Source organism: Colossoma macropomum, unplaced genomic scaffold, assembly GCF_904425465.1.
Source record: "Colossoma macropomum unplaced genomic scaffold, Colossoma_macropomum, whole genome shotgun sequence".
Lineage (NCBI taxonomy): Eukaryota > Metazoa > Chordata > Actinopteri > Characiformes > Serrasalmidae > Colossoma > Colossoma macropomum.
Genome location: NW_023494804.1, coordinates 20690201 through 20748861, shown reverse-complemented (window position 1 = coordinate 20748861; position 58661 = coordinate 20690201). Strand labels below are relative to the sequence as shown.

The following is a 58661-nucleotide window of genomic DNA, read 5'->3' as shown; positions in this document are numbered from 1 at the left end:
TCTGACATAGAACTGATTAAACATGAGATGCTGACCTAGGAGAAGGCATGTGGGTATATACTGTCTCACATATTGAAGGCATATATGAAGGCATTCTATTTATGTAGGCTGGCCTTTACATATGACCCATCTACATGCATTATTTAACTCCATATCAGTAATTACATCATTTAGGTGGTCACTGTCCTATCTAAGAAATGCAGAGAAAGGGGAAAACTGGAACTCCAAAGTCAATTTATTGATGGTATGCTATATAAAAAAGTTTAATCTTTTCTGCTTTTTTGACAATGTAACATTCATAAATCTTGACAAATTAGCTCAACCTCATATTGTTAACTTATTTGTTGAAGACTTTACTACTTTTTTACATTCACTGAATTAAAAAAATTATATAATAATAACACAGATTTTCTGGTAAGTATTATAGGCTTGTAAAACTCGTTTTTATTATTTTATTATTATTTTTAGTGTTACAAATTTTATCATAAGACATATGTAATAAAATGTTTAACAACATATACAGTGAATCATATTTAATGTGATAATATCATAATGAATAGTGAACCCAAGAGTAGAGTCTGATTCCTTTTGAGCTTCTGTGTGTCTCACAGACATTAGGCTGCCTTTCAAAGTGCCTTAGGAATGGGTTAGTAGTATATTAAGCAATTTCCAAAATTATACACAAAAATAATCAATGCATTTAGAAATTTCATTGATTGTTTCATTGATTGATTGTTAGAAGCAAAACAATACAATTTTGCACTGATAATCTTCATCATTAACATTTTTTCTGAAGGAGAATTAGAACAATTAGACTGGAATGATGATGAAACAACATAAAGAGTATTTGAGTATATTTTGCAGGGGCAAGTGACATCTAAATCTTTGTCATGTAGGTAATTCTTTACTCATCAATCTTTATATTTTGTGAATATTATTAGCTTCATTCTTATTTGTCCTACATAATTCTGAGAAATGATTCTTTCTAAGATCATGCACTTAGGTCAATAAAGCAATAAGGTCTCCTACCCATAAATCTCTAGTGATGCTCGTGTGTGGAGCCCATTTCACCCTAATTGCACTGTTGTGAAGTTCTGCAATTTTAATAATATATTCTGTTTTCCCTGAAACTTCTATTACCAGCACAACTGATTTAACATTGTCTACACAGAACAAACTTAAATATGGCATTTTTCAGCCAACTTTAGTGCACAATTTCTTTTTATCTATCTATTTATTTGCTTAGTTTAATGTAGTGGAAAGAACAAAACATCAAATATAAAACGTGCCATCAACTTCTGCAAATATCATCTGAAAATTCTTCATTTTTTACAGTTTCCTACAAATTAGCTGAAACCTATGAAGATGTATAAATATAGAGACTCGTATGTGTATACATACTACGCCGTGGAGGCACCGTGACGTCATCAGCAGCCGGTGACGTCAGTGTTTGTGACGTCACACAAGGTCGATGACGTCATAGGTGAGCCTATATAAGGGGGTGCAGACCTACAATACGCTCATTATTGCAATCATGCAGCACGCGAGCAACCAGTGCGAAGAGAAAGAGGCACAAAGTGCCTACACGGTCTCACGGCTGCAGAGCCTGAAGACGGACTTCCAGAGGGAAAAAGAGGAGCTTCTGGATGCCTGTGACTCTGTGGAGGAGATCAGTGACTCCCTGCGGGAAGAGAACAGGGTGCTGAAGCAGAAGGTGAGACACCTGCAGGTGATCACGGAGGATCACGAGCAGCTGCTGAAAGAAACACCCGAGCTCGCACGAGGCTCTCCGGCAAGAGAAAGTCTCAGAGCTGGAGCTCAGGGCACAGAAGGAAGAAGTGGAGAAGGAGAACGAGCGCCTGGAGAATGAACGCGCCTCCCTCACTGACAGCCTGACTCAGTCCAAAGAAGACAGAGAGAGACATTTAGAAGAAATACATGATATAAACCGAAAGAGATCCGGGCTTCAGTGCCGCCTGGCGGAGAAAAGAGCGGCCATAAAAGAGGCAGAAGAGGAACTTTTGAAGAAGAACTCGCGCATTGACAAACTGAAGTCAATAGCAGAGAATTACGCCGCTCACATCCAGGCGGACCAGGAGAAAATAAAGGCTTTGGAGGAGCGCATTGCTGCCTCGGCTTCTGAGAGAACAGCGCCCTCTATCGCTGAGGAGATGGCACCACATGAGGTGGAGAAGATGAAGGAGAAGAAGCTGGAGGAGAAGACGAGGAAGAGACGTGGTTTGGCATGGAGAAACGTGTTGATCTGCGTGATGAGCTTTGCTCTGACGCTCCTGTTTCTCCTGTGCTCCGTCGTCTCCACCGTGCCAGCGTGCAGTGAGGCATCAGGCGTTCAGTGCAGCGAGCTCCTGCAGGATGCTGTGAGGTCTGTCATCGAGCCTTACTGCACTCTTACATTCACTGAACCTCCACCGATCTAAAGTTCAACACCAAATGACTCAATAAAAACATGCTTAAAGCTGATGAACTGTTTGAGTCTCATTTTTACACAAACAATAGATAATCCACACACACACACACACACACACACACACACACACACACACACACACACCCACACACACACATTTCTAAGAACCAAACAGTTACTGAAACCCATTTGCTAACAGCCTACAGCAGCAATGACTTAATGAATTTCTTCAGTAATAAAATTGGACAAAAAAAAACAACAGGTAAAAAATTCAGAACGCACAGTTAACCTCTACCCTACAAAGCTTACCCAGATCTCGAGTATAGGGTAACTACTGCAGAGAGGCTGGAATCATTTGCCTTACCATAACAGACTGAGCTAGTTAAAATGATTCCTTCCACTAAATCTTCTACTTGCATATTAGATCAAATTCCTACAAGTTTAGACAAAGAAATTTTGCCAGAAATAGCCAAGCCTATCCTGTCAATAATAAACTCCTCTCTTAACCTTGGCTATATTCTGAAAACTCTTAAACTAGCAGTAATTAGACCTCTGATTAAGAAAGCTAATCTTGATCCCTGCGAACTATCAAATTATAGACCTGTCTTGAGATACTGTTTGCGTAGGAATCATGTACATGAAAAATTTCAGTCTGGCTGTAGGCCACCTCACAATACAGAGACAGCACCAGTGAAAATTGTAAATGATTTTCTGACAAAGGAAATGTATCTTTGCTAGTCCTCCTTGATCTTAGTGTGGCATTTGATATGATAAACCATATCTTACTAGATAGACTAGAGAACCTTGTAGAAGTAACAGGAATAGTTCTTTCCTGGTTCAGATCTTACCTGACTGATCGCTAGCAGTTTTTAAATGTAAATCACTTGTGAATCATCTGTTCTTGCAAAAGTAAAATATGGCTCTGTTTCAGGACCTATATTATTCACATTATGCTACCACTGGGCACCATTATCAGTAAACACAACATCAATTTGCTCTGCTAGACTGACACACACTTATATATATCAACGAAACCTGGTAATAAACTCCAACTTAACAAGATTGAGGACTGGACAAAAAGACATAAAAGACTGGATGTTGAGTAACTTTCTCCTATTCAACTCAAAACAGAGGTTCTTCATCTTGGTCCAACAGCTGCTAGAAATGAACTATCTAATTTAATACTTAAACTTGATAGTTTTTTAGTTGCATCAGGTACATCTGTAAAAAACCTTGGTGTCACAATAAATCCTGATCTGTCCTTTGATGCACGTATAATCAATATTGCTAGAATAGCTTTCCTGCATCTCCGCAATATTGCTAAATTAAGAAATGCATTGTCTCTACAGGATGCAGAAAAGCTAGTTCATGCATTTATTACCTCAAGGCTAGATTACTGTAAAGCCCTGCTGTTCGGATGTTCCAGCAAAAGCCTTAACAAGCTTCAGTTAGTCCAGAACGCTGCAGCCAGAATCCTCACAAGAACCAGAAAGTCTGATCATATCAGAGCAATTTATCAAACCTACACTGGTTGCCAGTGCAATTTCACATCGATTACAAAATTCTATTACTGACCTATAAAGCTCTAAAATGCTCCTCAGCACCTGAGTGAACTTCTCTCATACTATGAACCATCACGCCTACTTAGATCACAAGGCGCTGGCTTACTGTTATTAACTAGAAGTAATAACGTTACTGCAGGGGTAGAGCATTCTCATACAAAGCCCCCCAGCTTTGGAATAATCTTCCAGTCAGTGTTCGGGACTCAGACACAGCCTCAGTCTTTAAGTCTAGGCTAAAAACCTACTTATTTAGTCAAGCCTTTGGTAATTATTTTTTCCTGTTAGATAAAAGGTGCAGATCTGAGGGTTCATGGTCATAGAGTATTATGGTAAACTGGGAGTGTTGGTGCCGTAATCCCCCTGCTCTCGAATGTTCACCAAGGTTTGCTGACGGTGGAGCGGAGGGGCGCCGACATCTCAGGGAGCCCTCATGTCTCTGTTACAATCTGGCTCTCCCTTTTAGTTAGGCTGTAATAACTACACCTGCCGGAGTCTCTGCTGCACTCTGTTGATACTGTAATCTGTGATCAGTCACTCTTTACAGAACTAACTCTGTGTGTGTGTGTGTTTTCTTTTTCTTTGTCAGTTGAACGACTACCCATCCTGTGCGGTCTGACGCTGTTGCTTGTTCTGCCTTGATTGGGTGCCCACTGCTTGCCAGCCTTCTGGACTGGTTTGACCACCATGGAGCTTCTCGCTGTACAACGCTGTGCAAACCTCACCTGCATAAACGGACCTTTCTGATAATACTGCTGCTGCACACACTCAAACTTTAATTATAACCATTGCTTCACCTGTTTTTCCCTGTTTTTGTATTCTGATATTTTATACTAATGCTGTTTGCCATCCGGTGTCGACCAGAGGAGGATGGGTTCCCCTTTTTAGTCTTTGTTCGTCTCAAGGTTACTTCCTATTGCTCTTGGGAGTTTTTCCTTGCCACTGTCGCATTTGGTGACGCTCATGGGGGCTTGGACCCGGATTTTTCTGTAAAGCTGCTTTGTGACAATGCCTGTTGTACAAAGCGCTATATATATATAAATTTTGACTTGACTTTGACTATTTGAGTCTGAACTTTTCAATTAAATAAGTGCATTAAATCCATTTATTTCATTCTGAATCACAGTTAAAAACTGAACTGTGCAGAAGGAAAATCGCAACAAGCAGAACACTGTCTATTACACACAATCAAAGTTGAACTGGACAAACTAAACTAACTACACTGTAAAAAATGGCTCATCAACCTCAAAAATGACTTCATGTAGTAACAAGCAATTAAACTGATTTTATTCAACTCAGAAACATTACATTTACATTGATTGAAAGAATCATTCATTCAAAGTATTAATTTAGGTTGAATAAAGCTAGTTAATGTACTCTCTACCACATTTAGTTTTTTTTTTAGGTTGAACTGATGAGACATTTATTACAGTGTAAGTACATCCAAAAATAAAAAAAGGTACTAAAATACTATGACAATGATTTAGCAAAAACACTTGAGAATTATAACTATCGATAATTGATTTTTAGAAGTCCACTGCTTCTCAGTCTGTTAGATCTTGCAGTAATGCTTGTCAATTAAAATATTATAAAAAATCCAGCTTACATTTGTTGACCCAAGCAGCATGCAGTTGACCCTTGTGACTTGAACAAAGAATTTGAGAAATAATACTTTAAAATGTTAATTTTATTCAATCGAACAAAATCTTAGTACTAGAGACACATAATTTTGAAGTTGTTGAAATATAAAGTTGAGCTGACTTTTCATTTTTTACAGCGCAGTGCAGACATCCTGACAGACTGGCGATGCGATGTGACACCACATTTGGATGCTCACTTGCTGTTACGACACAGAATGAATATATATTATAACAATGTTCCAACATAAAACCTTCCCAGAAGAGTGGAGGCTGCTACTGCAGCAAAGTGGGGACAAATTACCTATTAAGTCATTCAAAGGACGGTCGAATGCAAACATGTCATTTACAAGTTTTTATTGTCCTGACTGCAGTTTGGGAAGGACTGGAGCAGAATCAGATTTTGCCATAACATTGACAGATGTTTACTGGACATATTCTAAAGCAAGCTCTTGTTTGTTTGTATATCCCACAAATAAAACACCAGCATATTCCAAACATGGTCTACAACTAATTTGGAGTAAAATGTGAGCAGGTCTTTCTGAGGAACCTTGTTTCTGGTCATTACAGTAAGAAAATGTAGCTGTTTTTTCAATGACTGGTTAATATGAAGGTCATTGCTTCAAGCAGCATTATGGGAGAATTGTTATTCAGATTATATTCAGAGCAATTTTAACTATAAATTAACTGTAAATATAACTATGCAAAACAATAAGTAACACACACACACACACACACATATGTCAAAGTTATTAAAATACTATGACAACGATCTAGCTAAAATACTTGTCACCTCTAAATATTCATAATTGATATTAACACAGATAGCAGTGACATTTGGGCCTAATCTGGCACTTACGGCACATGGCACATAAGTCGGGCTGGACTTGGGTTACAGCAGGTGTTGTGTGGTCCTGTTGATAAAGCACTTCTTAGCTTAGCACTAACTCTAAACTCTACACTCTGGTACGGCCTCTTAGATCCTCTTGCCTCACACTGCTTACTGTCCCCAGATCCATGATGAAAATAAAAGTTGATCTTAGGTTTGCTGTCAGGGTACCGGTCTCACGCAGAGGAAATTGCATCGTCCTCTCCATTAGTTTGTCCAACTTTTAAATCCCACTTCAAAAATAATTTTTCTTCTGAGATTTTACGTGGTTTGAGGCAGGATGAGGGTTAGGGGGTGGTGTACTGCTGATCCAGATCTGCTAAATTGCTTTAGTGTTTATGTAACGTATTTAAAGTGGACCTGTGATAAATTGTCCTGGTCCGTATAAGATCAACATGGGATCCGTTATCTGGGTTCTGAGCTGGCACCCAGCATGAACAAACTCACAAATTCCTTTGGCACTCTTTTGGTACATACCTGACCTGCAATATCCCACCTGGCACCTGGCTGACATTCAGTGCCGAAATATGGTTGACATAATGTCAGTTGTTCCAATGTTGAAAAAATGTTGAAACAATGTTGAGTGTTAAATGGTTCTGAAAAGATTAACAAAATACCTATTAATCAATGCTGAAATTTTAACTTCAACATTCCACCTTATAAATATGATCATAATTATTATTTTAATTAGCATTTCATTATATGTTGATCATGAGAGCACTTCAGAAATCTAAATCTGTATGTTAAAAATGGAAAACAACAACAACAACAATACCCAGATAGCCGAGAGTTATGGCCAATTCTAGCTCACATGTGGGAGTGTTGGTTGACTTCTGGATAGATATTAGGCATGGGAGCCAGAATTGGGCCAGATGTTGGACAGCTGTGTATCGTTTTAACTCATATCTATGTTTAAGGGCCAATTCTGACTTACATCTGCAAGTGTTGGTTGACTTCTGGATAGATATTAGGCATGGGAGCCAGAATTGGGCCAGATGCTGGACAGCTGTCTTTCGTTTTAACTCTATATCTAAGGGCCAATTCTGGCATGAAAGTTGTGGCCCAACAATGTGGATGAAGTAGCGAGCCACACCTTTATGTTGTGGCAGATAAATCCTTGGTTGATTTATGCCTTGTTACTCTTGGCCCAAGTCTGGCATAAGTTGTCCATTACTGAAGTTACAGAAAACAGCTGCGCTCGCCATTTAAGGGTTACAAACCTCATTTGATGGATTTTCTTGCCCAAGTTCATTATTTTAAATGGGGAAGCCAGCAGGCAGATTTGAAGAGATGACAAGTAGAAAAGGGCATTAAGAAGGTAAGTAATTAAAAAAGCACATTGTTTAGTTCAATGAGACACTATTTAAAATTCAAAGGTTCCAGTATGGAAAATGAAGTTATAACTATAGCTTACAATACTATTATGTCATAACACTTCAAAAGCACATGCTAGCTAGGTTAATAAACTGGCTTAGTAACTTATTCCTTTTAAATGTTCAGAGTAATTAGCTAAGTTAGCTCACGGTTGCTTGGAGCTAACGCGCTAACCTGAGCTAATGCTCTAGCTCCATGCTAAAATGTTAACTGCGAGCTAATGTTATCTAATTACTCTGAGGATTTTAAAGTAAAAGCCTGTACTTTTCAAGTGTTGTCATAACGACATTGTGCGTAAGTTCGCGGTCAGCACGCTAGTTCGCGGTTAGCACGTTAGCATGGAGCTAGTGGGTTAGCTCTAAGCTAGCGTGTTGTGTTGTGAGGCGTTATTTAGTTCATATGAGCGTCGACTGTCAGGAGTGCTTTAGCTACATTAGTTTGACCTGTAAGTAGCTTAATTTTGATTCTGGGTTTCTTAATGTTGGCTAAAACAAAAACTTCCTCAATGTTTACAGAGCTTGCAGTTGTGGAGTTCTTGCCTCAGTATTCAGTTTCTAAAGTAAAACCATCTATTCCGGACAAGCTGTTATTGGAGTTCTGTGACTGCTTACAGTGGAACAACTTCCAAAGTGAGCAACACAATCAGGGGTTTGTTGTACAGTTTGACACAAAAACTGTGTTATCTGTGAAATCCGATAAAGAAGAAATGATAGCTGAATTCCTCAGGCGTCAGGAAGTGGACAGGTTTTGATTGATGTAAAAAAAATTTAGGAATGTTCATTTGTGCCAAGTTTTTACTTTACAATAAGTATTTTCAAAGCATTATTAATATTATTATTATTATTACTATTATTATTATTTTAAGGCCACCGACTAACTGTTACTATCCAATATTTTAATTAGATCTTTGAAAAACAAATTACTTCAAACCTGTTATTTATTATATATTACTATAGCTAATGTAGTTTTAAAAAAGCATACTATTATATGTAAGAATTTTAATTGCTTTTAGTTTTCTTTTGTTTTTTTTTTTGGATGTCCCCCCTATTTTCTCCCCAATTTAGTCGTCTCCAATTCTACCTCTTACTTAGGACTCCCCCAATCACACGATACCAACAGCTCTAGGAGGGCAAAGGGTAGCACAGGCCTCCTCTGAGTCCTGTGTAGCGCCACCACATCTTTTTGATCTGCTCGGAGGAAATGCCAACCGCCAGTTGCCTCTAGCTTTTACTAACAAATATTGCTTGTTTTAACTTGTGTATTCATTAATCATTGTATGAGTTTCATCTACAACAGACCAAAATATTTCTGTTTTGTGTATTTGCTTTGTTCATTAATTATTTTTGTACTTTGAAAATGTTTATAATTGTGATGAACAATAAACACTGTAAATTGTAAATGTTTTTGCTTTTTATTATTTAGGCTTTCTGCACTGGTGAAAATGAATGTATGCAAAACAAAGCATTACAATCATAATATACCCACATAAGCTGGTGATGGAAGCGGTTAAAAGTTCCTATCAGTTCCGAAACCCATAGATGGGTTTAGAGACCCACATCTTGCTGAATGTTTAACATATTGTAGGATAAAATTGTGTTTTTAAAATCATTAGTAACAGTAGCAGTTTATCCAGTTTTGTATTTGTTTACTGTGGCAAAAATCCTCCAGTACTCATACTAATTATTACATACAGAATCAGAAAATGTGGCTGTTTATCAGGTTACATTGAGAACCAGTCCCTCTCATGCACAGTTGGCTTGATCTCATACATGTACGTATGTTATAAAGGCACACTGAATGGTTTGACACCTATACTTTAGGGACATACATGACTGTTTTTATTTCATAGACCTTAAGTATAATTATACTTAAGTATCATTTTCAGACTTTTTTGTTATCTCTGATTCAAAATAAAATCTCTAAAAAGTGCTTCAAGGAAGATGTTAGAGGCCTCTGCTCTCCATTCAAAATTTTTTTGTCAGCCATGGTTTAAAATTTGTGCAGAAATATTGTAAAAAATGTAGGAATGTGGAAAACATAGTACTCTTTGACTCAAGGCAGACGGTGTGCAGGAAAGACAGCTGTGTATGTCCTTGAAGATCTACACACTGCAGACAATGACCTACAACAGAGATGAAGCCTTTTTTCCTTCATTCATTGACTGTTTTTATTTAATCCATTAATCCATTATTATTGCATTTATTCCATTATTCAAAATGGAGCTTTCATTCTGAAATGTATTGATTATTAAGAAGAAACATTACTAATATTTGCATGTTCTGCAGTAAATGAGTGTGGCATCCTGCAGGGCCACATCTGGGCTGGAGACTAAGGTGGGTACTCAGCCATAACTGTGTGCCATATATGAGCCAGATCTGGACCACACCTTTTAAATATGCTCACTTTACAGTGTGTGGGCCAGATCTGGACCACAGCCATTAAATTTACACACTTTACAGTAGTGCTGCAACAAATGACTATTTTGATAGTCAAATAATTTACCGATTATTGAAATGGAAAATCGATTATTTGGATTGTGAATAATTTGATTACTGAATAAACCTTTTGTAGCTATCAGCCTGTAGCGTGAGGTTGTTTTATGCATTTGCTAACTAACAATGGAGACCATAAAGGTGAACACCTTATTTTAAAAAATTCACTGTTGAATGAACTTTCCTCCTAATTCAAAAGATAAATAAAACAACAGCTTTTTCCTGTCAAAATTTAAAATCAAGAATGTGCAAAGTAGCAACAATAAAATATAACAAAACTAAATCATTTCCCTTAGTCACACTAACAGGTTCTCTATGCTTCACCAACCACACAGCCATATCTACACACAAACATGAGTCTGGATCACGGCGTTCTCTCCATTATACGATCTTATTCCACTTTCTGAGTTCAATATTCTTGGAATAATATAATTTGAGCAGTACTTTTCATGAACTGCCGCTCTGTAATGATACTGAAGGCACTCTAGCAGTGAAGGTGACCACCCCAAAATGGCGACGCTCTTGACGTGCCTGGCTGAACCAAACATGGCATCTATGTATGTATATCTATGAGCAACACTCATAGAGCAACACCTGCCTGTGGCGAATGTTTGTTGCAAACTTTTCATTTCAACGGTAACCCTTGACCCAACTCCCCTGTATGTATGTCTGTATGTTCACAGAGAACTACCTCATAAAACTGAGAGTGATGGCAAACATTCACAGAGAACTCAAGGTGAACAGAAAGCTGTTTGGAAATGTTCTCCTGTGCTTGCCAAATTTGAACGCACTGCTGGCCTTGATGTTAAGACAACGATGCAATGTTTAAAACTGTAATCGTTGTTTGGAAAGTGAACAGGGTCTTTCTGAATAATAGTTTCTTGCTTCTCCGTTCCAACTTCATTAACGATTCCAGAGAACATGCATTTCTAAATAGATGATTTTACAGCCCAAAACATGAAATAAGACAGCTTTTAACATTAGCTAACTAGCTAGCTAGCACAACTATCTTACAGAGATGTATATTCTTTATCCAGTGAGACAACATGTTTTTTCTTCAGATTCTCCAACATGAAGGATGTGCTCCCATTCCAGCTAAGGTCAGTTAAGTGTGAAATGCTCCCACATGTTTTGTTCTTGAGGCTGCCATCCTGCTTTTGTTAACTTTCCTGTAAGCTGTAATGTCAAAACGTTCCTAGTTAGCACGAGAAACACGCATGATGACGTCACCAACTAGTATTAAATTAGGTGCCAACTAATTTGGTTGTCGATTTTAGTTGACTAAGTCAAATAATCATTGGACCCCTAGTTTATAATATATGGGCCAGAGCTGGGCCAGATCCCTTACTTCTACTCACTTTAGAGTATACGAGCCAGATCTGGGCCACATCTGTTAGTTCTACTCATGTTACAGTATATCGGCCAAAGCTGGACCACATTTGTTACCTGTATTCATTTCACATTGCTTCTGAAAAACTTTGAGAGGCTTTAAAACGCATTTGCTGAGTAATCCTTGGTTTGTTTAATGTACCAACAGTTTTCAGTCGGATGTTTACTCGAATTCAGTCCTGTAGCTAGTTTGTTAATATTGGACTCTACAGCCTAAATCAGGTTATCAGGGGGTCATCAGTAATATTAGGCTGAGTCTGTACTGAATTAACCTGAGTGCAGGTACGTTTGCAGAGCTTTTCAAATCAAGCTATGTACAGAATGGAAAGATGTGTTGTGTTTCACTGAGTATCAGATGAAGAACAGTAAACTCCAGAGGAACCTGTTTCTTTTGTTTTGGCTTCTTTTCATCTGCCCTCATTCTGTACATGGAAATGTGCTACTATACTGGCAAAGTGTGCTGGTTTGCATGGTTTTAAAGGAGGCTGCCAGTTTAATGACATCAATTCAGTGCACAGTAGCATTAGCTTACATGTAGCAATATTCACATTTCGACTCTTTAACGATCTCGTAATATTCATATGACAAAACGTATCAGCTTTGGAACATTTCTGATTATCACAGGATGCAACAGAGGCAGCTTTCAAATACTACATTCATTCTTCTCATAGAGAAATTCCTTTAGACCCGGAGTTCCTTACATGGGCATAAGCAGCATGACACCGACTAATGAGCATTATGAGAGAATTGTTATTTTTTTCTCTTGGGCTCCCCCTACAGTTTTGGAGTGTATTTCACTTTTACACCACTGTCGTGAATACGAATCGTGCTTTGAGCCCCCCTCATGGACAGCTGTACATGTGCATTTGTTGACGAGCTGAAGGATAAAGAATCTGACTCCTCTTCGTGTGCATGCGGACCACCCTCATGACTTCGGCTGTTTCTATTTGAGCACGGCTGGATGTAGCAGTGACACCGATGAGCCAGTGCCAACGAGGGCAGTGAGCTGCTTCCTGTCCCGTCATTTCACAGTGTTCCTAGTCTTAAATTGCTCCTGTACCAATTTTTTTAGAAACCTGTGGTTTCAGTTTCAGAATGTTTATAAACAATAATGAAGCTAATAAGATAAAACATCACACATCTTGTATTTTTACTGTAATTTTCAAATATAGATTAAAGTGCATTAATAATTCACTGCTTTCCGCTATTATTTGCATTTTACCTACTGTACTAACTTTTTTGGAATAAGGCTTGTAGTATGTAAGTCAAACTAAATCAGTGCTTAATAAAATCTACAGAGAGACAGATGTACTGTGTCCTTAGAGCCCCTTGGCTTAGCCTCCTATCCACAAATCTCTAGTGATGCTCCTGTGTGGAGCCCATTTCACACATTTCAGCCTAACTGCACTGTTGTGTGAAGTTCTGTCATTTTAATAATATATTCTGTTTTCCCTGAGACTTTAACTTCTATTACCAGCACAAGTGATTTCAGTTAAAACATCATCTACATAGAAGAAACTTAAATATGGCATTTTTCAGCCAATTTTAGTGCACAATGTCTATTTACCTGCTGAGTTTAATATAGTGGAAAGAACAAAACATCAAATATAAAACGTGCCATCGACTTCTGCAAATATCATTTTTTACAGCTTCCTACAAATTAGCTGAAACATATGAAGATGTATAAATACATAGAGACACATGTGTATACATGGTCATTTGTTTATATGTATGATTTTCTGATATTTCATATATGTAAACAGTCAATTGTGTGTGCGTGACGTCATAGATCACGTGTATATATATATATATATATATATATATATATATATATATACGCGCATTTATGTGTGGGGGACACTGTGAGTGACGTCATTAGCACTTGTGACGTCAGTGTTTGTGACGTCACGTACCGTCGATGACGTCATAGGTGAGCCTATATAAGGGGGTGCAGACCTACAATACGCTCATTATTGCAATCATGCAACACGCGAACAACCAGTGCGAAGAGAAAGAGGCACAAAGTGCCTACACGGTCTCACGGCTGCAGAGCCTGAAGACGGAGTTCCAGAGGGAAAAAGAGGAGCTTCTGGATGCCTGTGACTCTGTGGAGGAGATCAGTGACTCCCTGCGGGAAGAGAACAGGGTGCTGAAGCAGAAGGTGAGACACCTGCAGGTGATCACGGAGGATCACGAGCAGCTGCTGAAAGAAACCCCGAGCTCGCACGAGGCTCTCCGGCAAGAGAAAGTCTCAGAGCTGGAGCTCAGGGCACAGAAGGAAGAAGTGGAGAAGGAGAACGAGCGCCTGGAGAATGAACGCGCCTCCCTCACTGACAGCCTGACTCAGTCCAAAGAAGACAGAGAGAGACATTTAGAAGAAATACATGATATAAACCGAAAGAGATCCGGGCTTCAGCGCCGCCTGGCGGAGAAAAGAGCGGCCATAAAAGAGGCAGAAGAGGAACTTTTGAAGAAGAACTCGCGCATTGACAAACTGAAGTCAATAGCAGAGAATTACGCCGCTCACATCCAGGCGGACCAGGAGAAAATAAAGGCTTTGGAGGAGCGCATTGCTGCCTCGGCTTCTGAGAGAACAGCGCCCTCTATCGCTGAGGAGATGGCACCACATGAGGTGGAGAAGATGAAGGAGAAGAAGCTGGAGGAGAAGACGAGGAAGAGACGTGGTTTGGCATGGAGAAACGTGTTGATCTGCGTGATGAGCTTTGCTCTGACGCTCCTGTTTCTCCTGTGCTCCGTCGTCTCCACCGTGCCAGCGTGCAGTGAGGCATCAGGCGTTCAGTGCAGCGAGCTCCTGCAGGATGCTGTGAGGTCTGTCATCGAGCCTTACTGCACTCTTACATTCACTGAACCTCCACCGATCTAAAGTTCAACACCAAATGACTCAATAAAAACATGCTTAAAGCTGATGAACTGTTTGAGTCTCATTTTTACACAAACAATATATATATATAATTCAGCTTGCATACAAATACAATTCAATTTATTCATATATAATACATATTACATATATTAAGTTATAGTATAGTATAGTATATGTTTGTATAGTGTGCACTTTGTGTACATATATATATATATATATATATATATATATATATATATATATATATATGATATATATATGTGTGTGTGTGTGTGTGTGTGTTTTTGTGCACATATAAAAATTATTATATAATACAAATTAACTGTGTTCGCGTGAAATGAACTGTTTTTGATTCTAATTTTTAAATCAAAACAATAGATAATCTAATTTAAACTGAATAATAGTATTAATGAATAATTAGATAAATAGGAGTTAATGGACTCTTTGTGCTTGGATATGTATTTTCAGGTAAATGAGTGCTTTTTGCTCAGTAATTAAATGCAATTCAATACAAATTTTACAAGTGCATTTAATTGCATTTACTCACTGCATGTGAATTTATTTATGACACGTAATGTGTATTTACTTAAGTGTTATAAGTTTGCATGTGTTATTAAATGCATATTTAGAATGAATGAACTGTTATTTTTTACTAAACCAGTCTAAATCCAAATTAGCCACAGAATTAAACTATGAACAAACAAGCAAACAAATAAATGAATAAATTCAATCATTAATTCAAGCTATATCTATAGACATATACTCATTTACAGAGGAAATGAAACAAACCCAACTATTTGATTCTGGACTTTTCAGTTAAATAAGTGCATTAAATCCATTTATTTCATTCTGCGTCACAGTTAAGATCTAAATTAAGCAGGACATCATAAGAAGCAGAACACTGTCCATTACATACAATCAAAGTTGAAGTGTAAATACACAAACATAAAATATAAAATATATATTTATAGCAATGCTATTGGAGATTACCTAACAAGATGAGTATGTGGAGATTTATGCCTGCAGTTTGCACAATGTTAATCAGTACAAAACTTCTACTACTTGTTATTTGCCTTCAAATAACTTAAGTACAAAACCAGTGAACAACATCAAGACACTCAACATTTCCTGGTCTGTTCAACTACATAGCTACATACAGCGATCATGCATAACATTATGACCACCTCCTTGTTTCTATGCTCATTGTCAATTTTATCAGCTCCACTTACTATATAGGTGCACTTCGTAGTTCTGCATACTTTGTTAGCCCCCTTTTACCCTGTTCTTCAGTGGTCAGGACCCTCATGGACCCTCATGGACCCTCACAGAGCAGGTATTTGGGTGGTGGATCATTCTCAGCACTGCAGTTACACTGACGTGGTAGTGGTGTGTTAGTGTGTTGTTGCGCTGGTCTGAGTGGATCAGACACAGCAGTGCTGCTGGAGTTTTTAAACACTGTCCAATCACTGTCCACTCTTTTAGATACTTCTACCTTATCAATCCACCTTGTAAATCTGAAGTCAGAGATGCTCATCTTCTGCTGCTCAGTTTGTGTTGGTCATCCTCTAGTCCTTCATCAGTGGTCATAGGACGCTGCCCACAGGACGCTGTTGGCTGGATATTTTTGGTTGGTGGACAATTCTTAGTCCAGCAGTGACACTGAGGTGTTTAAAAACTCCAGCAGCACAGCTGTGTCTGATCCACTTCCTTTTAACAACACGTAATAACCGTTTGGGTACTGCAGATACAAATTGATGTAGTTTTGAAAGCAGTAGGAAAATGTCTTCAGCCGTGCAACCATACAAGGCTTTTGTCATGTTTTGAGCTTAACAAGGCATGTTTTCTTTCTAATAGTTCTGGACTGCAGGCAGGCCAGTCTAGCCTTTGTGAATGCATTGACGGATGGTGTTTATTGACCATGGTTTTTCAAAGTATTCCTGAGCCAATGTCGTGATATCCATCACAGAAGCATGCTGGTTTTAATGCCACACCGTCTGAGGGGTTGAACATCACAGACATTTATTTGTGGTTTTTGGCCTCATCCTTTATGTACAGAAATTTCTCCAGATTCCCTGAATCTTTTGATGATATTATGCACTGTAAAGGGTGACACTTCTAAAAATCCTTGCAATGCCTGGCTGAGGAATATTACCTTTAAACTGTTGGAGTTTTTGCTGATGCATTTTTGGCAAAGTGGCGAGTCTTGACCCATTCTCACTCATGAAGGTCTTTTAGAATAAGTGAATATTTACTAAGAAATGATTAAGTTCAAAAGAATAAACATATGTTGTCTCTGTACTGTTGTTATTCAAATACAGGTCGAAGTGAATTCATAAAATACTGCTGTTTTTTTCCGCATTTTACCTACTGTACCACTTTTTATGTCTGAGGTCCTTTTATTATATTTGTATTGGTTTGTGTACCAAAAACTGTCAGATTTACAAGAGTGTATAATAATACAAAATAATTTCACCCATGATTCCTACTCTTACATCTACATCCTCCCCCAAATCAGTCTATCAACATCTGTTAATGTCTTCAAACATCTAGACATCTATAACATCTAGAAACATCTAGAAACATCAATTAACATTCATTAACAGTGATTTATTTTGATTTTAGAACATAGTTTCAATAAATAAAGAACATTAATTCATGTTTAACCCAAGTTGTTGCGAATAGATATGTAAATGTGTCAGATTTTGTGACATCACAAAAACAGTTAATTCACAATAGGCTGTTTTTAGCTTGTATATGGACCACATTGAACAGTATTATTGACTTTTATTAAGTGATTACCGCACAAGCTTGGTTATTTGAGCTATAAGAGTGTAGAAGTGAGTATAAAGCTAAAGATGGCAGCTGTTCCTGTCACTTTAAATGTGTCGGTTTGAGAAGAGTGTATAAGGCTTATGTATGGATTAACTGCATTATATGTTCCTTCAATAAAATTCACAAGACTGAGAAGGTACTTAAACATGTGAACTTAGTTTCACTCAAAAGTTTCACCAACTCAGTTAGGCTAAAACATTGATGTCAAAACCATACAGTGATGTTTCTGTAGAAATGAAAAGCTAAAAGTGACAGATTGAGCCAAAAAGATAAAGAAATCTGTGAGATTACATGACTGATTACATTTTTAGACATGTAACTTGTAGTCAGTGCCAGATTACATTCAAGTAATCTACCTAGTACTGCAAATGTGTATAAGAGCTGGAAGTGGAGGTGTTAGAAGAGGACTGGAAGGGTGACTGGGAGTCAAATCTATTAAAAGCACATTCAGCTTATTAGCCCTGTCCAGTTTCCCATCCACCAGCTGTTTGAAGCCAGTAATGGAGGTCATACTCCTCCACACATCCTTCACTTTATTTTGCTGCAGTGTTTGCTCCAGCTCGTTCCTCTGTCTGTCTTAATTGCTTCTTTTTTGCTTTATGACCTCTTAAAGGGGATTTTTACTTTTTTTATATATATATCTGCATTGTTAAATCATTAAAACGTAAACAGAGTTATTCAGAGTGGTTTGGTGTGAAATGCTCCAATCTGGAGTCAGAATTGTTCACAGTGGTGGTGACCAGACGTTAGGAGCGTCATGTCCATTCAAGGCAAATTTATCTTTTATTTTATTTTAGTTTCTTAGTATTATATTTCATAACATGCAGTTATGGTTATTTTTATGAGTCAAACACATGTTTTAATTATGTCTTACCTCAAAAAGTCACACACACCCCCTTTTCCTGTAGCATTGGTTTCCTCCAAAAGTTGAGGACTTCTTTAAGAAAAGCAGCAGCAGTGTAAGCCACACACTTAAAAATGATGGTTCTTCTAGAGTCTTTTAGTAAAGAAAATGGTTCTATATAGAACCATGAACACTCAAAGAACCATTTGCATGATTAAAGGGTTCTTTGCATCATGAAATGGTTCTTGATGAAGAATGTATTGTAGATGGTTCTATATAGAACCTTTTTGAAAAGGGTTCTGTATAGCACCAAAAAGGGATCTTCTATTAATACCAGCTTTACATTGTAACAGTAGAAGAACCATTTTTGGTGCTCTATAGAAAGCTTTCACAATGCAAATAACTCTGTAATAATGCAAAAGGGTTGAGTGTTCATGATATTAGAACCATTTTCTGCACTAAAGAGCCATTGGAGAACCATCATTTAAGATTGTAGTATAGAAGTGAGTAAATAATTGTCATTTTCAACTATAACAGTACACACACACACACACACACACACACACACACACACACACACACACGCACACACACACAAACACACACACACACACACACGCACACACACACACACACACACACACACGCACACACAAATATATATATGTACAGTAAGTGGAGATAACTGAGGTACAAAAAGTGGTTTAGTGAAGTTTTAAAACAATCCCCCCTAAAGTCTTTGAGTATATATGTCAAATTGCAGAAACTGCATCATTATTTTCTTTTTTTTTTCTGGGGAAGGACCCCCATGCCCCCTGCTCGAATTGTGCCTCCCCAGAATTTTGGCTTGCATGACGCCAGATGTCCACCTCTGAAAGCTCCCCCACAGAAATGTATTACATAAAACAATTACGACTACACTGCCTGAGGCCTGAGACATGGTCACAGTGGAGAGATTTACCACTTATTTACCATGATTAAATATAAAAAAACAAGAAGACGTGTAGGTTCACTGGTGGTTTTGGATAGTAAACATTTGTGTTGTAAACACCATGACCCCTGGTTCCTATCACCATCACTGAGAAGAAATCGGAGTTAGTAAATTTGTCCTCAACGAACCATTTCACACCAAACCTCTCCAAATGTCCGGAGTAGCTGCAAAGTTGTGCAGAGACTGCACCATGTGGAAGTGGCCACCAGGGGGTTCCCTCAGTCTGTACCCTGAAAAAATGATTCATGTCTCAAGTGATTGCACATAAATATAGCAAGTTACATTAATACAGCTGCTGTGCGAAAGCTTGTTTCTCTTGGCAAGAATTGTGTTAATGTAACACATTTTTATTGATGTATCCTCGACTGACACATTTGAATCGTGTAAATTCAAAGCACCATGTTTTTCTTCAGTGTAAACCTGTCAGACTGTGGACACCAGGATAGATCAATGTAGTGATATTGTTTGCTAATTTTCTTTGTCTTGTTTCTATGTTCATGTATAAGAACCTGTTTGACAATGTATGGTGTTGATTTACTACACTCAGCATAACAAAGACTAAAACACCTCATATTTGGCAAATCAAAAGTTAAGTTAAAAATATGATCTGAAAGAGTGTATGTAAATACATTTCTGGGTGTGATAATTGATCATAAATTATTTTGAAAACAACGCATGAATAATGTAAAAAACAAAAATGTCTAAAACTATTGCAATACTATATAAAACTAAAGGTATCTTGTATCAGAAGTCGCTATATATACTGCATTGTTTGCTCATAGCACCATGTATTACCTACTGTGTGGAGATAAGCGGAAACACATACAAAACCAACACCAATCCAATCTTCATGCTTGAGAAGAAAGCTGAAAGAATTGTAAATAGATTTTGGATTATTATTAACCAGCCAACACACTATTTATTAATTTACATGCTTTGAAATTTTGTGACCTAGTTCACTTTAATACTGTACAGAAAATGTACAAAGCACAAAACAATTTACTTCCTAACTGTATTCAGAAGACGTTTAAAATTTGAGAGAGCCAATATAAGCTTTGGGTAATAGGTATGTTTATAAAAAAAACACAAGGGTAGAGACAATTATAAAAAATAGATATATATCTGTCAGAGGAGTAAACTAGTGCAACAGTTGTGGCAAGGAATTAAAAATGTGTTCGGCAAAAATGTTTAAAAGTAAGATTGTGAATAAACATATAACTGAGCTATGATCATTATTGTATATGAAATGTTTGGAATCTGTTGTTTTTGCTTCTGTTTTTGTTTTCTCTTTTTATTTTCCAAACCTAGTAGTGAAAGGACTGTCTATCAGTGTATGTTAGGTAAAAAGAGTTGGCAAAATAAGCTTAAGCTTCAGCCTACACCTTTTCAGTCAATATACTTCTTTGTTTTGTTTTGTTGTTCCTATTAAAACCTTGTTTTTTATTTCTGTGTGTGTATATGTTTGGAAAATTAAAAACAAGGACCAAAATAACAACACAACCACAACCACAAACAACAACAACAAAAATGCATGTGTTGACCAGTAGTGGGCAATGTTCTTAAACAGTAGCATAAACTATTTTTTTCTTATCTGTATTTTATTGTACTGTTATGTATTGTAAGAAAATACAAAAGCCCCAAAAATATTATGCCATAAAGGTGGTTATTTAAGGTAATTTGTAACCTTTTTCTAAATGAAAAATTTCTTCTCTTAAAGAGCTCAGCCTACCTGAATTTTACCAAGTCTAGCACAAAATTTTCAGGCCAAAGTGTCATTACAATGTTTGAAGCTGGGCACTAAAAGACAATTACAGTTCTTTGACCCATCAGTGAATAGCATTAAACTGGTCTCCTGTGTACACTGTGTATTTACTCCACTTGAATTACAGATGCTTATTCAATACAGATGACTATATTAGCATTCATGTCACAGAATTGATGGATTTCTTCTCTCTTTGAACTCAGTTTGAAGGGCTTTCTTATCTGGTTATGCCTGCTGACTCCAGTTTCATTGATGTAGACCTGAGAGTGATCCCCTCTCTCCTGATTCTTCATAATCCAGTCACCTAAACCCCCCAAGGGTGGTGGATCACAAAAGAGGCTGAGAATGGAGGGATCTCCACGGAAGTATTAGAGTAGAAATGCACAAACTGTCACCTACAAGAACGATTTTCATTAAAAATCTAGATAACACTACTGAAGGGCAGCATTCATAACGCTACATAAGACCCACATAAGCCTTTAATGGCAACTAACATAAACCCCAAATCCCTAAACAATGCAGCTTTGTGAAAGTCTTTAACTTATTAAATCTGCCCTAGCTGTTGTGATGTAAAGGGCTTTGCATTGGCCATTTCTGAACTAACTAAGCATACATTTGTACATTCATACTAGAGTTCAAATCTTTAACAGCTTCTTTTTTATGTTGGACATATGTGTCCAATCAAAGGACAATTTGGCTGAAGGCCAAAGCATATCCTCATTAATTTGTTTGCTCAGCCTCATCAGTATTTTGGGGGTTTTTGTCCATCACTGTTTTTTCAATACAATAACCAGTGTGCATTATGCAAATACATCATTCAACTCTTGGTAATCACCTGACAATGATAAAGAAATCCACCAATGTACCACTTATGCAGAAGCTAATAAATAAAGATGTGATATTCAGCTTCTTAGCAGTGATATTAGCTATCTAACAGTTTAGTTTTTCACAAGTTTCTCCTCCTTCAAGAGGCAGCATCTGATGGGTTTTAAGCCAGAAAATCTCAGTCTAGATACCACTGCGACACTACTGTGCTGTAAGAGGTGAGATCAGCTATAATGACAGAATTTGGAGATACTTAATAAGAAGAGTAAATTAAAGATCAGATTTAACCCTTTCCCTCTGAATAAAGGAGTTAAAAATATTTTAATAACAGGCTGGAGGTAATTTACTGGAGGGCCGTAACTGACCCCAGAGCCCTATGTTGTACACCCTCTCCTACAGAAGAGCTATAGCTTCCACTGGTGCTTAGGTGTCCTATAGGAGAGCTAAAGCCATCCATTTTCAAACCCCACACTTACTTTTGACATGCTTTGTGAGTCACACGTTTATGGTTTTGACTCACCCATCATTCTCTGTCCACACTGGGATTAAGCTTGAGAAAAAAACACATTTACCCGCAGCAAAAAGAGGTTCAGCTAAAGGGGTGAAAATCTCAAGATCTTAAAATTATTTGATTTAATGTAAACGCATCAAATGAAATATCAAATTTGACCACTATTTGATTAAATTAAATTTATATAATTTTGAGTTATTTTTAAAATGCACTAAATACACAAATTTGACTGAAAGAACAAATCACATTATATTATTAAGTGTCATCAAATCTCCTGGTGACCAAATGAACATTGTTCTTCCAGAATACCCTGTCCTCTGTTTGGGTCCTTACATTTCCGAATGACTGGTTTGTGATTTCTCGAAATATCTCTATCCATCTCATTGCTGGCTTTTTCTTTGACAACTCTGTTTCCAAAAAGGTTGGGATGCGGAGCAAAACGTAAATAAAAACAGAATGCAATGATGTACAAATCATTTAAATCATATATTTATTTACAACAAATAGTACAAAGGCAACATATCAAATGTTACAACTGAGAAATGTTATTGTTTTTTGTAAATATACATGCCCAATTTACAACATATGCTGCTCCAAAAACTGTATATATTGTTTAGTGCCTTCACAGATGTTCAAGTTAGCCATGCCATGTGCACTAAGGCACCACCATACCATCACAGATGCTGGCTTTTGAACTGTGTCCTGATAACAAGCCTCTCCCTCTCCTCTTTTGCTTGGAGGAAACGACGGCAATGATCTCCAAAAAGAATTACCAGTTTTGACTCGGCAGACAACAGGACACTGTTCCACTTCACCTCAGTCCATCTTAAATGAGCCTGAGACCAGAGAAGATGGGCTCATTGGACAATTTTACCAGTCTTTTGTTGCCCTGTCGCAACTGTTTTTTGCTATACCCATTTTCTTGAGGTTGTTCCATAATTTAGTGGAATATAGACATTAAAACAGTATATCAACATTTGTTATGTAATTTAATTTTAATATTTTTGCATTTTTGCTTTGATAATAGTCCAGTGATTTTTTGACCAAAGAATGAGTGCATACCTTATTTAGAATTACTGTAATCCTTTACAGTTGATTCCAAAATTGATGCCGAAGAATCACCAACTTGATGCATCAATGCGTTTCCTCACATTTACTCTGTAGTAAAATCCACATACCAGGCCAAGCCATGGTTTGACTATGTCACCGTAACAAGTCTGTGCTGATCCTGGCAGTGGGCAAACTGAACTTTTGCAAAACGTCAGCCAGCAGTACAGAAAGAGTAAAGAGTCGTTACAACCGTTGTAGTGTTTAAAGGCTTAAGAGCTTCAGAAGAGCAATATTTATCTGTATGTTTTAGTGTAGTCTAGACGGCTGGAATGTTTGGACTGAAAGGTGTTGGCTGTGTGTACTCAGATTCTGTTTGTTTGGTCTAGAATCTGCATCTCTTCACCTCTATAGTCTGTCAATCAGCTTCAATTCATACTGAAGGAACTACAAGTTAATTAATCAGTAAGAGAGATAGAGTCCCATCTCACTGATTTAAGGTTCTCATCAGTGCTCATGCTGTTTTTCATCCTGCTTAAAAGGGTTTTTCACAGATTTCTCAAAATTTGTACATAATTAAATGGTTGAGATGTAAACAAAGTCATTCAGAGCGGTTTGATGTGAAATGCTTCAAGTCAGAATTAAGAGGTGGTGATAGGAACCAGACGTTCGCAAAGTGTAATGCCTCTAAAAGCTCCTTCGCATAAAAGTTATTACAGGAAATGTTTATGAATACAGTGCCTGATGTCTTAGACATTGTTTTATGATTGTTTTGAGAATGTTTTGGCATAAAATGTACTATTTCACAGATATTCATTGTCACACAGGGCACTGTAGGCAAAAGAGTCCCAAAAGAAAACTTGTTTTTTCACCTGTAATACTATCTACATTGCATTACATATAAAAATCTCACTGGTCGCTTTGCATAGTAAATAAAATGGTTATATTTGTGTTATAGACATTGTGACCCCTGGTTCATATCAACACCACTGTGAAGACATCTAAATCTGTAGGTTTATCTACAATTAATCATTTCACACCAAACCACTCTGAATGACTCTGTTTACATCTGTTTACAATGACTACAATAAGTAGAAATTTAATAAAACAGGTGGAATCCACATTTAACCTCACACCAGAACTGGTCTAGTGTATGCAAGAAAACTGTGGCCTTTATTCAAGCTGGTTGATGCCTTTTCTTGATCGGTTAGTCTTGTTTTCTCTACAGGCTCCTGTCCAGCAAGACGCTGCATGTTTTAGAGAACACATAATAGCATGAAGGATCACATAGATGTCTTTGGAAAAATAATATGAAAAACATGCTGGTACAGGATATAATTCTTCATGGAACTAACTGTTCCATTAATTGTGGAACCTATATGGATTATTCTACCAAATTAGCTCAACCTGCAGCCCCACAGCAAAAACTATTTAAACAAATTGCATATAGACCTAGATATGTACAGGGATTATGTTATGATCAATTTAAAGACATTAACAGAGATAGCAATAAGCTAAATAAACACAAAGTCATAATTTATTGGGTATTTTCTATTAGGAGGTGTCTGTCCCAAACCTTTAAATTTACACTTGTCATAATACTTCAGCTTCATTGCTTTATTTTTTAATATCTTTTTTTTTCTTTTAACATGAGGTTGAAAGATTTAGTTAAAGAAAAACATTATTCAGAAATTACTGTCCCACATTTTCATGTCACTACTCAAACACAGAGTTTTAGTCCATAGGTGGAGCCTTATTTTAGCCACACTCCTGCATTTTAGAACAGGAAGTGAGACTGCATCCCTGTCCCTTATGGCCACATGGTGAGCAGTGAGATCCAATTGTTTTAAAGTAAATGTTTCCCAAAGTCTGAAAATCTGTGTAGAACAGTATAAATTGTAACTTTTTTGTGTGTAAAGCTGTGTTTACTAATCATAAACTGGCTAGTGTTTTTGAGTTCTGCTCAAAATGACCTAAAATTGTCACTGTTGAAACAGTTATCACTGAAACATTTGGCAAAGGTTCAGGATTGTTATAATTATTTCAGTAGTAACAAAATTGAATGTTAAATTATTTATTTTAATAAAGTAAAATTATTAAGGTATAGGCTTACTCAGACCAAAGGTCAGTTGCAAGTCTGAAATGTTGTTTGACATTCAACCAATTCATAGAATGATCCGTAAATAATTATGCAATATAAATAAAATGTGCAGCAAAAGCACTAACTCTAGATTTTTAAGGGTTATAGTTGCCACAACAAGAAAAATATATTAAACATTGAAAGTAATACTTAAAAATAATATTATAGTTAATGTTTTCTGAGGCTAATTCCTTCTACTGCTCTTCTAAAATGCCCCTTTATCTGTATGGCTTGCAGTCAGAGGGCATTCCCACACAAATACAAAGAGCTACAGACACAACCTCACCTCCCAGGTGCTTCTGTCACAGCGCAGTCGCTAATTACTGTCTCCTCCCTCAAATATACCTGTCCTGCTGTGAAAGTAAAGGGGAATCTGGCTGAAAAAGCCAGAAGAGAAGGAGACCCTGCCTGTTAGGAAGCATTCAGGTGTCTCTGGCCATTATTACCATCCATAGACACTGTCATTGCAGTGTCTGGAAAAGCAGGTGGCTCCAACTCTGAGAAAGAAGCAAAAATAATTCCCTTTACAAAACCACACTGTATTTGTATATACGAACATTTTATAAGGGTCATTTTGAACAGATTTGAATCATATCTTTGAATATCCGACATAAGGCTATAAGTCCTATTGGATCCCACATGTATATTTTAACATATATGAGGCATTCCAGTAGTATTTTGTAATGTGCTGACACCAGAAATTTGATGTGTGTGTCATTCAGAATATGGCATTAGTCTTATTGGAAAATTATTTTGACTCCATATTCTATACTATTGTCAATCCAGAAAAAAGATATGACATCTTACGACGCTGTGATCTGAGATCCAACATGTATTTCATCGTATATGTCTCATAGTTTGAAATATCAAGACAGAACCATCTCTGGATTCTGAGGAATTTTGCACAGTGATGTCTACAGCGAGCAATGTGTGATGAAATGGCTCTCAGCTGTGGTGAACAGTGGCTCTGTGAATCTAATAAATAGGCCTGCTTTCCTGCCTAATCACATTCCATTTTGGTTTGGGCGGCTCTGTGTTGACAGAAAAAAATAATTACTGTTCCCAAGAAAAGATACTTTGCAGTGTTTAAAAAATGAAAAAATGTTCCATAAACAAACACATGTCTGCACCTGTTTACCACAAAACAGGTGATTTGGGTAAAGCAGTGAGTTTCTCTTCAGCAATCATCACCTGATTATATATCAGCTAAAGCAAATTACTGAGCTAAACAAGAGTGCAGATAGTACGGAACACCTCTTCTTAAAGGGGAAGTCCACCAATTTTTCAAATTTTCTGTGTAATCAGTCCTTGAAATGTAAACAGACACATTAAGAGTGGTTTGATGTAAAATAGTTCATCATAGAGAAACTTACGAACTCTGATTTCTTTACAGTGGTGGTGATAGGAACCGGGGGTCATGATGTCAATAACAAGAATATGAAAAATCACCCGTGAGCCTACACATGTCTTCTGGGTTTTTATATGTAATGTTTATGATGGTTAAAGATTTGCAAAAAAAAAAGTTTTCTTTGGGGACTATTTTGCCTCACAACGCCCTGCGTGTATCCCTCCACCATGAATGGATAAAAATAAATGGATTAAAAATAAATTCTAAGCCAAAACTATCACAAAGCTAATGTAAAGCAATGTCTCAGACATCAGGCAGCATATTAACAACCATTTCACATAATAACTTTCTTTCAGGCAGCCTTTAGAGGTGGATGTCTTGTTCCTATCACCACCACCGTGAACAATTCTGACTCTGTAATGTCTATAGATATATAATGTCTATATGTGGAGCATTTCACACCAAACCACTCTGAATGGCTTTGTCTACATCTTAAACAGTTATTTATGCAGAATTTTTGAAGATTGGTGGAGTTACCCTTAAGAGTCCTGCTACTGCAAGTGAATGTTTTAATAATCAAAACTGCTGAAGTAAGAGTAAATAAGTTGTTTATTGAAAAACTACTTAAGAAATTACTTTTAATTACATTAAGTTCTTCTTTCAGAAGGTTTCACTAGGTTTATTCTACTTAAGCTAACCTATTAGTGTCAAACATTAGCTTAGATTAGCAAGATTAGCTAGCTAACACAATGTATAAGCTTGGAGTAGAATGAATAGAGTATGTAGAATATAAGCTTTAGGTTTAATAAAGAGCTGCTTATATGTTATTCTTAAACAGCAAAATAAAAAGAAAGCAGTGAAAGAACATGGTAGCTGTTTAGCTAAGATGAATTAGCAAGCTTATGTTTCCTCAGGTTGGATGTTCAATGTGAAAAGCAGAGATTTTAACTCTTAAAATGATTTTGAAAAAATGAAAGTAGTTAAATGCTTGGTTAGAAATAAACTCCTGTAAAAGAGACTTTTGTTTACTATGTTATTTTTATTTCATTATACCCAAAAATGACTGTTACAGGAAAAAAAAATGTGTTTCTGTCTATTCTGTCCATCTCTGGTCACATCCAGCACAATATCATCCTCCATGCTAAACAATCCTGACATCAGACTGTGTTAATATATTTTTTTTTGTGTTACTCTCTGCATCTGATTTGTTCTGATTGCACATTGTTTATATCTTACTGTTTCCACAATAAGCAAAGTTTTTTATTAATCTTACCTTTTATAACTACATTGGCTTCCATCACTGTTTCTATCAGTACAGTTCAGTTTTTTCCCCATTTTTTGTGGACTGAACTTGTCCCAGCATGTGGTATAAAACATTAGTGAATTTTCATAATGGTTGAAGGCACATCAACCGCATGAACTTGCTGTAGCTGTAAGCATTTGGCTGGGCTTATGGGAAATAATGCCAAAAAAGATAGAAATAAAATGAAGAAAATGACAAGAAAAGGGGAAAAAATATCCAGACCAGGGCGTACTGAAGTTACTGGTCAGTAAAGTGTTTATTGCTTTGGCCAAAAGTCTTAACCCCCTGATTACGTCAGCAGAATGTGTGTGTTTTGTCTGTAAAACACTATGCATCATTAGAGTAAACACAAATAAACATAAATACAGAAAACTGTAATAGGATTTTTTGTTATTAAAGAAGTTATTGATACATTGGTTAGAAGAATACAGATCATCAGCAGCACTTTATTAGATAAACTAAGTATTGGATGGTAACTGTGAATGCTGGAGTTTTGGTGCTGCTACATCTTTAAAAGAAGGTTGACGGGGAGAAGAGGTTACTAATGATTTGCTCTTAGGATACTTTAACCTCTTGGTATGTTCAAACAGATGTTTATCCCATTAGTTGTGTGCTGTCCTTTGCTGAGTAATTGTTTTGATGACTGGGATGACGCTGAGCAAGTTCCCACAACAGAGACATGGTTGTGAAACATTGCGTTTAAACACAAAATGGATTTGTCAAGAAAACCTTCTGCAAAGCTTCTTGTGCAACTCTCTGAGATACATTCCTTTCAAGCTAGTCATTCTATGAAAACTATAACTGTAAAGAGCTTTACAGAGGCTACTGAAACAGACACTAATATGATAAAAACTGGTATATTACAAATGCAACTATCCATCTATATGTCTGTTGAGAGAATAATGTGTTGTGTTGAAATCTTTGCTTCTATAAAGAGCTTACATGTCTTGGAAGTAAAATGTACCTAAAACTGAAGAAAAAGTAACTGACCTTAAACTGGTATTTAATATTGTACTTGCATCCCTCAGCCTTCTTGACTGACAGAATTCACAATATACGTTGTTTCTTGTATAGGTCCACAAGTGTTCTCTTACTACAATACCCAACATGCATTACGCAAATAATAACGTAAATAGTACAATCACTGGGAATCCCCCCATATATATATATATATATATATATATATATATATATATATATATATATATATATATATATATATAAATGGAGGGATTGTATTATTATGTTTGTATTATGTATGTACATATATAATCTCACTTTTGAGGCAATTGTGGTACCACTGTAGAAAGCTAGTAGGCATGTTCACAACAGAACAAGCAATGATTACATTCTTCTTTTCAGTTGAAGAAGATTTTTCTGCTAATATATAACAACTAGACAATAAAGAAGCATTTGGTGAAGCTGGGTGAGTTATTGACCATCATTCGGCACTAAACTTATTGATTCGAAGCAACTGTTTTCAAAATACCTACTGCCAGTCAATCTGTTAAATAGTATCAACTTGAAAAAACAAAAATGTGTATTATAAACATAAGTATGTACAAAATTATATGTGTTACAACACCTACAGTGGGGTACAAAAGTCTGAGACCACTAGTGAAAATGCTTTTATTTTGTCTTTAGTTTAATAGAAAACTTTTCATTACTAATTCTGGTACCAGCAGCATAATTTGAATAAAAAACAGAATCTTCAAAATTTTAAAATTAATTTCTTTATATGTAGAAAGACCTTAACATAGTTAATTTCACAAACGTGTAAATTTGGGCAGTTACCCAGAAGAAATAATGCAGAATCTTCAATACATCTTCTTCATTTTAGTTGTCATAACTTTACTTCAGTATTTTTTAAATAAAATTCTAAATTCTGTGCTGTTCATTTCCAAATTTTATCTCTTAAAATCTCAGGTTTATTACTCACTAAGGCGCATTATTCAGTCACTACAGGGACTTCAATGCAAACTACCTGAACTATTCTTAGGTTATGGAATTGTGTAATAAAAATTTGGGCCTGCTGGTGGGCCCTGGTCATTTAAGGGGTTAAATAAAAAAAAAGAAAAAAACAGCATCAATGTCTTCTCAGGTTTTTTCACCCCACTGTGTAAGCCATTTAGGGAAAAATCCCCCCTTTTATAAACTTCATAAAAATCAGTGTCATAGTACTACAGATAATGATCTAAATAACAACACTCACTCACAATGGGTTTTTTGACTCTTTTATTGTTTTTCATTGATATGACCTAGACTACCAATCATCATTTCAAAAACAAAGGTTTAGAGATTACTACATTCATCACCCCCCAGTTCTACAAGGAGAAAAATACTGTAAACATGAAAAGAAAAACCAGGATGTCCCTTCTGATAAAAACGCTAAAGAGCAACAAAGGGAAGGCTTATCTCCTGTACAGTGCTGATTGCTAGGCGGATGCCGCTCTGTAGTAATGTGGCCTCTTTGTGCAGCTTGAGAAAAGGAGCAGAAAGCTGATCTGTTTGAAAGGCTTTGGTGGTGAAACAGGAATCTGAGAGTTACTCTGGGGGCCTCCAGGAGCCAGGGGCTAATGTGGTCCCTAACAGACAAAGGGGGCTTTATATTTCGGGTTAAAATGCTCCGATTTTACTTCTTAGTCTCCTCGATCTGCTCAACCTCGCTGGACTCGTCCACAACTTTCCCATTGATCATGGTCTGAGTGACCACTTTCACGATCTTCCTGGTGCGAACGTCCGGCTCCTCTGCAGAGAGAGAGAGAGAGAGATGAAGAAAGACAGAGAGATCAAGATAGAAGGCGAGAGGGGGCAAGAGGGGGAGAGAGAGCAAAAGCAAGAGACAGAGGTGTAAGAGACAGACAGAAAGAGAAGGGAGAGAGAGAGGTAGAGGGAGAGAGGGAACAAGAGAAAGTGAGAGAGTGATAGGGAGAGAGAGACAAAGTGAGACATTTTTGATCTGTGACTTTCTCCTCAAGCCAGCATGCTCAGGGATGTGTGAGGTTTGCGTTGTCAGGGACGTGCTGCTGTGTTTTGGGAGGTTACTCTGTTAGCAGCGTTTAATCTGCCATTAGTCCACAGCCACAGCCGCTGTTTGGAGCCTAAAGCACTGGCAGTCTGACTGCTGGGAGAAATTTGTATTACCATCAGTATTCATCGTATAAAACAAATCTTACCACACTTAACACATGAGATCAGCAAATTTCACAACTCATTTCAGCCTGAAATATTTATTATGTTAACTAGATTAAACTGCTTTTGGCATTTAGTCTAGATTCTTGCCAGTATGAGTCACTGGTCACTATAGACCAAGAGAAAGCAGGGTGGGTCTAGATTGTGAGAGATTGGCCTTTTATTAAGCGCACAACTCTTATCAAAGTGAGAAGTAGTTATGTCATAAGTACATTATGTCACGAGCTCCACCATGCCAAAAGCTTCTTACATTAGCCAACAAGGATAAACAGCACATGGCAGTTTAAACCCACATGCTACTGGATCTAATTCTGGCAAGGCATTCTTGTTATTTAGCATCTATCTTTGCAAATCTGCTGATAAGTGTGCATGTATTTGCAGAGGTACTTACTCTTAGGGGGTGGAGGGACTTCCTTAATACTGCCAGAGAAAACAGAACAAGATATGAATATCAGACAAAACAGCTCTACATGTGTTTTGTACACATTGTGTTACTGATATTTAGAGAACACTTATAACTCAAATTTCAAACCTGTTGTGCCGCTATATACTCACTGGCCACTTTATTAGAAACACCTACTTGTAGTTCCCCTAGCTGGCCACTTTAGTAGACACACCTAATTTACATTTCCATCTACTATCCACTTTATTAGAAACCCCTACCTTGTACCTCCCATAATTGGCCACTTTATTAGAAACCACTACTTAAACTTTCCCTAACTGGCCACTTTATTAGAAATACCTACCTTATAATTCCACTAGCTGGCCACTTTATTAGAAACATCTACTTGTACTTCCCCTAACTGGCCACTTTAGTAGACACACCAAATTTACACTTCCATCTACTATCCACTTTATTAGAAACCTACCTTGTACTTCCTCTAACTGGCCACTTTATTGGTAACACCTACCTTGTAATTCCACTCACTGGCCACTTTATTAGAACCATCTACTTTGTAGTTCTACTCAATGTCCTGTTATTGAGCTCCACTAACTTATAGGTCACTACACAGGTGTACAATGACAGACTGTAGCCCATCTGTTGCTGTGCAGGTAGTGGCATCGTAGTGTGTGTGGCGCTGGTACAAGTGTATCAGACACAGCTATATTGTTGGGGTTTTTAAACGTGTCAGGGTCATTGAGAGGCTAGATTGAGAGTGTTCCACCACCCAAAACTATTCAGCCAAGAATACCTCTGTGGTCAAAGACAGACCATTTATCAGAGGCTAGAGGCAACAGAGCAGTCTCAACAGTCTCTAACTATACACCAGCAAGGTTGAGCTACAAGGTAGGGGTTTCAAATAAAGTGGTCAGCTAGTTTAAAAAAAAAGACAGCTCTCGGCTCCAGCACTCACGTGTCTTCTCCTTCCAGCAGCCGCCTGTAGGTGGCGATCTCCAGCTCTAGGTTCTGCTTGATGCGCAGCAGCTGTTCGTAATCAGTCTTGTTGCGCTGCATGTCCAGTCGCAGCTGGGACAGGTCCTCCTCCAGCTGGTTGAGCGTGGCCTGCAGACGTTCCATCTCCAGAGCATACTTCTGACCTGTCTCACCTAGACTACCCTCCAGAGCGGCTACCTGTAGGACGTAGAGCGAGCGAGGGTCAGCTCCTATGAGTCTAGTTGTAATTGTGCTACTACAGGATCAGTTATAATGATGCTACAACAGGACCAGTTTTAATAGTACTACTATAGGACCTGTCACAATGGTGTGCTATGATTTAGGAAAGTGCATCATATTCTTTAGTGTGTAATAGAAAATGCAGTTTTTAGTTCACAGTACTATTCAGAAAGTAGTGTAGCAAAAAGTAAGATATTTTATTGTGAAATGTAAAATGGAGTGAATTTAGTCTCAAAAATAAAGTGTAACTTAAAAATAAATAAATAAATGTAACAAATTAAATATATTTCAAATATTTGTATGGAATATTTTTTCATTTATTAGAACTATTTAACTTTTTTATTTATAAATGCATTTAAAATAAATAAATAAATAAATAAATAGAATGATTCATTATTTAATTGATTTTTATTTTTTAAGAAAGCAAAGTAGGAGTCCTTAAAAAATGCTTGAAAGAAAAAATGCTTGAGGGAGTGGATTTTCTGAGGAAGGCATAAATCTACAGACAGGACCCGTAACCTTATATGCAAAACTCTGGGTGAGATTATTAATGCAGAAGGATAATGAACGTGGGAAGTGCTGACAAGATGAAAGATATTTACACTTGTTCTGCCACTTTTAACAGCATGAGAACAAACGAAGGGTGTGTGTGCACTTCAAATGGAGGAAGCCACAATGCAAAGTGTATAAATAAACTCTCAGCATGACTGGAGGCAAAACATGAACACGCAGTGTTCCATATCAGCAGGGTGGGCGCGTTTATTTTACTGATTACTGAAGGATTAATGAAGTTACAACTGTCAATAAAACACTCTCGTTTACCACACGCAATCATCTGAGCTACTGAGCTAAATAAGTGACATGACACTGGTGCTCTATGGCTACCATCAGATAGAGAGACTTAATGTTCTTGTTGTATTAGAGGACATTTATAGCATCTTTACATGAAGAGTCACTGCTCGGTTACAGACAGGATGGAATACATATATTCAGGCTGGAGGTATGTAATGGAAAGAGGGGAATATTGGGTGAAATGGTGTACATGTAATTCTATTCCATTATCTCTACTGTTATCCTGCTTTAAAATGCCTCTTTTTACATTTTGTTTAATTTTTTTCACTTGTGGTTTATGAAATTCTGTAAAAAAGTACAAATTCAAAACTTTCAATGTTATGTTTGTAAGCAGAAGAGTAGATCTTTTCCATTTTTACCATTTTATGGCATTGAAAAAAATTGGAAAAGGTCAAAAGTGCTGCATCAAATTTGTTCAAACAGAATGTAAATCAAATGCAGATGTAATTTATTCTGTAGTCAATGTAATTAAGTATGAGTTTACATAAAACACTTATGTAAATGTAAACGAATGTCAAGAGTTTTAAAAAAAAGCTTTCTAACCGTTCTTGACTGGGGCATACTGTTCTAGGAAAAACCTTTAATTGTTACAGAACCTTTATATTATGGAGGTTCTTTAACCGCTTAAAATCTCAGGCTTATTACATTACTAAGGCTTATTATTCAGTAACTACAGGGACTTAGATGCAAACTGGCTGAGCTATTTTACACATTCGCACATCTCATTTACAGAAATGGATTGTCTTTTGAAAGGTTCTTTAGGGAACTGAAGGTAGTTCTTCTGTGGCATCAGTAGAAGTCCTTCTGGCACATTTATTTAATTCCAAGTAGCAAGTTGCAACTATTAGTGCTAGACTCTTAATTTGGGCATAAATGTCAAAACTAGGGCAAATTCAATTGGTAAAACAGCTTTAAAATAATGTACATTTCTGCTAGTGCCCCTTTTGGGATTTTAGTACAACATTAGCATTAAGCTGACGGCAATTCAAATGAACATTTTCTATCCGTTCTGGATTAAACACAGCCATTTGAAGTTTATAAAATACATTCAACATTCTATTAAAAGCTTTTAACAGACATATTAGCTTATTTTACCCAGCAGTTTTGCAGTGACTCTTTCAGTAAAGAACCCTGACAAAGTTGCTGCCTTTTTCTATTTCTAACTACTGACTGAAACCTGGTTAGGCTAAAGCTCCTATAAACAGTCACTGGTGTATCTAGAACTTCCAGAAGGCCTAGAGTCACATTTTGTCTCAAGGAAATTGGTCCTACTCACTGAAATCAAAACCTGGTTGGTTGTTCCTGTAGTCAGTTTCTAATTTTGTTAGTGACAAATTTAACATGTTAGGCCTTCTGTTCAGCTTCTGAAGGCCTAGCCATTGCAAGAGCTCACTTGGCTGTTTCTACTTAGATAAAACAGAGAAAAAAATTCTGACTGGACAATTTCACACTGGGCACTTTGAGACTTAAACCCTTTTGTTTACAGTCAAAGCTTAGTGAAATAAGAGTAGTACTACACTATTTTCCAAGTTTATATTACATTACAATAAACTTAAATTACACGCATGAATTAATTTATTTAACAGGAATTAGGACTTGAGGGTATCCCAGCCCACTATTAAACCTGCAATACGTCCTTGACGCATCCTGTGCTCCTACACTACAAATGATCATACACTGAAGAAGAAAGTTGTTTAATTTACATGATACCAATGTGTGCATCACTTCCACACAAATGGAATATGCTACATCAACTTGGGTAAGTTTATTAAGTATATACACATAGTAATTATGTTGATGTAGCATATTTTATACATATACAGCCAATGTACACATTTGAAGCAAGTACATTTAAAGCAACCTTTAAGCAGCCTTATTTTCAGTGTATCAGATGCTGCTGTTTGGACTCCAATACTGCAGACGGGCTATTTTTATGGCATTGCTCTAAAGAACCTTTTCTGGTGCCTTCAAACCAGAAAGGTAGACTTCAAAGGCGTAATAAACCAATGAAGTCCTCTGTAGCTCTGTCAGGTGTGATCACCACAGTCCTTCTGAGTGAATTCCAGGTGCTGTCTGACTGTCACAGAGCTGAAACTGTTATGAAACAGATCTGTAAGTGACCTACTGTCTTCCCTTATTTACTCCAGACTGATCTGTTTACAGTAACCAGAAGAATGGTAGGAGGAGCCAGAAGGACTAAGACAGACAGCTACAGATCCTAAGAGCCAGATTTGTGACTAGAGTGAAACTCAAGCTCTCATGGGAAAGGTTGTGGGTGATACAGAGGCTGATACTGAGGGATTATTCTGTACTTTCTGAGCACTAACACCTTGTTAAGAGTGCCATAGCTGCAGCACTTTAACATTCTTCAGCTTGACCTGACTCATTCGGCTGGGCAAAAGCTCTGACTGACTGAGTGTTTTCTCTCCTACTACTTTGGACTAGTGAAAGTAGGACACAGCAGGGGACACTTGGGGACTTGTTTGGTCCCACTGTGAAAAGGGCAAAGTTTTAAATTCCCCTGCTAAGCGGTAACTCTATAAGACTGGACGTTGCTCTATAAGTTCAATCTGGCTACAAGATCAGAGTTTAAAAGCTACCCCCCTCCCTGGCCCTGGAGAGGTCTGACCTGCTTGTGAAGGCTCTCCAGTTCCACCTCCAGAGTCTGCAGGAAGCGCTGCCTCTCGCTCAGCTCGCTCTGAGCCCCCCGCAAAGCTTCGTTGCTCTCCCGCACCTCCGTCTGCACCCCCTCCAGCTACAACAGGAACACAGGGGCACAAGCAGCACGTTTGACTTTTTTTGACAGTTTTCTTATTTTATTTAATAGTAACCTTTACAATATAGATTGGAATATTGTACACAAGTCACCAAAAGGTATTATACATGATTTATTCCATTTTAGGACATACAATCTACAATAACATACCCTAATTATCTACTACAATTATTTTCTGTAAGTAAACTAATCTGCCTGAGATTTTAATACAAATACAATGTATTCTGGGTATTAATTTCACTACAACTGCATTCTTAATTATGGAATCATCATACAGCTCTGTAAATCATTCAAATTAACCTGATTGGTTGTTCCTGTAGTCACTTTCTAATTATGTTAGGGACAAATTTAACCCATTAGGCCTTCTGTTCAGCTTCTGAAGGCCTAGACAATGGGAGAGCTCACTTGGCTGTTTCTTCCTAGACAATTTCCCGTTGGAAGAAATTTCATTTCAACAATTAAACCCTTCTGTTTCCAGTCAAAACTTAATAACATAAGATTAGTACTACACTATTTGCAAAGTTTATATTAAATTAAAATAAAGTAAAGTTACTGGCACTGGCATACTGGCATCTCAGAGGAATGGCACCGTAACACTTCACCCAATTCTATGACTTCTATGACACAGGGACCCCCAGACGGTGAACATTTTTGCTCAATTCCAGCTCCCAACACATACAAACCAAGCAATCAAGACATGAATACCTGGCTCAAGAAAGCTGGGAGCTCAGATAGGGCAAAAATGTGAAGCATCTGTGATCATGCATGCACTGGATTTGGATACAACATTCTACAAGGTGCTCTGCAGCATTAGAATAAATAGATGAGCTCAAGGAGGTGGAGTACGACTGACCTTCTTGCGGTACCAGTTTTCGGCCTCCTCTTTGTTCTTCTGGACAATTCCTTCATACTGAGAACGGAGCTCGGCTAGCACTGTGCCCAGGTCAGTTCCACGAGCAGCGTCCACCTCCACATTCACATCCTCCTGGGCAATCCGAGCCCGCAGGTTATCCATCTCCTGCAGAAAGTTAGGGAGAGAGAGAGAGAGAGAGAGAGAGAGAGAGAGAAAGAAAGAGAGAGAGAGAGGTAGAGAGAGAAAACAATCATAACAGTCCTCACAGCAAAATATGTAATAACATATATATATGCTTGAAAGTTTGTGAACCCTTTAGAATTTCCTATATTTCTGCAACTAATTTGACCTAAAACTTCAGAACATCACTTCAGATCACATCAAATTTTCACACTGTTCAAGTCCTAATAATAGATATAGACACGAAATTTTTTAAAAATCAGACAAAAATATTAGACCTGGTCATTTTTTTTATTGAGGAAAATGATTCAGTATTACATATTTGTGAGTGGCAAAAGTATGTGAACATTTAGGATTAACAGATAATGTATTTTATTATTATTTTTATAGTATATATGATTGTTGCAATGCTTTGACCTTGCACATGTTTATACAGAGTGATTTGTCATGTCAATAAAGCAACTCTTTCATTTTAAATCTTGAAAATCTTGTTCTGAGACCTCCTTTTGACTGATTGTGCCATAACAGTTGCACAGGCCACATTTTACGTTTTTTGTTTTTTTTTAAATTCAGCATGTAAATAGTAATCGTGCATTAAAATGTGCTCTTTGTAGAGGATGTGTAACTTATTTTTACTTAGAACATCAACAAAATATTTGATATATGGGGTGCTCAAACTTTTCCATATGACTGTACTGCTGGCTTTTAGCTGTAAAACATTCTCTTTCTAAGTTTTGGCAATGTGTTTCTTAATATAGTCATACCAGAAAAGCTATCTTCAGTTAAATTAAACTGAACTGATCTGACGAAGACAATAAATAACAGAAAGAGAAATAAGAGTGGATAAGCTGTATGTGTGTTTTCCATCATATCTCAGTATTTGAGTATGCTAAGCATGTGTAAATTCAGTGTTTACTCAGGAAGGTGTGGTATGTGTATGTGCGTATGTGTATATGGTCTAGAGGTAAGAACTTGAAACCACACAGAGGTTTAGGGTGGACGGAAGCCCCTTCATTATTTATCCACTCTGAATATTTGATAAGTGTCTTGCATTACCAACTGTTGTATCTAGAAACAAAATGTGAATATGCACATGAACATGACTTGGTGTGTGTTAAACTTCTAGTATGGAACCCTTGATTCACGGACATAAATACTGAGTTTAAGAAGCTCAACAAGCTTCTTACATGCCTTGAGACAGGTCTAAACATTTAACATGAGTCAGTAACATTTGATAGATGATAATCATGTGATCAGTCAAAGTGTATATCCATGCAGAGGCAAGCTGTGAAGTCAATCATGTCTCACTTGGTGGTATAATTACAAAGTTAAAATATCTTCTAAAGACCAAATGTAACTAGGAACAAGCTAATTCTGAGGTAGATGCAGGAAAGAGCTGCATCTTCAGTTACTACATGGATTGGATTACAAAGTGCTTGTCTATCACATACAAAGGCGACCATTTTTGGAGATCATTCAGGCACGTTATTGGCCAATGCTAAACTTAAAGATCTGAAGCTTGCATATCAAACAATCATTCATTTCAGTCTTTCCTCAAAGGAATGCTAGTTTGACTAACAACAAAGAAAGCTACTTCCTACTAATTAGCATGACCTTAATTACATGATGTTAACTAACAGGTGGTTACAATTTCCCATCATTATTAGCAACAATAGTATTTTATTTCAAACCATTCTTTGAAATATGGCCTCCTCTAGTCTAAAATACACTGAGTTTGCTTACTCTAATCTAAGAGTATGCTGGTTACATGACCATTTGAATAATCAGATAACTGCAGAAATCCAATTGGATTATTGAGTGCATGTAAACGGACTCAGTGCAAACTGTGCAAGGAAAAGGTTGAGCTGCAGTCTCTAACTGTCCACCTACAAGGTGTATCAACAAGGTAAATGTGTTCAATAAAGTGCTCAGAAAGTAGGAACTGATATAGACCTGTATCTATCATGTCATGGCCAGATGGGGCGAACATACCTCCTCATGGTTCTTCTTGAGGAAGTAAAGCTCCTCCTTCAGGCTGTCTAGGTCTCCACGCAATGTGGCGATGATCTGGTCATGGTCTGTCTTGGCCTTCTTCAGAGCCACACAGTCTCTCTCCACTGACTGACACATGGCACTTTCTGCTTCCCATCTGAAACATACACAAACTTCTACCAGGCCTTTCTCCTCTTGGATTAAGTGTATGTGATCTGAGGAACACTGTATAAATCAAACGTGCCAAACCCTGGATTCACCTCTAATCTAATAGACTTCATTCCAGTGTTTAGCTGTTCTAGAAGACCTTGCTTAGCTGGATCAGGTGTGTTTGATTAGAGTTGGAACTAAACTCTGCAGAACAGTAGATCTTCTAAAGCAAGTTTGGACACTCTCAAAGATTAAGTTGCCAACAAAAAATTATTGGGGCCAGTGCAATAGAAAAATTACTTTTACTTCCCTAGTGAACCTTTGAATGGATGCTTCTTTAAAGAACCATTTTTGTAAATGAAATGTACTAGTGAAAATAATCATAATTAAAGTTTAATGAACCTCCATAGGATGTTAGCAGGGAATTCTCAGGGCCTTCTAGGCCTTCAGAAAAGGCCTAATGTGTGTAATATATGTCTGTGCTTTTTGATTTCATAGAATAATCATGCTCTATGCAATATTGAGCTCTGCAAATAAAGAAAGAAAAACTTGCTCTAAGCCTTTTGGAAGTTCTAGATATATCACTGACTGTGAATATGATTGGGTAGCCCAACCAACGGGTTTTTTTCTCAACTGTGTAAACTGGAAATGGCACAAACTGTTCTATACTAGAGTTTTTTTTTTTTTACTAAACAAGTCACTGTAAAACTACAAATTATATCTTCTTTATCTCTGTTTAGGTCTAATAGTCATGTTTTGGCACTGCATCATCTAAAGCTTCTATACCAATTTATGTTAAGGGTGTAGTCTATCTTAGTTTTAGCTCTGGAAGACTTCCACTTACTTGATTCTGAAGTCATCTGCAGCCAGCTTGGCATTATCGATCTCCAACATAATACGAGCATTCTCCAAGGTCTTCTTCCTGACCTGGGGGGACATTAGCAAATACATCATCATTTAAAACATCACCGCACACATAGATAGCAATCACGTCACAGTTTCATGCCATTTATTTTAAAATCACACTTTCACTACTGCAATCATGGCTGCGCTCCACCTCTAATCTGATGAGCCATCACATTCTTCCTATGTTAAAGAGTAACTGTACAGTCTTGAGTAGTCCATTGAGGGGCTGACAATTATTAACGGTGCACTGAGGCTGCCTAACTTGTCTAACAGAGATTCACAGTGCACTCTTGTATGCTAAACTCTACATTTCCTGAGAATTCATGCAGGCACAGTCCAGATTTCCAAAGTAACATGAGTCACATTAGTACAGAAGTTTAATGAACTTTGATGGAATGTTTACATAAGACGTGACTGTTGAATATAAACACACAGTATCTGCAATAGGCTGTTTTTTCCAACGGCTGTACCCTCTTAAAAAACATGGTACTTCAAGGATAAAGTCGGTGGTTCTATATACCACAAACCAGGATCCATTTACATGCTTAAATGGTTCTTTGCATGCTGAAATTGTTCTTGAGTTTGATGGGGAATGTGTTGTAAATGGTTCTATATAGAAACTTTTTGAAAAAGGTTCGATGTAGCACCAATAAAAGGTGGATTGATGAGGAATGAGTTGTACATGGTTCTATATAGAACCTTTTTTTTTAAAAAAAAATCACAATTTTTAACACATTTTCATTTTAGTGCTTGCAATTTGCAAAGAAACTCAGCGGAAAGACAGCTAATGATCAGTCTTCCATGATGCTAATGTTATCTTGATTACAGAAAATAACCTCATGTTTATCCTAACAGTTTGACCTGTCAGATGCATGCAAAATAAAGGACATTTGAAATGAATTACACCCTCTAAGCAAAGGTATATTGACATATTTCTCATTAGACTCAAAGTAATTTTATCACTGTTCTACAAAGCTTGTGGGTGGATGATCAGCGTCTGCTCATTGGTTGATATGAAACTGGACTTAGTGAACAGAGATGGACATGAGCACAGGCCTGGTTCTGTCTGCGTTAGTACCTCCTGCTCTAGAGCATGGGCCTGTGCCAGCATGGCGTCTATGTCATGACCTTTGGGGACCCTCTCTAGCATCAGCTGTTTGATGCGGAGCTCCAGGTCAGCGTTGGACTTCTCTAGCGAGCGCACTTTGTCCAGGTAGTTGGCCAGTCGGTTGTTGAGGCTCTGCATGGCTTCCTTCTCATTGGTGCTGTTGCCAAGGCCGTTGAGTGACAGGTTAGTCAGACCATTCAGGTCGGTCATGCTCATGGAGGCTGAGCGAGAGAGGGGCTTGGCCGCAGCGAATGAGACTGCTGCTTTGGCCCGGCCACGCACACTGTCCCTCAGAGACAGGTTGGAGAAAGAGGGCTGCCGGCCAATGGAATAACTCCGCATGGACATACTGGACGTCATGATGTCTGTGGACATGGAAACATAGAAGATGTGGTTCATGACACTGCATGGAAAAATGACGGCCTTCCTTCTGCACATTTTAATGCACGATTACTGTTTATTTGCTGAATTTAACATGTTTTTCTTTTCTTCCAAAAATTTTAACTCAACAAATAAATAGTGCACTAAAATGTGCATAAAACTAAATGACAAAATAACAAAATTACAAAAAAAGCTAAAACTCCAAAATGAGAGGTGTGAAAACAAAAAGTCTAAGAAAATAACGAAATTAACCCCCAAAAATAGAATTAGAGAGTAAAGAAAAAAGTATTTAGAGGTGAATAAATGTAACTTGTCACCACCCAATTCTGAATGTGCTTGTTATCTTTCTAGATCTGGTCTGGTCTTGAAATAGTTCACTAAAAAAATCAAATGTGCTCAATTTTCCAATATTGTTTCTTTAGTTTTAAAATGGAGCTTTCTACAAAAACATCCCCTCACCCCTTTTTTCTCAAACCACATCCAGGTCTTGTCACGCAGACTTGTCGATGTGGTTTAGGACACCTTATAACTTACTGTGAGCTACAAAAATGAGCTACTCAGTTGAAGCAGCATTATTGGAGAATTGGTATTGTTTGCTCTTGGGCTCCCCCTACAGTGGTGGAGTGTATACAACTCACGCTTTGAGCCCCCACGCCAACAGCTGTACACATGTGTTTGTTGACGAGCTGAAGGATAAAGAATGTAGCTCCCTTCATGTGCACATGCATCACACAGGTATATAGACTCATATAGACACAGATTACGCTTGCAATTTCAGTTGTTCTATTTAAAACAATTAAAATCGCGAGTATAATCTGTAGCATCCACATGCCTGCATGATGCGTGTGCACGCAAAGGGAAGTCGGATTCTGCCGAGGAATCGGAATTCCACACAACACCGGCAAAGACAATATCAGAAGAGAAAGAACCATGTTGACTTACAAGCTAGAGTAACAATAGAGGATTTTATTACAAGAGGTTACAAATTTTCAAGGCTTATTTGGTGTGACATTGACAAAGACTGACCAAACTTTTTGGCGTGAGATGAATTTATTTCTTTGGATGCTAACTTAGCCTGATGTTTGATGACTTTTGGAAACCAGAAAAACTACAAAATTCAATGAGACAGGAATGACACAGATAAGGTTACAGCCTACGTCGCAATCTTTCATAAATAACGTTGGCAGGAATGAACTGTGCGATTTTCGCTGTTTTCTTGTTAGTCGTGATACTGTTCTGCATCCTTTCATCTCTTTTAGCTCTTGCCAATGAATCTGAGATTTACTCTTGTCTGGTCTCTTGCTGGGTCTCTCTCTCTTCTTCTCTTTCTAACTATCTTCTTCTCATAGCTAGCTGTCTTAAAATAAGCTAAATTATCTGGCAATATGGTGAGATAATTTTACTTAATAAAATGACTTAAAACAAGTAGGAAATGTCTAGAAATAAGGTAAATAATCTTAAATTAAGCTCACAACAATCTCAACGGGAGAAATATTAGATTTTTTGACTATTTTTTAAAATAAGTTTACTCAACAAGACACCATTATTTGCAGTGTACTGTGTCCTAAACCACATAAAGACCTTGATGCAGTTTTGCAGATGTATTTATGGAATGGATTTGGGTGACTATTGACTTCTAGTGTTTGTTATTTGTTATGTATGTTATTTTCTTAGATACGGCATAAATTATGGACACTAAATGTCCATGGCTGAACAGTTATGTCTGTGGTACGTGGGAAATTGTGTATGATTTTTCAGCAAACAATTCCTTTAAATATTGTAAGAATGTCTCTCTTCTAGAAAATTAGTTAGTAAAACGTCTTTTATAAAAATGTTTTTATAAAATGAGAACCTCACAGCTCATCTGTGAGAATTTTACAGCCTGTACTAACTGTCTGCTCAGAAAAAGTGGAGAATTCTTGACTATGTTCTGCTTTACAGAGATAAATGCGCCAGTCATTTCACACCTCACTGACCCATTCATCTTATGTCAGTCTGAAAACCATCACTCTGTAAAGCGTGGTGGTTTTAGCACTCCAGCTAGAGGTTAAGAATGATCTAGTTAACTTCTACTGAGTAACAGGTCCTTGTTTTTCCATCATAAAACAATAAAGCTCTCAGATCAGCATTCAAATTTCATTTTCATAGACCAGTGTGATGATGCTTACCTGCTTTTCATGAACCATGAAACAAAGCTCACAAAAGAAACTCAAAAAACCTCTGAAACCATCACCCAACAGAGAAACATTTGTCTTTTAAAAGGGTCAGTTCATCAGAGAGATACCCGTCTGAGGGTGAAGGAGACAGCAGGTATTGTTCGTGTTGGCATATCAAACAATCAAGCTCAGTCACACTCCACTAACACCGGATTAGTTGTCAAGGAAACAATGGCTTTCTTGTCGTTAAGCCCCGTTTGAGTTACTTTAAACAAGAAAATACAATTAGCTTAACGACTGGTGAAATCCTTTTAACTTCAGCTGTCTCACTTTAAAGTAAATCAAGTTCAACACATTTTCCAGCATCCATTTTGTCACTTCTGAGAACAAGTGCGCAGTTTCACTTTTATCACATTAAACAAACTCACAGACTGAAATAAAGAACGGCTGCAGGAGACAAAGTCATCAGGCCGCCCTCATAACAGTGAGCTGTAACAAGAGTTACTGGCATTGGAGCAGAGCTGTGAGCTGAGAGCTTTGAGCTGAGAGCTGTGAGCTGAGAGCTGTGAGCTGTGTTCCAGTGGACTGAGCTCTTACCTGTAGCGCTTGCTGTTGGAGGGATGAGTGGAGGAGTGAGAGGAGGAGAGAACAGCACTCTGCTGGGGAGCAGAACACACCTTTATATACGTAGCAGGAGAGGAGGAGGGACGGAGCACCTGAATACCTGAGGGAGGAGTGCAGTATCTCTCTCTCTCTCTCTCTCACTCTCTCTCTCACTTTATTTTTTCTTTCTCTCTTCTCTCTTTATTTCCTTTTTTCTCTTCTTATTACTTTCTTCTTCTTTCCTTTGTTCCTTTCCATCATTCTTTCTCTCTCTCATTCTGCTTGGTTTTAGCTTCTCTTTCCTTCATTCTTCATTTTTTCAATATCAATATTATAATTTTATTTCATTTATTTATTTTTCATTTATTTTAAGTATTTATTTTATTATTATTATTGCTACAACTTCTTTCTTTTCTCTTCTTTATCTCCCTTCTTTCCTTTTGTCCTTTTCTTTCTTGCTTTCTTTCTTTCTGTCATTCCACGTGTTTCCTTCTTCTTCACACCTTTATTCTCTCTCTGCCTCTCTCTCTCTCTGTCTCTCATTTTATTTTTTTCTTCTTTTTGTTCTTTTCTTCTTTCTTTGTCTTTTTCTTTTAGTTACTCTTTCTTTCTTTCCTTTTTCTATGTTTGTTACTTTCTCTCTTCTACTTCTTTCTTTTATTTATTTTTTCACTACCAATATTAACTTTTTTATTTCATCTCTTGTATTTTTGCTATACCTTCTTTCTTTCTCCATTCTTCATATTCTTTCTTTCTTTCTTTCTTTCTTTCTTTCACTGTTTCTCTTTCTTTTCTTCATTCTGTCACTCATTCTATTTGTTTCTTTCTTCTTCACCCCATTTATTCTCTCTCTCTCCTCCTCTATCTCTGCCACTCTGACACTGGAGTCGTTCTTCTCTCTGATGGTAAACTGAGACACTGAAACTTCACCAATTAAATATTCAACAGTGCCTGAACCAGAGTGGACAAAGGGGAAGAGGATGATCCAATAATAGCCATCTCGATTAGCCTGAACAACAAGAGCTGTGGACAAACATAAGGAGCTGAAACAGAGTTTAGAGAAACATCCTTATCTTCTACAAAGCCACACGGTTCCCATCCTAGTTCCTGAGGATTCTGCTCCAATACTTCAGCCCCCCTGTTCCACAAGCAGCACTCAGGAAGTGAATAAGGTGAACATGAAGAGTTCTAGATCTAATCTGACATGCTTCATCGTGATAAGAAGCTGAGGAGAAATAAATGCAGATTTCTCAGTTGTAGATATACAGAATGATAATGTTGCGCTGCAGATGAGTCTGGATAAGACTGAAGTAAACACAAATGACAGGACAGAAAAGTGACAAGGTTACAAGATAAAAAAAAAGTGTTTGTGGTTAATCAGCTCAATCTCATACTGAAAATGTGGGAGAAAATCTAACCTTTGGTTCAGGTAAAACTTGAAAGCAAAAACCCAAATTTTTTAACCTGTTAAATCTTGCGTTGCAATTATTGGCATCCTGCATTTAATACTTTGTGCAACTAGTTTCAAATGGCTATAGCACTGTTATTTCAAGAACCTTTGCAATTTTGTAAATTGCATTGTTTTGTCCAATTACCACTGTTGGTATCATGCTAATTTTCACTATTCCTATGTTATGTAATTGCTAAGCTACAAAGAGTGTTACCATCAATAACATCACAGCTGTTACATCTGATCACAAGGTTTCCACAGCAGATCTTCACATAGAGCTAAAAGAATATAATGGTACACTGAGAAAAAAAGGAAAAGGAAGATAAAATAATACTATAATGACAAAACGTTATGACATTCAAGGGATTTACAAGAACACATATTATGTACTTACAATCATTTATCATTTGTCACTCATGTATTTATTATGTCTCATTTTATTTTTTGGATGAATGCCTTTCCTACCTGTAAGGGTCTCCCTACTTGCACATTTCTACATTTCTAGGGTGTTTTGTGCAGGCAGAACATACAGACAGTATCAGGCTGATACCGTCTGACCACTACACAGTCCAGAGAGCGAGGGGCCGTGTGAAACAGACAGTGGCTGTTTGAGTTGAAGTTTCTAAAGCAGAATGAAGTGTCTGTGGTATACAAAGCCCCTGTTCTCTGAGTGAGCATGTGCTGATGCCAGACTGGGTTACAGCTCAGGACAATTACCTCCACACCCTGCTGAGCCTGCTGCATAGGGTGAGTCTGTAGGAAACCTCACATCTACCGTATGTCCTCCTATGTGTGTGTGTGTGTGTGTGTGTGTGTCTGTGTGTGGATAAGGTTTATGCCACATTGTATCTATCTATCTATCTATCTATCTATCTATCTATCTATCTATCTATCTATCTATCTATCCAGCTATATCTAGTATTACAAAAACCTCTTTTGTCCTTTCTTTTTAGGTGCAAGTTTGTTCTATTTGCATCACATTTTCCACATACATTTCACACAGCAGTGAAAAGGCCATGCATCATACTGATACACCACACCGACGAGTGCAGAGCGTTTCATACTGTTTCTGCTTCACTACAGGACATCTGACCTCACCAGTGCAGTCTGGAGCTCAGTCACCAGGGCAGGAGTTCATGTCAGTGACATATGCATGTAAGTTAATATGTTATAACACATAACTATGTGACTGAAGACCTTTATACACACATAAATTACATATTAGGCCCATAAAACAGTCATATATTGATAATACCGTTCAAAACTTATTATTATATTTAGATGCTGAAGCACATCAGCATATTACAGTATAGCTCATATGAATTTCACATACGAGGAAAAGCTTTATAATATATGCACCAAATTTTTGTAATAACTGTATCTGTTGCTGCATATATTTATAAATATGCATATGGAGCACAGCATTTGTTTGGAATTCGATGAAGGCTGCTGCATTGACCAAAATGTCATGTTTTCAATAAGATCTTTGAACCTTTCTAACAAGTTTCCACTTCTATTTACCTACCAGTTCCTTTGTCTTATGCCAGGATCTTTTGCCATGCACTCTCCATGCCAGACAACTCACTTTATTTAGAAGTAACTTTAATTTAATCTGCACTATTGAATTAAGTTTCACATTATTCAATTGGACCCTCTGTATTATACTAATTCAGCACTGTGTGACTCAGAGTTCAGGGAAGAAGTGAAGGGAAAATAACACACAACCACACTAGCATTTGGAATCACAGTACTAAGAAGAAATGTTAAATGTGTCCAGAATACTTTGCAGAGCTAATGATGATTCCGTAATGACTGAGAAAGAGACATATATAGATATGTATATGATTATTATTATTACTATTATTATTATTATTGCAAGATATCATCACTGTTCCAACCCTGGAATATTTGGTCCGATCAGGAATGGTGTCCACTGCTTTTTAAACAGATGAATGGTTTTCATACAATGATTATTAAATTAAATGTAAATGTCCCCCTTAAAGGTACAACAGTGGTTTTAGGGTCCAATTGTGAACATTAAATAAGTTTTTTCCAGGTGAAAAGTACATATTTGTACTTTTTCGTAATCTAATGTTTTAAAACAGCACAATAAAATAAAGAGCCTGGAGACAAGATGGGGTGTGTGGAGTCTATACGACTTATAATTTTAGTGGATTACAGTACAATTATGTTCCCTGACTAAAGGTACTCTTATGTATCTATGAGGGTACCACCCCAGTGACAAGAGGGGTACTGTCCCAGTGACAGTTTAGTACCTTTATTTCTGAGAGTGTATGAAGTAATAGTGAAACACTTGAGGCACTGAGAATGTTTTGATGCAAGCTGTGATCTCTGATGCTGCAGATAGTGTGGCAGTGGGCCTTCAAAAACAGCATGCCTGTGCTCTGTGTATGTGTGAACATGAACCTCATATGGTGAGATATGCACCTCATTTGACCCACATACTCTACATCTTATTTGCATATGGACAAAGCACATGTTCACCTGCGCTCATTTACATGTCCAAACAGGAACTTGTGGGTGGTGATTCAGTGGCTTCATTAAAGTTAAGCCAGGAATAGAAGAAAGAGCTCAGCTGTTACGGAAACAACAGAGAATATCCGAGAATGTAGTACATCAATGTAAAATTCAGTGTGAGTGAAAAACAATAACACATTTTCCTTCAGTACCATAACATGTTTCTGAGCTAAAACAGCATTATGGAAGGTCTGTGAGCTAGATGAGCATTTTCTCTCAATTACAGGTGTGTATGGGGGTGGGTGGGGAGTGGAGGGGGGTAGAAGCAGATGGTAACACATAATATAATTCGTTGATATTATTTTGGATCATTCACTCACATCCTCAGAAGACACGTCCTTCACCAAGTTTTGTGTTCTCTTTGAATTCTCTTTCAATACTCTTTGTTCCACATGTTATGTGCAATTACAAATTTCCACCAGAGAGGTCTCCAAATCCCTTATACTTTCATAGCTTTAAGAGTAACTCGTCAGTTTGCAGTGTTTTCTGTGTAATTACTAAATAAAAAGCCTCAGAATGTTATAAGCCTGGGAATGTAAGAGAGTTCAAAAGGGGAGAAAAACAGCCAACTGCTGTTTATTTATTTATTTATTTTTTAACACTTTCATTGCATTGTCACACCGGTCGCTCTGGAATGCAACTTTTGAAACGATCAGTTAGAAAAAAAATTTCAATGACTGTCATCAATGATCGATTTGTGATGTCAGCATAAAAAAATCTGCCTCCTCCATCCAAAGTGTGAACAGCTTATATTAGTGACAGACAACCAAAGACATGAATGAGTGAATGAATGGATGAATAAATGAATAAATGATGAGCACAGCTAACTAAAATTAAAAACAGCAGAATAGTGTTTTATTAATGCTCTGTGTTGGACAGACAGGTAAAACAGCATGAACATTAAGCCACAACTTCAATTCTCAGGGCAAGATTGCCACCCAGTGGTCACACAGACTAATGCATTTGTACATTTATTGTCAGCAAAAGAAAAGGAAGTTTCCAAAATGCAAAAGACAGAAAAAAATATTTGCCTTTTGGCCTTCAGTATACATTGTAAACACTGCATGTTTGCTCCAAAAAGGTAACATATACATTCCTATATACGCTTCCATGGGAATAGACTAAGTCACTAAAATTGATCAGAAACTCTTACACACTGCCTATAGAGAATTTTCCAGTATATCATTACTATTATTTCTATCTTATATTAAGACTTAAATGCATCAAATACTCATGTAACTTGCCTTCACAAATCACACAGTAACGCAGGATGTGATGCTGTCATTTGACCAGGGGTGCCCAAACTTTTGCACACAGCTGCATATATCTACATACAATATGTATTTCTTTAACACCTTAAAACCCTATGTATGTGTATGTGCATATGCTGAATTATAGGCCTTAAGCTTAGATTCATCACCAAATAAAATACGTTTAAGGAATAATTGTTAGATACCATTTGGCTTTCAGCAGTAACAATGAACATTTTTATGAATATTTTATGAATTTAACGTGTAAAAACATTAAGACAAAGTATTTTAAAGCTCAAATATTGTATATTAGATTCAAAAAGCAGTATGCACTGATGGCATGAAGTGCCTTTCTACTTAAAATAATGTAGAGGGTAAGTCCCTGCAGCCAACTGCAGGGGGCAGTAGAGAGCTGTACTGCGCAGGTGCCAGATGCTGGCCTTCACTTTCATCCATCTCTGCCACAGCCCTACATTAAAACATAAATCATAGAAGGTTTTGCATGAGGTAACACTGCAGCTGTATTACAAATGAACATTTTGGAGGTCATATGGAGAAGATCAGCCTAAAGAGCCCTACAACCCCCTGAACAACGCGATATCGAACATGTGATAACACAAAACCCCTGTGCTGAATTAACACACAGCACTCGGCTGGATACAAGTCAACTGTGTAGGAGTGAATTCACCACTGGAGACTTTGCAGGCTATTATTCAAAGATAAAATGCACTAAGAAGTGGGACAGAAGTGTATTTGTCCATTAACGCTTGTAGCATTTTGGCTTCAGTTGGTAGGCTAATTACATGTGCAATTATAGCTATACTTTAAAAATCGTTTAGGATCAAGTTCAACTCTGGACATTTCGCAGACGTATAAAATCTAGTGACCGTGAAAAGGCAAAGCCAGTCCAGATTCAAAGAGCTGAATAAATCAATATTTAAGGTCAGTGAAATTGGCTAATTTGATAGAGGGTCCCATTCAGCGAGTGCAATGTCCGGATGCAGACTGTGACCCCACTTGACCTTTGCCGACCTCTGTCATGTCAGATTAATCCTAACACACCCCTGTAGTCACCCTTAACACACCCTCCCTTTACTTCTCCAACTGCAGCAGCCCTTCCCCCTGAGTGGTTCACAGATCTATATCAATACATCATGTATTCCTTTGAATATTTACACAACACGTGTCATATTCAATTTTAATGCAAATGCGGCCTTGTGCAAACACCTACCTCAGAATGAACTTGATCCGAAACTGTTGTTTTTAGATTACAGAGGAATAGTGCACTGCAATCTAAAGGGCTAACCCACGCCTCCACACATTTCAATATGCAAGCTGCTTTTAAAAATGTTAAATCATAACCGCATGCTAGGGCTGAATTATGATGAGATGGAATCTCTCTCTCTCTCTCTCTCTCTCTCTCTCTCTCACTCTCTCTCTCTCTCGAGCTGTGTCCCAAATCAAGCGCTTCTATAGTGCACTAGCTACTAATAAAAATAGCTCATTCACACTTAGAAATGCACCACAATGTAGTGTACTAGATAGATAGATAGACAGATAGACAGATAGATAGACAGACAGATAGATAGACAGATAGATAGATAGATAGACAGACAGACAGACAGACAGACAGACAGACAGATAGACAGACAGATAGATAGATAGATAGATAGATAGATAGATAGATAGATAGATAGATAGATTATATGCTAAAGTTTAGGCACCCCTGCCTTGATCAGGGGCGTTCAAAATTTGCATACAACTGTAAACAGACAGATAGACAGACCGGCAGACAGACATATAAGAAGGACATTGGAGGGTTACAAGGGTTTACAAGAGAGAATTTATAAGATGTCAAGATGTCAAGATGTTTCTAAATATGCATTTGAATGCAGGTGAATATTTAAATTTAATATTGAAATATTTACATATACACACATACACACACATCCAGAAATGCGACAGCGTCTCAAACCACATACTACTACACTATACATACTGCACTAATGAATGCACTGCAAATTGTTGTTTCCCAAAGAAAAACATGCAACTCTGAAATCACGATTTTACAGTGGAAGGCAAAAACGTTCTTTACTTCTAGTGTAAGTTAATGTAAAGAGATTTTATTTCAAGCAATTTTGCATTTCTATGGGTCTGTTTACCATGAAATTTTTACACAATGTAAAAAGCAGCTCTCAAATTATGTCAAAAAATGAAAAAAGAAAACATTTTTTTTGGACAGCGATAAAATGGAGGTGTAGTGTTGTTGACCAACAGTTGAGTATGGTAGCATGCAGTTTAACACACAAGCTAACATACACAGAGGAAGTGGAGGAGCCATCCAGGGCAAGAGGCTGTTTGAAATTCTCAAAATGGTAAATACAGCAAGCAAAACTGCTAACCTTTATTATATTAAATTGTTGACAGCTTGTATGAAGGTTGTTCATGTGCCATTCAATAACATAAGGAACGATGCAGTTTAATTTAAAATACCTTATACGCACTGTGCACTATATTCTTACACCATGTGCTTAACTATCTAGTCCCTGGATTTCTGTCATCTCTAACTGGACACTAACCTTTTGCACTGAAACGAAATTACACAGAATCGCCCCCAAGTTAGCAGACCCATAACCATAAAGCTAAACACAGCATGTCCAGGTACAATTTCAACACTTTGATATTCTTAGCTGCGTATCATTGCAGAAAAATAAAATCACATCACATGGAAATGCAGTAAGAGAAGGACAGAGACAGCTAACTCATAACTGAAATTTGAATCTGTGGGTTCTGTTCATGGCTTCGTCTCTGCCCTACGTATGAGACCACTGAGTGCAAACATTGTGACATTCCACACTTCATTGTCCGATGGTTCTAGTATGTCATCCATGCATTAACGAGGGTCCATTTACTTTTCCACTGTGACCACACTGATTGCACAAACTATGGAAGTACTCAATTGGAGACACAGTATTAGTGTTTGATTTGAAATTACATTACTCCAAAAGCATCTAGGCATTATGTTGTGAGCACAGAGCGTATCATAAAATAATATAGTGCGTAGTGAATAGTGTAATAACATAGTCATATTGTGTATAGTGCAAGTCCATACTGCATAACATAGTGTTAGAATATACTGCATTGTTTAAAATTATGGTGCAATAACACAGTACATAAAGTGTAGTGTTAGAAGATAATGTATAATTTAACATTATGGTGTTTAGTGCAGTGATACAGTACAGAATGTATAATGTTAGAATATAGTGCACAATTTAAAATTACAGTGTATAGTACAATGATACAGAACATAACATATAGTGTTATAGTGTAGTGTATAATTAATAATTATAGTGCATAGTACAATGATACAGTACATAATGTATAGTGTTAGAGTATAGTATATCATTTTAAAATTATAGTGCATAGTGCAATGATACGGTACATAATGTGTATATATATGGGCTGAATCTACAAATATATATATTATTATACTGTATAATGCATAGTGCTAGAATGTAGTGTACAGTTTAAAATTATAATTGGATAGTGTAATAATAAAGTGTATAATGTATAGTGTTAGAATATAGTGTATGGTGTAAAAATACAGTGCACAGTGTAAAGTGTAGCAGTATAGCGCACAGTGTATTGGGCAGTAATACTGTGAATAATGTAGAGTATTCGAATATAGTGCATAGTGTATAGTGTAATAATATAATGCATAATGTGTAAAGCTAGAGTACTGAATAATGATATAGTGCTTGATGTAGAATGTTAGAATACAGTGTATAAGGTTACATTGCCTAGTGCATAGTGCAATAATACAGTGCATAGTGTATAGTGTAAGACTATAGTGTACCAAGCTCAAAGCACACTACACACTATAGAGGACAAGGGCTCTCCCTCTCTCTTTTTCTCTCTCTCTCTCCCCCTCTCTCTCTCTTCCTGCCCCTATCTCTCCCTCTCTAGGTCATTTAGCCAATCTTTAGCGGTTTACATGCGTTTAAATCCGTATCTCTCTTCTCCTTTATCTAAAGTCATTCTTTCCTGTTTGAGCAGCTGTGGTGGGCTCTGTGCCCGCTCATGCAGACACTGCCAGGGTGTTTACTGTTTGTGTTCCAAAAACGCACCAAGTGACCACTTTAGCGGGATTAGGCCGCTGATAGCCGAGGCCTGTCTGAGAGGAAGTGGAGGCTGCTTAGGGCCCGAGTGGAGTGCACTGGCCTGCGCTTTGAATGGCTGCCAGATTTAGTCACTGCGAATCCAGCGATTGCGATTGATAAGGATCACTAGTGGCGAAACTGCAAGCAGATATGGACAGATGTGTGTATTACGCTGGAGGTCAGCACCTGCATTTGCGTTTCTTTCTTTTCCTACCAACTCCTTTCTCTCTCTCTCTCTCTCTCTCTCTCTCTCTTTTTTTTTAATGAGGTTTGTGTTTCCTCTCCCCAGAGCACAGGTTGCTTTTGTGCCTCAAAAAGGCCCAACAAGGCCACTTAAAACTGAATGGATATGTTTGAGCGGTGAGTAATAGATCTATATCGGCCTGTTCTGTACCACATATGGAGCGGCTTGTGTGTGTGTGTGTGTGTGTTTGAACACTCTAAGTTGTTCTGAGTCTCACAGCTGCCTTTCAGCTTTTCTCCCGCTCAACATGATTTTCCATCTTTGGAACATGCGACGTGAGCCACAGGCAGAAACCACAGGCTGTGAGGAGAAAAAAAGGTCTAAAAAAGGTGAAAAAATAGAAAAGCAAGCAGAGAAAAAAATAGATGAAATCATTTTGTGATTCAAAGTCAACCAAAGAACATAAATGGACATATGAAACATGAGGCTGATACATATTTGAACAAAACTAGTACAGCACATTGTAGATCCAGTTAGTTAATCTACCCAATTCTGAAAAAATATTCTGGAGCAATTTTTGGACTGAAGCTAGGAAAGAACCGGTTTAGGTTAAAGACCTTTCAGTTGAGTAGTTTCAGTTGATGTTCTTCTATGATATCTCTCCAAAGAACCCCTTCTGGTCCTTCCAATAATAAAAAGAGTTATCCATTACTGTTAGACATTGTGAATAAATGCTATGTGGTGCCTTTTTGATTTTTGGGGTTCTCTTTATAAAGAAAGGTGCTCAACTTGGTCCACCATAGTCATGGTGTGTGAAGGTATTTGTCCTAACTGTGGTTGCAGTAATGATTTCATCTCTGTAACCCTGAATTGAGCTCCTTGATTGAACCTGGTGGTCTTCTTCATAGCTAGAATGACTGACTACCTGCCAGCTTTACACCTGATTTAATGACAACCAAACCCTGTATGGAGGTCTTTCCTGTGCAATCCAATGACATGAGGAACCACATTGTGATCTGTCATTTCCATTTTATGTATAATACTTTATATGCACTATGCCCTATATTCTTACACCATGAGCTTCACTATCTAGGCCTTGGATTTGTGTTGTCTCTAATTGGACACTAACAGGACACTAAACAGAAATTATACTGAATCACACCTGGGTTAGCAGGCCCATAACCATAGCCATAAAGCTAAACACAGTTACCAGTTCAACACTTAGCTGAATATCACAAATAGAATAATGATGTACATTATTATTCATTAAGACAGCTAACAGCTAACTACTATTTATGAGACCAAATTAGAGATTTATTGAGTGCAAACATTGTAACATTCCACACTTCAGTGTCTGATGGTTCTAGTATGTCATCTGGGCATTAACAAGGGTCCATTTCATTTTCCAGTGTGAACACACTGCTTGCACAAAATGGCATGTACACTATGGAAGTAGTGTATCATATTAGAATATACTGCAAAGTGTATAGTGTTAGAATAGAGTGTATAGTTTAAGATTATACCGTGTACTTTTAGATTACAGGGCAAAAAATAGCACAAGATAGTATGTACTGTTAGAATATAAATGTAAATACGTATACACACATATGTATATGTATGTATATATGTATGCATTTTTCAGTTTTTGACATAATTTGAAAATGCCTGTTGCCCTTTACATTGTGCTCTTTACATTTCATGAAGAATGGACCAAAAGAAACAGCCCAAAATGACTTGGAAAAAGGTCTGGTTCCATTGACTTACATTAAAAGTAAAACAGGTTTTTTCTTTCTCCTGTAAAGTTACCATTTTGGAGACATAAGGTTTTCTTCTGACAGCAGTAATACATGTGTGTGCATGTAGTGTATGGTGCATAGTGTAGACTGTATATACTGCATAGTGTTATAGTGTAATATAATGCATAATACTCCTCTTAAAACAAGAATGTAATGCACATCTCACATAGGTCATTTAGGTAGGTAGAATACATTGTTAAAGGCAATTCACCTGATAATATTGTAACTACGCGTTGCCTATTTCTTTCTATTCGGATCGTATGTCTCATCTTTGAAGATTTTCTTGTGCTTTATTTCATAATGACTCTGCATACTCAACATTTGACATGTACAAGAAATTTTCACATCTAGTTGATAATTTTCACAGATGATTGAGCAATACACTGTACTGTTGTTGCCATTGTTTTTTAAGATCTATAGCCCAAACTTAAGGTCTAACACTTCCAGCAGTCACAGTTCACCATATATATTGTCACTGTCTGAAAAAAACCCATGTGTCTTCAAAAATGCAAAAATGATCTTAGTTTTCAGCGCAAGTCAATGTAAAAGGCTTTTATTCAAATGATAACTGAAAAATCTAAAAAAGTTGACATACATTTTTTTTTAATGAAATGAAATGATTTTGTTTTTTTGAAATGAAATTACCTGGTTCTAAAAAATATAAAATGATTTTTTGGACAATGACAATATGCAAAATGCTACAATTGTGATTTTTTAAATGATTTTTTTACATTATGATTAATATTCAAAGATTGTGAAATGTGCAATATGATTCATAGCTACTTACTTGTAGAGAAAGAATGACCTGTGTAAGAAAATGAATTTGTAAAATTTTTAATGCATTTTTATTGTGTCAGTTTTTGATATGAAGACAGCTGCATCTTAGCACAGCTATCTTAGTACAGTGGTGTGAATTGTTTTTCACAGAAAATGTTTCTCACTTCTCCCCTTTCACTCCTCATTGCTCATTAGCATCTCAACACAGACTCACACACAGAAAGCTAACAATGTTCTAGTTAATCTGATAACAGAGTTATGAGGAAAATATTATATTTTCAGTATGTGTAGTTAAGGAAGATACTTGTTTCATATTACATTGAAATTATTTATTTTTTAAACTTATATCCACTCCACACACCCTGTCTCATCTCCAGGCTTTTTATTTTATTGTTCTGTTTTAAAACATTAGACGATGAAAAGGTATAAACTATACCCTTCCCCTGGACATTAAAACTATTGTCATTGCTTTGAGGGTATATTTAATTTGTTTGTACCTTGATGAGCAAAAAATGTACCTGCACAGAACCTTTTTATTCTGACAGTGCAGGTAAAAGTTAACTTTTATTTGAACAAATTACTGCCATCAGTGTATCATAATAGGAATTAGCTGTAGAGTGTAACCGTAAAATTTCAAATGGCAATACCAGATATGACTGATAACCACTGTAGTAAAGCTATGACATGTCAGACAGCTAACTAGCCAGCCAAGATAACCATGAAGTCACTGGAATGTGAGTCTCTGCAGTCTTATCAACTTCCGTTACTGATTTTCCATCACAGATATTCCATCGCCTTTGAGAGTCTTCCAGAAACATTCCGCTGTGACGTTGTGGCTTTGCAGCGTTTCTGAAGTTGCATGTGTTTTCTGAGTTTGCATCGTGCTTGGAAAATGTAGATCAGGTGTAGTCATGTTGATGGAAGTGTTTTTTGAATGTGCATCACATTTGGAATGCATTTTTTATTTGGAACGTGCTTTGGGTTGTATTGGCCACCATATTTTTCTTAATAGCACACAAATATTCACATATTCTGTGCAGATGGTCTAATTAAAAAACATCAATTTTGGTGTTTTATAGTCTTAAATACAGTCAACACATTATATTGTTTCAGCCTTTAGTTACTGAAAAATTAATACATATACATATAAATACACACACACACACACACACACACACACACACACACAAATGCTTTAAAATGAAAAGAAAGCTTCGGATTGGATAAGTATATAAACCCCTTAATAATGGTGATTGTAAATGAGCTCAGCTAAATGGCTGCATTGACAATGACACAACAAGCTAATTAGCCCTGACGTGTTCAGCTGGGATAATTCTGGTGAGGTGGGAACGCATTTATTCATTTCTATAGGCATTCTTTACTGCAGTGAGGGTCTAACAGAGAAACCAAGAAAAAACATCTTTCAGAAGATCTCCAGGATAACACTCTGGCAGGACGCAGCTCAAGAGATGGACATATCAAGATTACAA

General features: G+C 37.2%; 2 protein-coding genes across 2 annotated transcripts; one reads left to right on the top strand and one right to left on the bottom strand.

Annotated features, from left to right (window-relative positions):
- The first annotated feature begins 13749 nt into the window (after window positions 1–13749).
- LOC118824350 (coiled-coil domain-containing protein 18-like) lies at window positions 13750–14695 on the top strand. Its single transcript, XM_036594440.1, has one exon. The coding sequence runs from the start codon at window positions 13750–13752 to the stop codon at window positions 14650–14652; it is 903 nt and encodes a 300-aa protein (XP_036450333.1). The 3' UTR covers window positions 14653–14695.
- A 15775-nt stretch (window positions 14696–30470) lies between these two features.
- Window positions 30471–45064, bottom strand: si:ch211-243g18.2 (uncharacterized protein LOC559906 homolog). The gene is made up of 9 exons (XM_036595290.1): window positions 45011–45064; window positions 41847–42241; window positions 40707–40789; window positions 39713–39869; window positions 37541–37705; window positions 36541–36666; window positions 32800–33017; window positions 31836–31864; window positions 30471–31000 (listed from the first exon to the last, which is right to left on the bottom strand). The coding sequence occupies exons 2-9, from the start codon at window positions 42234–42236 to the stop codon at window positions 30885–30887; spliced, it is 1284 nt and encodes a 427-aa protein (XP_036451183.1). The 5' UTR covers window positions 42237–42241; window positions 45011–45064; the 3' UTR covers window positions 30471–30884.
- Window positions 45065–58661: the final 13597 nt, after the last annotated feature.

Coding starts and splice junctions, on each gene's coding strand:
- LOC118824350 (XM_036594440.1), top strand. CDS start 13,750: ATGCAACACGCGAACAACCAGTGCGAAGAGAAAGAGGCACAAAGTGCC.
- si:ch211-243g18.2 (XM_036595290.1), bottom strand. CDS start 42,236: ATGACGTCCAGTATGTCCATGCGGAGTTATTCCATTGGCCGGCAGCCC. Junction 36,667..37,540: donor AAAACTGGTACCGCAAGAAG/GTCAGTCGTACT, acceptor TTCCTGTTGTAG/CTGGAGGGGGTGCAGACGGA. Junction 33,018..36,540: donor TGGAGAGCCTTCACAAGCAG/GTCAGACCTCTC, acceptor TACGTCCTACAG/GTAGCCGCTCTGGAGGGTAG.